At 50.9% G+C, this 71,419-nt stretch overlaps 2 protein-coding genes across 8 annotated transcripts; both read left to right on the top strand.

Moving 5' to 3' along the window:
- Positions 1-17,758: 17,758 nt before the first annotated feature.
- On the top strand, positions 17,759-44,633 carry BLM (BLM RecQ like helicase). Of its 6 annotated transcripts, none has more exons than XM_032964108.2 (23): positions 17,759-18,150; positions 20,660-20,739; positions 21,479-21,586; positions 22,380-23,251; positions 23,780-23,833; positions 24,201-24,326; positions 25,118-25,253; positions 26,604-27,370; positions 27,725-27,886; positions 28,827-28,945; positions 30,224-30,337; positions 30,952-31,050; positions 31,644-31,792; positions 32,462-32,568; positions 33,169-33,329; positions 34,308-34,503; positions 35,283-35,476; positions 35,945-36,086; positions 37,014-37,219; positions 37,858-38,053; positions 38,699-38,821; positions 39,491-39,746; positions 40,744-44,633. In XM_032964108.2, exons 3-23 carry the CDS (start codon positions 21,480-21,482, stop codon positions 40,970-40,972), a joined length of 4,515 nt encoding a protein of 1,504 aa, XP_032819999.2. In that variant the 5' UTR covers positions 17,759-18,150; positions 20,660-20,739; position 21,479; the 3' UTR covers positions 40,973-44,633. The 6 variants fall into 6 exon arrangements, with proteins under 6 accessions (XP_032819999.2, XP_032820002.2, XP_032820000.2 ...); XM_032964111.2 differs by having other exon boundaries at positions 17,760-18,150; positions 39,491-39,581; XM_032964109.2 differs by having other exon boundaries at positions 17,760-18,150; positions 39,491-39,581; positions 40,741-44,633.
- A 1,990-nt stretch (positions 44,634-46,623) lies between these two features.
- Positions 46,624-62,775, top strand: URB2 (URB2 ribosome biogenesis homolog). Of its 2 annotated transcripts, none has more exons than XM_076071110.1 (15): positions 46,624-46,821; positions 47,936-48,092; positions 49,367-49,534; positions 50,112-50,420; positions 51,380-51,564; positions 51,790-52,003; positions 52,619-52,913; positions 54,265-54,494; positions 54,677-57,236; positions 57,793-57,953; positions 58,085-58,195; positions 58,606-58,959; positions 60,052-60,148; positions 60,912-61,057; positions 62,372-62,775. In XM_076071110.1, exons 2-15 carry the CDS (start codon positions 47,961-47,963, stop codon positions 62,579-62,581), a joined length of 5,172 nt encoding a protein of 1,723 aa, XP_075927225.1. In that variant the 5' UTR covers positions 46,624-46,821; positions 47,936-47,960; the 3' UTR covers positions 62,582-62,775. The 2 variants fall into 2 exon arrangements, with proteins under 2 accessions (XP_075927225.1, XP_032820202.2); XM_032964311.2 differs by lacking the exon at positions 46,624-46,821 and adding an exon at positions 46,829-47,243.
- The last annotated feature ends 8,644 nt before the right edge of the window (positions 62,776-71,419 follow it).

The raw sequence follows: 71,419 nt of genomic DNA, 5'->3' as shown, positions 1-71,419 counted from the left end.
ATTGTAAAAGAACAACGACACTTATTTTAAAACGGAGCGCCCCTACGGCGTTCAACGTTGGAGACCGTGAGCGCAACGATGCGACGTGGGAAGAGAAGCCGCGATATTTAAGAGCCTGGGTGCGACCGTGCCAGACAAATCAAATATTGAGGCCTCACCTGACAAATTATCGCACCCTCTGAGCTGATAATGTAGTCACAACGCCACTGATAATGTAGTCACTACGCCACTGATAATGTAGTCACTACCCCACTGATAATGTAGTTATTACGCCATTGTTAATGTAGTCACTACGCCACTGATAATGTAGTTACTACCCCACTGATAATGTAGTCACTACCCCACTGATAATGTAGTTACTACGCCATTGTTAATGTAGTCACTACTCCACTGATAATGTAGTCACTACGCCACTGATAATGTAGTTACTACGCCACTGATAATGTAGTCACTACCCCACTGATAATGTAGTTACTACGCCATTGTTAATGTAGTCACTACGCCACTGATAATGTAGTTACTACCCCACTGATAATGTAGTCACTACACCACTGATAATGTAGTCACTACGTCACTGATAATGTAGTCACTACACCACTGATAATGTAGTTACTACGCCACTGATAATGTAGTTACTACACCACTGATAATGTAGTCACTACGCCACTGATAATGTAGTTACTACACCACTGATAATGTAGTTACTACCCCACTGATAATGTAGTCACTACGCCACTGATAATGTAGTCACTACCCCACTGATAATGTAGTTACTACTCCACTGATAATGTAGTCACAACGCCACTGATAATGTAGTCACTAGCCCACTGATAATGTAGTCACTACCCCACTGATAATGTAGTAACTACGTCACTGATAATGTAGTCATTACCCCACTGATAATGTAGTTACTACGTCACTGATAATGTAGTCACTACCCCACTGATAATGTAGTTACTACGTCACTGATAATGTAGTCACTAGCCCACTGATAATGTAGTCACTACCCCACTGATAATGTAGTTACTACGTCACTGATAATGTAGTCACTACCCCACTGATAATGGAGTCACTACGCCACTGATAATATAGTCACTACGCCACTGATAATGTAGTCACTGCACCACTGATAATGTAGTCACTACACCACTAATAATGTAGCTACTACGCCACTGATAATGTAGTCACTACCCCACTGATAATGTAGTCACTACGCCACTGATTATGTAGTCACTACCCCACTGATAATGTAGTCACTACGCCACTGATAATGTATTTACTACGTCACTGATAATGCAGTTACTACACCACTGATAATGTAGTCACTACGCCACTGATAATGTAGTCACTACCCCACTGATAATGTAGTCACTAGACCACTGATAATGTAGTCACTACGCCACTGATAATGTAGTCACTACACCACTGATAATGTAGTTACTACGCCACTGATAATGTAGTCACTACGCCACTGATAATGTAGTCACTACGCCACTGATAATGTGGTCACTACGCCACTCAAGTGAGAAATCACAACGAATGGCATGAACGTGGCGACCGTACATCGATCATCCATCCTCCCCCAGCCTCCAGACCCATGGATACAACGTTAGCATTGTGTTCTCCTCCCCGGCCCCTCTCCACAGCTATTGCAGACAGCTTGTGTATCGTCAAAATGAAGCTCGCAAATTAAAGTAAGTGTTGGGGGGGGGGGGGGAGAGGCTAAACCACGTAGCTGGTGCTGTTTGAAAACATCGGTGACTCGACTTCAAGATCGCCTCGTCAAATTTTTGGGCTGCAGTTTTGGCTGTGTGGTGTTTTATGAGAGCCAGGGTCAAGTCTGCCCACAGTTTGCCTGCCCTGGCAATTCTCCCGTTAAGCATTCGCGCGTTGTCACGATAAGAATTCGTGCACAAGCTAACGGCCCACCCCTCTACCCTCCCTCTTCTCAGCGTTGTTGCACGAGTTCCCATTCACGTAGTCCCCCCCCCCACCATCTCTCTCTCCCGACGCGATAATCTCCGAGTAAGCCACTTTGTTGATTTAAACGCTGAAACGCGCGCGGCTCATGTAGGCCGAGTCCTGTAGCAATCTGTCGGTGGTTGTTTTAAACTTTAACGCATAAACTGTGCAAAGACGGCTTCTCGAACGGTGCAGAGAGCTCGCCGTGATCGAGGCTCACAGTGCTTGTCATTATCACAATTTGCAGGTCGTCTTTTAACTGGCCATCGAACAAAGCTGGCCACCGCATCGTGCACTTTCAGATGCGCTTCTGCGGCCGTCTGGAACGCTCTTCCTTCAGATATTAGGAAGCAACTGAAGCTCTCAAATCAGTGCAGATACTAGTGACTCTATTGTATGTAGGGTGTAGTAGGCATACATACTGTAGAGACAGTAGATATTACTGACTATTGTATATAGGGTGTGTAGGTATATATGCCTACAAAATAAATAGCTTTTTTGCGTGGGGGGGGGGGGGGGCGACAATTGTTGTAAACCTGTTGAATCAACTTTGACCCCCACATTTGGGGGTGGGAGGGTCCACTTCCTATAGCTCTGTGACTCAGGCCGCCTTCTGAGAGGCTTTCATAATTTCGTTGAGGGTCAAACGGACAAACGGAACCCCAGGCTTTAATAATACGATATAGATTGAAAACTCATTTTTCTTTAGAACTGCTTTTTGCGTATAGTTTGTTGTCCTTCCCCGGAAGTACGGTGCGAAAGAAGTTCAACATTCGCACACCGCGTCTCCATCACCCTGTACCCTTAATTCTTCACGTGCATGATAGAAGAATCATTAGCCTTGCGCGTGCAGGCGAGGGCTGTTATTATTTTATTCTTCTTCTGCCAGTCATCTCAGGCAGTCAACCCAGAACACCTGAATCCGTCCCCTGACCTCCTGCCAAGCGAGTCGTCGACATTTCACGTGGCCTCAAAGTGCGTGCACCTAGCCTGGCACAAGCGCTGTGGTTAGACCCCAAGGGTCTCCTTCTTACGCGGGTCATTGTTCTGGAAATGAGACTCAATCCTGGTCTATTGAGCTCTCGCCTGGTCAAATGAATTCAACTTGAATGTTAAGACTACATTGTTTTAATTTAGCGAGTTGGAACGGATACGTTTTTATCGACACCGAGAGTTATGGTGGGATAAGTCGACCCCCTTTTCTCCATGACTTGAACTCCCAGGCTTTCCAATTGTGAGTCGATCGCTCTGACTCGGGATGGAATTATTAAATCCCCGCACCGGCGGTTCGACGACGAATTGGTGTTACGATTCAGCGAAAAAAGAGATTGCACGTTTAACATTGTGGTGAATGGTGGCACCTCTTGTGGCTGCACGGGTGACGGGAACCCACTATATACAGTCATCATGGGACCTCCTTTGCCAGTGTCAAAATAAAAGAAGAGGTTTCCCTCGTTTTTCTGGCAACAAAACAGATTGTGTTAAGCTGTTAAAACACCAAACTGAAACCTTTTGCAAGGAATCGTGTCTGCATGAACCGCAGATACTTGTGGTGAAAATACAAACAGAAAACATGCTCTGATAATATATGCATTGTCTTTGAAACTGATTGGTCCACACCAGAGACAGCTTTCTTTAGAGCCAAGTCTCAAACACAGTGTTAGACCAGAGGACGCCAAAAGGTGAACAGCACAAAGACAATTCCACTATCAGGACAATAAGAGCCCGGGTTGAGCAGCTACATAATAGGACCTCCTTTGCCACTATAAACAACATATACGCGTCAAAACATCGACTCTGAGAAATGGGATTCGATGCACGTATCGTTCAGCTTGATAATCAAGGTTTTTAATGAATCATTGCATTGGTACAGCCTTAGCTCCGGGGCGATAGCGCCAATTATATTATGGGTCTGAGAAATTCTGTAAAACTATACACATGTGCTTCATCATGATAGTCAGCCATGGTCAATCCACTGCTGGATGAAGGCCTCCCCAAGCCACAGCCACCTCCCGCGATCCTGCTATGCAACGATCCGCCTAGCAGATCCTTCACATGGGCTGATTGCATCGTTCCATCTCCTCGATTGACGTCCTCTTAGCCCAGGAGTTCCCATTCCTTGGCTGCAACTCCGTCATTATTGACACGTGCTTCACGTGTACGCATGCAATGTACAAGTTCTGTGCGTTCTGTATATAAAAGGCAATATATATCCCGTGTAGCCTTAACAGACTGTTGGGGCAAGTGCTGTTAGCACCTATGAAGGCCAGCACGGTACACGAGGGGGTGGGTGGCCAGCACCACGCCCGACCGCCTTTGTCTCCCTAATGGCGATGTTTACACAACACACCAGGTACTAATTTGAGGCTGAGTCGACCTAGGGCAGGTCCAGGACCGGTTCAAGTAATCGTCAATGGTGTTGGCCGTGAGCGGAGGAAATCGAACTCGGGTCGCCGGATTCGTAGCGTAGTGCGTTAATCGCGACACCACCGCTCCCCACATTTATACTGCATATACACAGTATATATCAAACTATAAAGTATTTCTCGTAATTACATTGCTCTAGACAAAGTAACACAAAATATACTGCGTCACATTCTGTATAGATGGCTTTCCTGCCAGGAAGAGGCTTGCATGTCAATGGAAAATAAACAGGAAGGCAGGACGCGTGTGTGACACTGAACAGCACGGGGCAGAGTTAAATCGTCAATCAGTGGCGGGCCACGCCAAGCACGTGGCACGGGGAACAAACCCCGTCATGAATTACAATCCCTGCCACACTGCAGCCAGTGACGTAGCGTGGCTGGCACGGGTCCAGGTGCAAGGAATGAAACGGGGCCTTCTGTCGTAATTCCACCACCAAACCCCCTTCGTTGTACCCCGGCGCCCTGGGGTTCCTCTGGGCCACGGACCCCCGGGTGGACTCGCACCGCCTGTGTACCACTCGATAGCCGAGGCCACCCCGCTGATGTTGCACCGCGCTAACCAAGGCAGCGTGCCGCGGTCGTCGGAGAGCCGAGTTGAACTCCTGGGCCGTGTCTGACATCAGAGATGCTCGATGCATGGACCGGTTCCCGGGTTCCACCTTTCACCACCAACCCGTACTGCCCGGCAGACCTGGTGAGAGGGAGGGGGGTACAACTGTTTTGGGAACCCCAAACTTAAGGGGTGGCTAAAAAAAAATGACATGATGGGGGGGGGGGGACTTCAGCTAAAATTAAATATCGGCACTTCAAATTTCTCTCGACAGGCCTGCTGACCAGCATACTTAAGTATGGTAAATCAACCTCCCCCCCCCCCATTCACGCCATGACTGACGCGGCGAGCGGAGGGAGGCCTCCATCCAGCAGTGGATTGACAGACAAACTGTAAATTCCTATTAGCCAAGGCAGCCGGACGATGCGTAGTAGCTGTGATTGCATAGGATGCACCGGTGCTCGCTCGCTCGCTGACGCAGGCGCACGGAACACCTCGCAGTCTGACTGAATGCAACGGAACGCTCCCGCGTGGTGCCGTTAATATTTTCTGTCTCTCTCTCTCTCTCCGTCGGTGCGCCGCGGTCGAGACTTTTGGCGAGAGTGAATAGAACGTGCCAACGCATCACGCTAACCGAGGCAGGCACACCGTTTCCGCACCACAAATTAAAAAAATAAGTAAGAGCGCGTTATCTGAGACGCGCGCACACACGCGTGCACACACACACACGCGCGCGAGCCATTGCACATCCGTGCAATGGCTCCCACTACATTGTGAGAAAAATAATAATAATTATTATTATTATTCGCAGACCGGGCCAACGTATCATTTCTAACCAGGGCAGGCACACGTGAAATTACATTTAAAATGCCACTCTGCAAAGCGACGCTGCGCGAGACGTCGAGTCCCTGCAATAGAGAGCTCTGGGAAGGGAAAAATGCTGAATTATGAAGAACCCCCCCACCAAAACAAATCAGAGTCGGATCAGAATCAGAATCTTTATTTATCTTGGAGACATCCGTATGAGCTATGAAGCTCTCTATTCACAGATGTCCGGATGAATTGCCAAGCGGTGAACGAAGCTCGGAGTCTTTTGCCCAACGAGACGGTTTGCAAGAGAGGGTCGATTTGTTTCATGCGTTTCGCGTTTTCTGTGGGACACGAGCTTCGTGTGCTGTCTCTGGCAGGCAACGCGTCGCTCCCTCTGCCAGGGTGCAGACAATGCATTGTGTGCTGTGCCGGAACGAGTGCAAAGAGCCAACTCGGAAAACACAGTTTCAATCAACAATTCGCAGACGCCGATGTTTGACTCTCCCACAGTGTGCCCCATCCCGTCAGATCTCAGAAGCTCAGCAGGATTTTTGAGACGGGATAGCGCTTGCACGGGCGACCAGCGTGGTGGTTGTTTTACCATACTTCACCACGATGGTCAGTGCGGGTTGGTAAAGGGGGCTCAGTAACACTTGGCACAACACAATTCTCCATCACGGCACTCGCCCACCCTGATGACTTTGCAATGCGAAACTTGCTTGTGCTCGTTCCGCCTCGCACACTCCTTCCCATTACCAGGCCCGAACGATGTTTACACACCCCTACCAGGGGCTCATTTGAGGCTGAGTCGACCTAGGGGGAGGCCCAAAACCGATTCAGATAATCGTCACTGTGTGTTGGTGGCCGTGAGCGGGAATCGAACTCGGGTCGCCGGGCTCGTAGCGCGCTAATCGCTACACACACGACAACAACAACAACAACAACAAATCCCGTAAATATAAACAACATCCTAACACAGAAACACAAATCTTAACGGAACGTCGCGAGATTCATCCCTCGGTCAAACGGGCCGTGGTAGCTGACGTCACGACGTCCGCCCACCTGCTGCACCCCCCCCACCCCCCGTAGGGGGCGAGCAAAGAACGAGTGAGAGCGACAGAGAGAGATACAGACATTAAAGTGAGAGAGTGCAGATATTGCATTACCCTTCAGATTCAATTACGGGACATTTTTTCTTAGGGAAACGCCGCCTCCACCACCAACGACCACCACCGCCGCCGCCGCCCCCTCGCCGTCGCGACGGGCTGGGCGGTGGTGCGGGGAAACGCGAGAGCCCAGCGGGGTTGCGTGCCCTCTCGTGCCGCTGTGGTTCTGAGCCCGGCATGGGGAACGTTGCGGGTCTCCGCAGCCACGCAACCCACCCCACCCTAGCCCCCCACCCCACCCTAGCCCCCCACCCCACCCTAGCCCCCCACGCCACCCTAGCCCCCCACGCCACCCACACCACCCTAGCCCCCCACGCCACCCACCCCACCCTAGCCCCCCACGCCACCCACACCACCCTAGCCCCCCACGCCACCCATGCCACCCTAGCCCCCCACGCCACCCACGCCACCCACGCCACCCACACCACCCTAGCCCCCCACGCCACCCACACCACCCTAGCCCCCCACGCCACCCACACCACCCTAGCCCCCCACGCCACCCACCCCACCCTAGCCCCCCACGCCACCCACACCACCCTAGCCCCCCACGCCACCCACCCCACCCTAGCCCCCCACGCCACCCACCCCACCCTAGCCCCCCACGCCACCCACACCACCCTAGCCCCCCACGCCACCCATGCCACCCTAGCCCCCCACGCCACCCACGCCACCCACGCCACCCACGCCACCCACACCACCCTAGCCCCCCACGCCACCCACGCCACCCACACCACCCTAGCCATCCTTAGCCCCCCACGCCACCCACCCCACCCTAGCCCCCCACGCCACCCACGCCACCCACCCCACCCACGCCACCCACCCCACCCACCTCCCCTCTTCGCCGTTTGCTGCCGAAATCCGCCCGGGCGCAGAACGCGGAGAGAGCGTTCGGCTGATTGTTTGTGATTGTTTTGGTTTGTTAAGGATCCATGGGGGGGGGGGGGGGGGTGGGAAGTGGGGGGGGCAAGGCCTCGGTCAACTACTCATTTATTTGTAGTAGTTTCCAATACATATTATTTATTATATGCACCCCCGATTCCTGATGTGAGGGATAAATGGTTTTATTAGTGCATGTTTTGTAAGAGATTTGTTTATCTTTTCTATACTTTGCACTCCTAACGTGTTTCTGTATTGTTTGTTTGTTGTTGTTGTAACGCGCCATTTCCGATCCACGCGTTCTTCTTTCTCTCTGTCTATGTAATTCCCAGCGCGCATCTCTCCATTATTCTCTGCACACTTTTGTTCAATTGTCTTTGTCGGTGTCTCTGTTTACTATCCAAACGTCATGGCGCAGTCTGTAAAAAAACATCCTTCTGCAGGTAAGGCTGGATGTGGGGAGACCTTCGTCCAGCTGGCAACGAACTACAGCTGATTCTGATGATATCATCAGTGATGAGGCGAAGATCACAGCACATGTTACACATTGAAACGTCGTTTAATCTCACGCGGGAGTCAGGAAATCTAACCCGGGCATTCAAAGGTGCTTGATCGTTGCTCTGACATGAGCCTAACATGAGCCTCCTGAGACACTAAGGCACGCAACATTGATGAAGTTACAAAATATATTCTTTGGTCAATGAAAAACATTATCCCGCTTGGGCAAAACGGACATGTTTTGGGTCAAAGGGCATTTAACGTATCTCGGGGTTGGTGACCTCGTTAGCACTGTTTTCACGAACACTGTGAAATAAGTATCAAAGCATTAGGGACTGCGAAAAATTCCATTTGTGTTCACGCCTAATAAGTCACTCAAGTTGTCAATATACCATAAAGCTGGGTGTGCGGTGGCACAGAGGTGAGTGGACCGGGGTATGAAGCCAGAATCCTGAGTTAGATTCCTGTCCCACGGTTGACATCATTCATGAGTGAGTGATATCTGGACTGGTGCTGCGCTCTCCTTCACTGCCACGCGATGAACGCCGTGGTGAAGTGTGGTCAAGCAACCCGCGCGAAACTACAGCGTGGGGGAAGGAGGCCTTCATCCAGCAATGGATTTACAAAGGGCTGTGTGCACGTGTTGTTGAACTTCTTTCGCAACGTACATTGCCAACCGTGATCATCGGAGGTGCGGGGAAGGACAACAAACTATAAGACAAAAAGTGAGTCTTATTAAAATAACGGTCACGGTACTCCTCTATTGTGAATGTCCAATTTTTAATTATTTTAATGGTGCTCAATTTAATTGAAAGAGCCGAACTCACAACTCAGACGCACCGCGGCAAACATTCGTATTCACGACAATGGGGATCTTGACCGAGGTTCGTCATGCAACGTTATCCGTGTCCACTCAGCTCTAATAAGATTTGTTTTTACCTCTACCCTGAAGCGAGTCCAGTGGCACATTTATTCGGGTTGGGTTAAGTGTGGGTACCTCAACCCATTCTGGGCCCAACTTCCTCTGGCCAACTTTGATAAGGCAAATCTGCTTGAACTGGGAAAACCTCTTCCAGGAAATGGCAAAAGCACTGTGAAAATGACAGGTGAATTAACAAGCTCAGGTGTATATATATACTGACCATTTTTTTAATATATACACCGTACAGTATATACATTCTGTAAGGATCGTATTTTTTTTTTTATAAATTTTTACTTTCCCAGGTAAGGCCCCACTGAGCTATATGGCTCTTTTTCAAAAGCGACTTGGCCATCACAAATGACAGCTCAACGAAGTGGCTTATCGCTATGTGGAAATGTATAGCCGCCAACAGTACTCGCGAGAAAGGTAGACCCGAACAACGCTCACTGTTGGCGATTTGCAATGCAAGTCTACAGCATTTGGACCAGTCTCAGCCACAAGATAAAAAAAGAAATAAATCTTTAAATACGGCCTCTTCATATGTGTATAATCTGCATCACTGAATGTGCATCACTGAGCCCTTTTATTTGTCGACACATATGTGCTGGGCTTTCACCGTTGGCGGAGGAGAAATTTGTTACAGCTGCGTGCAGGGAAGTGATCTTTATAACTGAGTGCCCGTTTGAGACTAAAAGTATGTTTTAAAGGAATACCTGGGTTACAATTGTTTTTCATTAAGTAATTGCAGTCGTCTTTCTTAGTGAATGCCTTAGGGATGAACTTTCACCATTGCATGTCCCTCCGTAATGATGGATTAAGGTAGCTAGTTTTGATGTGGAGGTTACAATGATCAACAAGGCGTCTTTCATTCAAGATCATGCGCAACACCATGTGGGGAAACGGGTCCAGAATAATATAGATTTGAAGTTTTCGTGACTGCAGGGATCTGACTTGTGCTCGCGAACACGGTACGCTTTGGTTGTCTATGGTTGTCCCACCTGATGACGGACGCGCCCGAAACGTCGTGTTACAAACTATACCTACGTGACTTTACCGAAAGAACCAAATAGGGTCCAGAATACTTTATTATTCACGTGATTTGTAAGAATGTTTTCTTTACTTTCATCCAGCAAAGCAAAGTTGTGTTTTTTTTATCACGAAACAAATTACATTATGTTCAAAGTCAAACGTTAGGATGCTGCCGCGCCACAATTGAGAATAGCAGCAGCAATGTACGTTTGTAGCCACGAGCCAGCCGTGTAAAACTCTGCGCATCCGTGGCAGGCAATAAATCGCCTTCGGCGTATCACAACGACGATGTAAACTTTGCGCGGAGCGGTACATATTTGAGGGATCCGAGCGAGGGATAATGGTACGAACAATGCCCTCGGATGTGAGTCGTGTCCTGTCCACGACCTCGCCAGAGTTGATTGCAAGGCATTCGGCTCAGCATTGCAAAGAATCTCTGGAATCTCCCCAATAAGATTATGCGGGGGTCCGCCCCCCCCCCCCAACGACCCCCCGAAAGAAAAATAAAGCTGTCTTGTTTACGGAGTGGCAGTAATATGAGGTAAAACGTTACAGATAATTGTATAAGTTCACCAAAGAGCGGCATTTGTAGCCATTACAACAATAATTACTTCAGGCACGGCCTGCCCTGTGAAATCGACGGTTTATTTTTGTCCCAGGATATTACCTGAGGCCATGCATGGATCAATGAATCGCTGGTGCTTTCTGAGATTATTTAAAGACGTTAACTGGGCCATGAATGTACGAATACGTTCACGCGCGCTCACGCACGCACGCACACACGTACACGTACGTAGACGATGAACCCTGCCGTGACGAGGATGATGTTATGCCCTGCTGCCTGCACGCGAGTCGGAGCACGATAAAAATAATCCTGCATCTGGCTTCTCAGCAATTTCTGGAAATGTAAGTGTCTAAACAACAGTGGAAGCTAAAGGCGCAGCCCCTGCAATTGCTCGCTCACGCCACTGCAGGCGGAAAGGGGCTTCCACTCGAGGAAGCTCTAGAGCAGTGGTTCTTTATCTTTACTGGAGCCTGCACCCAGAAAGGGCATCTCGCACCCCCATGGGATGCGTGCCCCCCATGGTTAAGAACCGCTACTCTTAGAGCGATGGTGTTTAGCCTCCTTTTGCATCCTGGCCAAACGCCCTTTGAAGATATGTGAGTACCTACATTTTACCACACCATACACAACCTGCCTATCGATTAACTGCGGTGTATCCATTCATTTGTACCGCTGGGGGGGGGGGGGTGGATTAATGAAACCTGCACCGTTAGTTCAGCTGCCACGCCGGGAGATGGTGTTGACCTCTGGATTGCAAGTGCAGTGCGCTAACCGTGACACCGCAGTGCGCTAACCGCCCAAAACAGCAGTAACAAACAGGAAATGTGACAGTATGTATACAAGCAAAAGCACTTCTGTTGTTATCAGAAATTGCGAAGTGCGTATGAGCTCAGTCCATCAACAAGATAAACAAACGATATAAAGTGAATAAAACGTCGACTTTATGTACGTTCAAAAAGTCAAATAATACATTTAAAAACCAACGATACAATCTGGTAAAGTGCAACGAGCGTTTCTTGAGTCACGAGCCGCCTACCTGTGTACTGCGTAATTCCCCAATACACTGTTGAACATGGTACGGATGAGTCAGTTCAAATTACGGACATTCAATTATCACGGTGGAGAAGGAGTGGTGACGCGTTTGTTATGCACTATGCACTATGAACCCAGCGACGCGAGTTTGATTCTCGTCCACAGGTGTTATCGGCGGAAAACGAGCACCGTGAGAAAATTCACACGTGAGAGGGGGCAACACTCTATCCCATACAGATGGAACAGGTGGAGTCCACATACGCTGTACCGCCCTTTCCTGGCGAGCCAGGGCATGTGGCACATACGACGCCCACGGGAAGGGAGTTTCACAACATTTGTGCGATTCACCAACTCTCACTGCATCAACAGTGCTGGATTACAGGCCACGTGCATAGCCACCACCACCACCACCAACACCATCCGATTAAAGTGAATAGACCGGAGTGCGGATCAGCAATGCAATACGACTGGCGGGGGACAATGACAAATTTAAACATACGCTGCATGCTGCAAATCCTCTCCAAAGAGGATGGCACTCAACAGAGCGTTGTCTCATGCAATTATCTTTACTCCACTGACTCCTGTTCTGTCCCGCACGCAAAAATAGCCATCAAAATTAACTTACCGAACATTCTCGAACAGGACCATGCTGAATGTCCAATGGTATTCAGTGGTGCTGTCCTGCATATATAAGGTATATTGATAAAATCATGCTACATGTGTTTTTAGTCATAGTTCTTTTAGTGCCAATGAACAGCATCATTGCATGTTAATGCTGTTAAATTGTTTAACAGTATTCTGCCCGCAGGCGAAATTCCATCTGGCTGATGAATTTTCAAATAATAAGTTTCACCCATCGTAAAACAATAATGGGCATCCTCTAGGAAGGGGACCTCTTGCAGCCTTTCACGCGAAACATGATATACCATAGACCCGACGTTATTTTATTAAACATTTTCACCTAAAGATCTTTTATTTAAAAATCATATTGGAAAAGTAACGTTTTAAAATAACGATCATAATTTAGAAATATTCTTGTCAATGAACACCTGTTTAATTCCCCACACCGTGTCAGTTGTGGTAGCTACCTGATTATATCCACCGCGCTGGTCAGTATGAGTTGAAGGGTAGGGCCCAGGATTGGTTCAGAAGTCACTCGCCACTGTTGTTAGCCCAGCCCGGGAATGGAACTCAAGTTGCCAGTTTCATAGCGTGGCGCAGCCACTATTGTGCCACCGCTCCACTCCCCATATCAATATTATGAGATGTTAATCTCACTTTTGTGGGAATATCCAGTGGTCTGCTAGCGGATGATTTAAACATTATTTCCCATTAATCATTGTGGGTGATCGTCAAAGTTGAGAAATTTGGGTCGTGACAGAATCACACAATGGTCTACTGTTGTGAATGATGATATATGGTCTCCAACATTCCACTTTAGAGTTCGCAAATTTACAGAAAATTCTGTCATGCGCCACATCATTAGCAGGAGCTGATGGGATTCAATCCATCAAGCTCATGGGTAAACAGTCTAAAATACATGTCTCACCTTGCCATACTTTGCAATCATTTAAATAGATCGTTTCAACGATGTACATATGAACAGCTTGTCATAGTCTGTGTTTTAATTAAAGGAGAATATCTACTGAAATGATCCTTAAAAATACAACATTAAACCTTTTTTATCTGCCCAAGGAGCTGAGCTGCAAAAACACAGCGGTGAAGCCTTGTGAGCCTAAATGTCAGATTGCCAGCGATTGCATTTTAAGAGGTTTGCAGCTTTCTAAGTGCTGAACATTTTCTCAGAATCCACAGTCTCGGGCACTGCCACTTACCACGCGAGATGGCAGGATTCAGTCAGTACCAATTAACGGCCACTGACAAGAGTAAACTGGAATCATGAAAGACTTCCTGCAATGTCGGGGAGAAATAAAAAGTATCATCGCAAGTGACCCGAATACAATGATGCCATAGGTTGGTTGGCACCATATCACAGTTATATTTGAAGACTTCATTGATACACCTGCACTCCGTTTTATCCAATAAATGTATATTATTGTATCATCTGGCTGGGTGGCAGTTTGCCATCAAGGGAGAGTGGCAAGTTTTAATTTGGGTTTGGGTCGACACATTCTAGCATTCTGTTAGGGTGATGACATTAGTACCCCTTTGTGGAAATTCACGAGTGGTTTTATGGATAAACTCACCTTTGTCATAGGAATGTGGAATTCTCATCACTGGATCAAGAGAGTAAATTAATTAATACACGGGCATACACTTATTTGATGAAGGAGACACGCTGACTTTTGTTTTATCCCCATAATTTATTAAAATTGTGCCATCGGTGTGACGTCATGAAATGATGAATCCATTTGGAAATCACGCAGAGCAGAGGGGCACATGTGCCAGCGAATGGTCGCAGAAAATATTTTTTAAAGAGTGAACTTGAAAAAAAGACAAGTCACCTTAAAAAATAGCTTACACAGTATGGGTGACACTTTCCCATACACCCATGTATGATATTGTTTGTGTCACAACACTCAATCTAATAATAACTCAGAGCTGGGATCTAGCCCAGTTCAATTGAAAAACAATACTCGATATGATGGGGTGTTTTGTGCAGTCATTGATGGCCTGGCTACGACCATCATCTCGTCAACACTGGAGGACCTGGTTTAACCACAGAAGGGTGGCCGAATTCTGTTTTAGGATCTCAGTGGTTGGTGCTGGTGACTTTTGAGCCACTTTGTGACCTCTCTTTGAATTGCATTGTTATGCTAATGAGTTTATGGCTGAGTGTTAAAAATACCCCAGCTGAATGCATTAACAACTATCAAAGTCACATTTGTTCTGGGAAGCAAGGTACACTTACATTTTCTGAATATTTGAGCCATTCTTGAATGAGTTTAAATACATTTATTGGATTTGGTAAATTTATTAGTGCGTATTATTTATTTATATATTTCCCAGGTAAGGCGCACTGAGCTATACCGCTCTTGTTCAGAAGCAATTTGGCCACCAATTATATATTTACGAAGTGGCTTATCTTGTGGAAATGTATCGCAGACAAATACTCTAAACGCATGTCAATTCTAAATGTGGGGGATAAAAGCGGAGAAATTCTACACAACCACGGGGAGAACATGCACACTCCAAAGATACAGCTGGCGTCAGGGTCAGGATCGAACCCACGTCTCCTACATACAAGGCGAGGTAGTTAACAAAGACCTACTTGGTTTAAAAATAACCTATCGCTACTATCATTGGAACATGCGGCTCTTCTGTTGAAAATAATCAGAAGCTGGCTTTTATGCAACACACGAATCAGGGTACAGAATTTGTAAACTTTGTTTTATTATACCTAACTTAGTTACAATTTGTTAAAGCTGGTTGTCAGAGCCACGGGTGATTCGTAATTCAAGTTATACCTTCCTTCAACCTACCCAGTTAAGGGCAGTTGTTATTTTTGTACATTTTTAAGGGCAGTTGTTATTTTTGTACATTTTAATTGGAGATTATCTCTCAGGATTTGGGTTATGACACGAGCATGCCATTGCCAATTCTTATGAAATATATTTGGTGGGTGTGACAATGGACACCTGTAATCCAGCACTTTGTTTTAGGCAGATTTTTGTTACTGGATGGCACAAACTTCGTAATGGGGGCGTGAGATAACCCACCTGATAGGACGATTATGAGGTGGTGGTTCGTGAAGACATGTTCAGTGGTTGAAGGGTCAATATATTGGCATATGGTGGCAGATGGTTAAATATCACTTCTTATGTCATCACTTTATTCAAACACACGCTTGTGGGTTTAATTTTGCGGGGAAACGACCGTGGGGAAATAGACAACGTGCGCACATGGAATGATTTCAAGCACAATCTGCTCACGATGAATGTCAAACCATTGCGAAATCCCGCCAGTGCCCGTTTTAACTGGGGCCAATGTTAACTTTCAGTCATTTTGTGCCATCTAGTGGCACAATGCAGCAATGTAGTACATTGAAGAAACACCCAATGTCCAAAACCTCCCTCTGACAGTATTGCTGTACGTTTCTGGTTTAGGGTTACAGTATCGACGGCTGCGTTGAGTTTTTTTTAATTAGTTGTGCTTGTGCATGACTGCCAACACATTACCTGGAAACAATGCGTAATTTTATACTAAAGTAGGAAGGTACTGTCGCCGGGTGTATGATTAACAGAAAGTGGAGTACTGTACTTCACTTATAGTGTGTATAAATCAATATTTATCTTGGCACAGTGGTTTAGTGGATCGCACAGTGAAGCCAGCGATCTGAATTCGATTCCCGGCCAAGACTAACATCAGATGTGAGCGATATCTGAACCGGTCTTGGCCCACCCACCGTCACATTTACCCAATATGCACCTCTAACGATCGTGGTGAAGTCATTCCAAAAACATAACTCGTGACAGGCACGGCATGGGGGAGTTCTTCATTCAGCTGAACTTTGACAAAGGACTTTACATTGTTTGGGTTTTTTACAAAATATATAATTTTATCTCATTTTCAACCGGATTAAAATAATCCACGTGATTTGGTGTTGTTGCAGGTTGGCAGTACTGTCGGGCACAACTTTTTGGTTCTTTCGGTAAAGTCACGTAGAAAGAAAATAAATTAAATAATCGAGTACGGAGACAGACAGACACACAAGCAGAGAGAGACAACACAGAGACACACAATGCCTGTGTCGAGGCCTTGAATAGAGAGAGGGGGGGGGGGTGATGCTTATATTGCAATCGAAACGTCGTACTCGATTATTTATTTTCTTTCTACGTGACTTTACCGAAAGAACCAAAGAATAATTCCTGCAGTCACGAAAGCTTCAAATCAAGTTAGAAATTAACTGTTCTATTTTTTTCACACATTCGTCAATGAAACCCCGTGGCCCGAAACGGAAGAATATAACTTGCGACATTTCCGAACCACATTCATAGCATAAAGAGGAGATGTCGGAGAGATTCATTGGATAAGTAAGTATTGGACGTTACCTGGGTAACATGTGCCATTAAAAACAACAAACGCATTACCTAGGTAATTATTGACATTGAACAAATAAATTAATAATCACCCCCTATTATTGTAAAGTATTGGTCTTAAACTCTTATCCACTCTCGCTCGTTCTCTGGCCTGTGTGCTATGAAGGAGGACCGTTGCTCGACGCGTCGTCTGCTGTACGCATTTGTATCCCCTATTAAGGCCACAGTGTTGTTGACGGACGTGTAGAGTTGTTATTTCGTTGTCCGTGAGTGGTTGTGCGCCACTGCCAAACGCAGCGTCGCGAAATAATTTGGCACCGGCAAACTTTTGGACCGGTGACACACCACGGGATGGGACGGGGAGGAGAGTCATGGACGCAACGAATGTGGGTACATGGAAAGGAACGCGAAATGGAAGCGAGAAGATCATGAATGGGAAAGAAGAGGAAAAATGAAAGTGAACGGGACCAACGGGTGAGGAAGGGTGAGGATAATGATTAGGATGAAGAGGAACCCTCGGACAGAGAGGGAACGACTCAAGATGAGCAGCAGCGGGAAGGAAGGAAGCGCCGGGCAGATAGCGGAGAACAGCGGTAAAAGGAATGACCAGGGCCAAGATGTCGCGGATGATGGGGAGGGAGGGGGATAATAAGATGAAGAAAGCCGTCAAGAAGCAAACGTGGGTCGCACAGAGGAGCAGCGTCTGTTCTCATAGGGGGCGGGGAAAGGGGGAGGGATTTAGAGTGGGGGGTGGAGCCACAGAAGGCGGAGCTGATTTAGATGCGATATTTAATTACAAAAAAAAAACAATTCTTGATTTGAAGCTTTCGTGACTGCAAGAATTCATACTCTTTGGTTTTATTCGGTTATGTCATGTGTTGCCTTCGAAACGTCGTGTTTTAATTTTTTCTTTTATTTAATTTGTTTGTTTTTTACCTACGTGACTTAACGGAATAAAAAACCACTCAACACATTCGTCAACACGGGGGCCTGAAAGTAAATATGTATTAGGCGACGTTTCGGGCGATCGCCCTTCCTCATAGCGCGTAAACATTGTTATAGACACTACAGTAACTGTGGAGTTACGGCTACTGTACAGACATGGATCCCGCGGGGTTTTAGTTAACGAACGCACCCTGTGGGTGACGTCACGGCCAGGCGACCAATGGGCGCGGCCCTTAGTAGCAGTGGGATCGCGCGGGAGTTTGTGTGTAGAGGCGAGGCCTGGGAAGGCCTCCGACCAACAACAACCATCACCACCACCACGTTGAACTCCACAGAACTGCCTTTCATATGAAGCCTTCAGTTACACAGGTACTCACATTCACCACCACCACACTGAAGCCTTTAGTTACACAGGTACTCACATTCACCACCACCACACTGAAGCCTTCACTTACACAGGTCCTCACATTCACCACCACCACACTGAAGCCATCAGTTACACAGGTACTCACATTCACCACCACCACACTGAAGCCTTCAGTTACACAGGTACTCACATTCACCACACTGAAGCCTTCACTTACACAGGTCCTCACATTCACCACACTGAAGCCTTCACTTACACAGGTCCTCACATTCACCACCACCACACTGAACCCCACAGCCACACTGAAGCCTTCAGTTACACAGGTACTCAGACGTTCACCACCACCACACTGAAGCCTTCAGTTACACAGGTACTCACATTCACCACCACCACCACACTGAAGCCTTCAGTTACACAGGTACTCAGACGTTCACCACCACCACACTGAAGCCTTCAGTTACACAGGTACTCACATTCACCACCACCACACTGAAGCCTTCAGTTACACAGGTACTCACATTCACCACCACCACCACACTGAAGCCTTCACTTACACAGGTACTCACATTCACCACCACCACCCTGAAGCCTTCACTTACACAGGTACTCACATTCACCACCACCACCCTGAAGCCTTCACTTACACAGGTACTCACATTCACCACCACCACACTGAAGCCTTCACTTACACAGGTCCTCACATTCACCACCACCACCACACTGAACCCCACAGCCACACTGAAGCCTTCAGTTACACAGGTACTCAGACGTTCACCACCACCACCACACTGAAGCCTTCAGTTACGCAGGTACTTACGTTCACCACCACCACCACACTGAAGCCTTCAGTTACACAGGTACTCACATTCACCACCACCACACTGAAGCCTTCAGTTACACAGGTACTCAGACGTTCACCACCACCACCATACCGAAGCCCTTACCCACACGCTCACAACAGTCACCACCAACCACATTGAACCCCACGGCCACACGGGTACTCAAACGTTTCAGTGTCATTTTCTAGGTATAGCCCTGTGAGCCATGCGGCTCTTGAGTCGGGTGCAACCACAACAAAACAAAAACATGAACAAAGAAACATCTTAAAGTGACTACGCGTAACAGAAAAATCCAGGAAAAAACAGCAAAGCCTTCCAGGAAAAAAACACCGTATATCAATGCTGTGTGCAAAAATCCCAGTGGGATGCAAGCCAAACAATAATAACCATAAGACAATTTAGATTAAAGTTATCAGGCTAACTCTGCACTTCAACACCACCACCATACCGTAGAATTGATAACCTCTATGGGGAGGGCTTTCACCTATCTGTTAGAGCTTTTAACAGACAACGGGACAAGAAGTCGCAACTCATCGAGACGCTGACCTTCCTCAAAAGATGCCGCGATCACAAGCTTAAATGTCGTGATCTAAGCGTGGCTTCTTCCACTCCAGCGCTGTCCTCCAGACAGGCTCGTCCCTTCACCTGATGAAGGCCGCTTGTGTTGTGGCCGAAACGTCGTGATTTTTTGTTATTTTATTTTCACCTACGTGACTTTACCCAATAGAACCAAAGAGTAAGCATGGCTTAACCATACGTTTTCGAAATCACCAAAATGAAGCTATACAAACAACGTAACAGTGATCATAGGAACTGTGATTCAAATTTAACAATAAACGATATACATAATATGTGCTACCAAACTTTGCTTCCACAGCTGGCAGCATGAGTCACTCCATAACAGCGTTGGTGTACGGTGCTTGTTCTGTCATATTTTGCTGTTTTTTTTCCCCTGGATTTTCTGTTTGCGCAGTGACATAGTCACTTTTAGGTTGTTTTCTTGTTAATGTTTGTGTTTGTTGCGGTTGCATCCGATGATTCAAGAGCCGAATGGCTCACAGGGCTATGCCTAATAAATGAAACTGAAACTGAGTATCAGCAATCAACACCACCACCAGCACCCACACTGAACCCCACAGCCACACGTTCACAACAACAGCTCAACAGTGTTAATAATGAGCTTACGACTTGGGCACTTTTACTTCACAGGCGCCTTGACACAAGGTAAGCTAATGGCACTGTACGCTGAGCTACAGTACCGAACGTCTGGCCGTATCGTGCCAGTGTCTCACAAGACTGCAAAAAAAGGAGACTCGCGCGTAAAACGCATTGCTTGTTTGAGTGATACAGTATCGTTATTTTAACACGTTACTGACAACAACAAAAACCGAGACTTTAAATATCTCGGGATAGACGTTACACATTTGCCAGGGCAGCATAAGAGCTTCGCAGCTCATCGGAATGTCTCCAGTCTAAAAGATTCAGATGCCGATAACGACGCAATTTGCTTGTCGCTTTAAAGGTCTCTTTTTTTCATTGCTGGTGCTGTGCGCAATGCAACAACGTTGCCGTAGTGTGAGGGCACGAGTTACAAGTCTCAGCCGAGATGCGGAATGTGTATCCCTTTTCAAGTGAACACTTCGCCTCTGTGTTTAATAATTGTGTTGTACAGCCCTTTGTCAAGCCCCCCTGCTGGACGATGGAGGTTGTTTGACCATACTTCGCCACGTTGGTCATTGCGGATTTGGTGAGGTGAGCGGTCCAGCGTCAGTTTCAGATCACTTAACCACAAATGTTAGCCGTGGCCAGCAGGTGAAACTCTCAGAACTGCCGTTCATATGCGCTCATGGGATATATAATTTAGCGATCCACGCAAAATCGTCCTGAGATGCTTAGTGCTGATTTGAGATCTGAGTGGGCAGGTTGATGTGATGATTATGAAAGCCCACACAGTCTATGGAGTGTCTTCATTTGTATCTTCACTGTCATCTCCTCTGCATATCTCGCCCTCCAGAATGTTATCCGTCATGCTGTCAGTCACTTCTGAAAGTCAAAAACACCCCCCCATCAACTGCAGACTTTCACCCACTGTGTGGGCCCTGAACCGCTGGTGGAAACTGTACATGACCCACTGCGTTGCATAGTACAGGGCTCTTAATTATAATTGCTATTGTTTATATTGTGCATTGACAAAATTGGTTGATGCTTACTACTTTGTTTGCTGTCGACCCCTGGTGTGGAACTCTCTAATCCCTTTGCACATCCGCAACATAAAATTCACTCTGACTTTCAAGAAACAGCGAAAGGCTCACCGTCTGTTTGGTCAGGCCTTGGGAGCAGCCCTTAACTTGGCTCGGCACCTTTTGAGGTTGCAAAATCTGGCGCGTTATAGCATGGTAATTTTTTGTTGTTGATGGTGTGGTGGTGGTGGTGAAACGTGGCCCTGCAGTGATGGGTGTTCCTAATGTTTTGTATGAATGTGCGCACTCAGGATGAACCCCCTGCCTCAGAATAATCTCGAGGAGCAACTGCGGCTGCATCAGAACAAGCTATCGCGTTCCCGCAATGCCGCTCTCACGCCTCCCGCAGCCCAGCCCAAGTGAGAATCGCGCACACATCTATCTGTACGCGCACCGTTGTGCGGACAAGTGCCGGTAAACACGTACAGCGAGTGTTGTCCAGCAAAGGACATTTATACACAAAGGAGTGGTCACCCGTGGTGGTGAGATTTTAATTACCTCGCCTGGTTTACAGGAGGACGTGGGTTCGATCCCAACTTTGACACCTGTATATTTGGAATTTGCATTTCTTTCTTACCCCCCCGTGGTTGCGTGGATTTTTCTCCGGGTCCTCCGGTTTTTCCCTGCACATTTAGGATCAACATCACGCTTTTTAGAGTATTTGATATCAGTTTCCACATGATAAGCCACTTCATTGGGCTGTCACTTGTGGCCAGGTCGCTTCTGAAAAAGTTCTATATAGCTTAGTGGGCTTTACTTGGTAAAATAAAAGTTTACAGTTAGTCTCCAACTCTTAATATCCGCTCTATCGCTCCGATTTCTCTATGTTCTGTAAAGAAGAGCCATTTCTCAAAACGTCGCCTATTGTATATATATTTTAAACACACTAACTTGTGGTTATATGTATCTGTATATTCGTATTGTAGAATGTGAGTAAATACCAGAAGAGTGGAAAATGTAGCTTGCCTTAATCGGCTGTTTAGCTCAAACAATATGTTGCGAAGATTTATAATTATACATGCAAGAACTGCAACTTGTTTGAAAAAATTGGCCCCACAGCGTGTTGGCTCTTGTCTGTAGCTTCCAATCATATGCTTAGTAAATTCACTGCAACATAATTTTACGTTGTGTGTGGGCGTTTGTGTGTCACAGGGCTGGATTCACATTTAAAAAGACAGGATCCTGCCCAACAATTCCAGAACTGTCCAGTGCCCTTCCAAAGAGAACATTTGCTCCCTCCAGTGGCGTTCTCATTGCAAACAAATTGCCTGGCAGTCCGACAAAGAAACCGCCTGTCGGAACCAACAGGGGTCCACAAAAACTTCTGCAGAACTCGCAGCAGAGCCGCATTAGCACCTTCCTGCAGAGGCCAGATCTGAAGCCTTCTCCGTCCGCTCAGCAGACCGCAACGACCTTGGCAACAGCGTCGATTGCAACAACCTCTCGGGTGCCTACCAGCGACAAGCTCCCGTCGACCGGGACTCGCTCGCCGGATCAGCCCGCGGTCACGTTGCCGGCGCCGGTTCCGGCGCGTCAAGTGGCATGGGTGACGCCCATGGGTGACCGTACATGCCCGATTAGCGCGCAGAAGATTGAGAGTGCGGTCGACGATGTTACGGCAAACGCACGAACAGATCTTGATGATGCAAACCCAGACTCGGACCTTGATGACTTCGACGTGGGATCAGCCCACCAACAACGGAAAGCTCGCAACTGCTCTACCCTGCCTGCAGTCGAACCATCTAATGGCGGAGGTCTCGTTCAAGAGAACGCTCCAGCAACAGCTCTTTGCCTCTCAGGCACTTCCAACAGCATCATTACTGTTTCGGACGTAGCCGTTGATGACGGGTGTATTAACGACAGTGATGATGACATCGTCATAAGAAGAAAGCGTGGGAGGATCTTCATTGATGACGATGATGAGGATGATGATGACTGTGGCGATGCTACGGTGTTAGTTCCTGAGCAACCTCTACTTCCTGGGATGGATTTGCAGACCGGCCAGACGTCTCCAAGCTTTAATGGTACACAAGGGACTGCATAAAAAATATATACTGATTAAGTGGTAAATATGTACATGTGATACATTTGCAATCAATTCGTTGTATAGAGTAATTAACTTGGTGCAATGAAAGTGTGATCCATCATCTCTTGGTAGAGCGGCCTAACCTTTATTACATATTCGCATGTAATAAAATGGTATAAATAGTATTTTTTTTATGTTTGTATTTTTTAAAATGTGTAATTACATTGCTACGCAATGGCTCATTCTTTGATGTTGGAGCCTGGAATTTTATCCTCAGGTATTTTAAGCGAAAAGCTCATGGAATACAATGACGAAGTCTGTTTGTAATGCAGACAGTCCAAATCAACCACCCACGCAGTTTGGTCAAGATTCCTGGACATTATGGTGTGGCTTGCTCAAGTCATTTACCAGTACTACTGAATGACTGTAGCTCATATAATGGGAAATGTGAGTTACATGTGCCGGGGAGGTTTGGCCCCATACATTTCATTGCTTAATAATGTGGGTTCCCTGTGGACATTTACAGGAACTCCGTGTGAAGAGATGAGATACGACCCGGGTGTTGTCGAACTCAATGAACGTAAGTTTTTGTCGCGCTTTTGTATGGTAAATGACGGAATGCGTGGCACCATGCACTCAGTGCCTGCATGGCCGTAAACACGTCGCGACGTAAACCGATTACTTGAAAGAAACAATGAAACGTATGACACGTTATAAATCCTAACCCCATTCTACATAGGTTTGCAATATGTACACGTGCTTGGTAACATGCAGATATTTTGCATCATCCATAATTCTAGTTAATTTGGCCACCCATCCCCCCACATTATCCCGGATAATCGAAAGTTTGCAGTACAACCAACCGTAACTGCAGTCGTAAACCACCGTCTCATCATCACCGCCACGGCGTGTCCTTCGAGCCCTGAGCATCACCCTTGAACCCACAGTTGACTTCGAGGACGACTCATTTGAGGACGAGTATGTGCCGCCGTCTCCGTCGCCCCCACCAATCGTCTCTGTGAGCAGCCTGGGCCACACCGAAACTCTGCCCTCCAGTATACCCACAGAGCGAGGTAATGGGCATGTTGCCGTCTGCCTCGGAATAGTGGCATACACGTGGCATGCAAATCCTATGTAAGTTATAATGAAACCCCATGACAAAATCACCCGGAATGTACCTGATCTCATCAGATGCCAAGCTGGAAGCTCTGCAGGGTTGAGTCTATAGCAGGTGTTATAGGCTGCGGGGCTATATGGAGGGTAATATTTTGTATAGTGCCCCACAAAGTCCCTTCACACATGACAGAAAATACAGCCAAAGCTTTTTGAAGATGTGCTTGCATGTGAATTGATAATAACAACAATTAACTTATCCAGTGTAGCCACATCGACTCATATGACTCTTTTTCAGAATAGTCCTGCTTTGGATATTTATTTTAAGATGTTTTCAGGCGATTTAACGATACGTATTTGTACAAGTGGGAGGACGCTGTAGCACCCGGAGACAACCATGTGCACGAGGGGACAACACTGTATTCCCGTAGAGATGGAAAAGATGGTAATGAATACACTTTCTGTACTGCCTTCTGGCGATTCAGGGTATGGCACCTTGATGCCAAAGGGAACAGAGTTTCACAACATTTGTACAATCCACCGACCCTCACCTCCACATGCTGGATTACAGGAGTATGCCACCACCGCCCTGGCATATGTATAACGAACTCTTGATTGTTGGTAAACCACAATGCATGACTCGGAAAGATGTAGTTAACAAATCACACTTGGCCTATTGTAAGCATATCTGAAGACATGTGGCCTCCTGGCCGATGGTTAAGATTGTGTTTGATGTGCTGCCTGTGTACAGAGCAACTGCGTGCAATGCTGTGCGATGTGTCACGGTCGATGTGCGCTCTGCTGGAGACTGTGCCACACAGCGCCATCCTGAGCCTGCCTATCCCACCCGCCGATACCCACAAGCTACTCTCGCACCTCGCCAGGAGGTGGGTGTCGCACACACGTGCATGAATAAACTTGCAACCGCACACCGCAGCAGCAATAGGCATGCAGAGCGAAAAATGTAGCCAAACAAATATCAGTCACTTGCACAGCAAAAAGTACAGGTGTGTGTGTGTGTGTATATATAGTAATACAAGGCCTCATGTACACATGCAGTTAAATATACACCTGTAAGTGCAACTGCACTGTAAAAATTTAGCAGAACTATAATTACAAATGCATAAAGAATTGCTCTTACAACTGCATGTACAGCCTCAGATCAGAATTTGCAACTAAGCGTAAAATAGTAATACGTCGCACGTGCGGTGATGTGGCCAATCGACAGTGCCGCTTGCTCCAGAGATTCATGGTGCGACTCCAGTGGCCACCCCGATTATTACTGCGGGTGTAATAAACATATTAATACTCGCCATTGGCTTGAAAGCGGACGTTAAAGATCCCCTAATCTCATTTGCAAGAGTAGGCCATTGTTTGCCAGAATTGGACGTTTACTCTATTGGGGATTGTACATAGCGATCATCGCTCACGACTCGCGGACTAATTCCCCTCGCCACTCTTGCAAATGAGACGATCCTAGTCTCTTGCGTTTCTACCTGGGTAAACAAAATAAACTTGAAAACAGGCACAGTTACATTTCTCACCACACTGCCAGTTGTGTATACAACAAATTTTCAATCACAGTGCTGCTGCATGTACATTTGCACTAACATTCTCCCATACAACCGCACGCAATGTAAGTACATAAACCAGAACAACCAAATGCTTATTAGCCAGTATTGACACACACAACCTTGCTTAGTCACATGTGAATTGCACTTACATAAGCAAGTATGGTGTTGTGTAGGGAAAATAAACAGCCAAATGGACAATTCCAAATGGATATATTTTCCTCTTGTAATTGATTAACATTGCCTTTAAAATTATTATGGCTGTATAACTATATACTAAGCTAATATTTTGGACATGGACCTTAAAATATATTATCTATGCCTTATGAATGAGGAGAATTTACACAATATTAGCATATATTGTTCATTTATGTGGCAGTTAGTGAAGATGGCAATCATTTGAAGTTGCACAACCATGAATACAGCCACACGTTTGATTCCACTTACATTTAAATTGGCATGCATTTGAGCTTACTGCCAGGTGCAATGGCACATTCAGCTAATGCTGCAAATACCAATATAACCACATTACACATTTTTTACTTTAACAGTATACATTTCCAAATCATTTTTATTTCCCTGCAATTTGCAGTGACTGTGATTGTGTAGGCACTGTGCAATTGAAATAATAATATGAACATTTGTGTTTTTTTGCTCTCCATTCAGCCAAGCCATTATGCGGAAGCTGGACAGATTGGAAACCAACCCACCACCCACGATTTCAGATGCTCAAGATCGGAGATCAGTGGAGAGCAACGGAAACCCGCCACTCATGAACACCAGCTTTTATTCAAGCTCGGATGTGAATGTAATAAATCAGGACTCAAACCTCACCCCAAACCCAGGCGCGAGCTCAAAATCAAGGAGTTCTTTTTATAATGATGGTTACTCTGACGGGATTTACGATGATGGTTCAAATCTTCCATCGCTCATGACGAAAGCTGTGGCCGCTAGTGCCGGTCGTGGTGACGCTGTGAGCCACAGGGCTGGAAACCCAGGTGATGTCAGCAAAAATTGGAGTCCCTTTGCCATCAGCGCCAGCTACGAGACACCCAACGCCACACACGGGGCTACACACGTGCCTCCCGCATACGTGGAGACCCCGCGGGGGCGACCTCCACCGTCGTGCGACCGTGCTCGTGAAGACGCCCCCGACTACGACAATCTGAGCGACGATTACGACTTTTCGGAAAATATCGCCGAAAAGAAGGACAGAAACGACGATGCTTTTGACATCGATGACTTTAACGACGATGATGAAAGTTGGGCACAGCAGCTGGCGGATGGTGATTGCGTAGATGGGCAAGAAGGCTTTGATTGTGAGACACCCAAGCCAATCAAAGAAGGACCCCCACTGCGTAAAAGCCTGCCTACGGGCGTCCATGCCACGCCTGCACAGAGGTTGCCGATCGCCGCAAGCTCATTACGCGAAGGTAAAACTCGCCGTCGTTTAAACGATTTCCTTCAAAGTCGATGTCACTGCGTTGTAAATCAATTTCTTTGTCAGATCACGAGTCGTTGGCCATCGAGATTGGTACTTTACCGAGCCATCTTTGAGTCCGTCTGAAATCAAAGAAATTAAAACTTGATGTAAATAGAAATTCACAGTATGTGTAAGCAAAAAGAGTTTAGCAGGAAAAATGTTTTCCATCGACGATAACAAGTTTCAACCAGAAACAAAATGTTTTATTCTATGTAACCCATGTTAAGAAAATAGTTACGGTAGACTTGCCTGTCAAGTAAGTTGTAATATCTATTGTTATTTTGTTATCACGTGTGTGTATCAGCGCAAGTTCTGCACGAGTTCCAAGGGACATCGTTCCCCCACTCCGCTGAGATGCTCAAGGTGTTCCGGCACAAGTTTGGCCTCCTCCGCTTTCGCAAAAACCAACTAGAAGCTATCAACGCAGCCATGTTCAACCGGGACTGCTTTGTTCTCATGCCCACCGGTGTGTATGTATGCATGTGTTTATTGTGTTGGGAGCGGTTAGCGCTACGCTGCGCTACGAACCTGGCGACCCGGGTTTGATTCCCGCTCACGGCCACACCGGTGACGATTATCTGAACCGGTCCTGGGCCTCCCCTAGGTCGACTCGGCATTAAATGAGTACCTGGTGCGACGTGTAAACATCGCCACTAGGGAGACAAAGGCGGCCGGGCGTGGTGTTGACCACCCACCCCCTCGTGTGCCGTGCCGGCCTTCGTAGGTGTTCGCCAACGGCACTTGCCCCTCTAGTCTGTTACAACTATATGGGGGATCTTTGCCTTGTTTATTGTGTGGTGACGTCAGTGCCACTTAGTGGCGAATGGCGTTTGTTGTTGTTGTGTAATATGCATGCACTTTCCATATTCCTGCGTAGTACTGTTTGTTGTCAATTCTGGAGGTTGTCCGTGGGGGGAAGGGGTTTCAGTCCTCTGACTGATGGGGTTGACCAAAGCACGTCATGGCAGTCTGTCTTTGAGTGCGTGTGTGCGCAGTGATGTTTATATTTTTGTAAGCTTGCTGAGGTACAAACCTGCAAATCCACGTTCAATTCCTGGCCGTGCATGAAATCAGTGCGCAAATGGTATCCGAGTCTGTGCTAGTCCTTGCTTAAGGCAACCCAGCGTTCTGCGAGTATCTTGTGCAGTGTTTGAAGATCAGCAATGGAAAGATAAAGGCATTGGGATGTGATGCTTGGTTTGATTTTATAATTTTGATGAGCCAGGTTTTTCTACCCTGGCCTCTTGAGTTTTCACCTGGTGAAACAAAACCAACTAAATAAATAAAACACACCTCAGTATGTGCCGTGGCACCTTCATCCCTGAGGTCTCTTACCCCTGGTTTACAAGGTTAAGCCTTTGTCTTTTGAGTATTGTGTCTGCATACATGTATGTGTGTGTGTGCAGGGGGTGGTAAGAGTCTGTGTTACCAGCTGCCTGCGTGCTTGTCACCGGGTGTCAGCGTGGTGGTGTCACCGCTGAGGTCTCTCATCGTCGACCAAGTTCAGCGTTTGGCATCACTTGATGTGCGTTGCAATTTACAGCACCCATGACAATCGCATACTGCAGCTTAAATTTGATCAAGATGCCTCTTGTAAAAGACAATTTCAGTTGGCAGTCATCTGATCTAAAATAATTAATATCATCTACATCTAATCTTAATCTGTCCTGTGCATTGTATGTAATCCTAGGTCGTTTAATCAATGGTTATAGTGAATGTGTGGTACATTAGTAGCCGAGTTGTTAGCATACTTGCTTCATTAAACAAACTGGCTCAGGTTGACTGTTAACTTTCCAAGTTCAAGTGTCCATCTGACAGCTGCCCAGTCATTATTTAAGGGATTACCTAAGTACAAAGTAGCCTTACAAAGTTAATGCGAAAGTGTGTACATTATTGTGTGCCCAGTATCATAACTGAAATATGAACTATAAAAGTGTCCTACTTCTAAAACTGCTCAAAATATAAATATAACAGTGATCATCAAGGTTCCACTTATAAAAGTGACAATCTTTTGTTAATCGAGATATATGGATTGATTATTATGTTCACAATAGATGCATCAAATGGTCAGTGTTAGCAAAATAAATTCAGACTATTATCCAGACAGCATACAATACAAGAGAAAACAAAGTGTGTGAATATAATTACGACTCAATATCGAAATTCCAATCATGGAGGGATGAACCATTCATCCCAACTCGTTCCAAGGTAAACAAATTACATGGTGGATTTAATTTCTTAGAGTAGAAAACCGCGAAGCAAATTTGGAGGGAATTCCAGGAGGAAGATCATGATTATATTACAGCAGATGCTTTTCTCTACATGCCATGTTCGTAATGTGCACGTTTGTGTGTATGTATGTGTGATGAAGGATGACTACTGCGCACATGTCTGTGTGTGTGTCCGAGTGAGTGTGAGATGTGAGAGAGTGGGCAGCGGGAGAGTAGCAGTTAACACGCTGCACTACAAACTGGCGACCCAATTTCGATTCCTGCTCACGGCCAACACCAGTGACGATTAACTTAACTGGTCCTGGGCCTTCCCTAGGTCGACTTAGCCTCAAATGAGTACCTGGTGCGGTGTGTAAACATCGCCACTGGGGAGACAAAGGTGGTCGGGCGTGCGGCTGCCCACCCACCCCCTCGTGTGCCGTGCCTGCCTTTATAGGTGCTTGCTATATGGGGAATATTTGTCTTAGTTGGTAGAGAGTGTGCTTGTGTATATGTTTCGGGAGATGGAGCAGGTACAGAGAGTGTGTGGGTGTGTATGGTGAGTGGTGCTACTCATGCTGCGTGTCTCACAGATCCCGGCGACTCACCTCTCTGGTGATATCAATGACGGAGACCTGGCTGCCATTTACATGCAGCTTGCCAAGAAGGAGCCAGTGGTCAAGCTCTTATATGTGACACCAGAAAAGGTGCGACCGTGTGTGCATGGGCAAAAGGCCACCACTTTAACTTGCATAGATAGACTCTAGGTATAACTGTTAATTCACACCAAGTGTGAGGGAGCCTGTGGCCAAGGATGCCTTGTCTGACCCGGATATTATTTTCACATGAGCCTGCCACTTCGGGCTGCAATTATATTTATTTTTCGCCACCAGTATCTTCCTTGCACTGATCGAGTATTAGAGGGGAATATTTTCTCTGTGACAGCACTGTTTCTAATTTTCGTGTACTCTTGTTCGGTCATAAAATCCAACTGCATCTTCTGCCCAGCAAGAACAATAAAAAAATTTGACATTAAAATTTCCGTTGCACATTCTGTCCCATCAGGTATATTAAACACCAAATGATGTCACGGTGTTTTAATTACTTAAGAATGTGCCCGTGAAGTACACTTGCTAAGTCTGTTACGAGCTGAGCTAAGGTTGCATGCTTTACAAAAAAAAACGAAAATGATGAAAACTAGAATAACTCCATTTGGACTGCATGTCTAAACCGGTTAAGTCGATTGAATGGCCAATTTAAACTCACTCCAATCTGGTTGGATTGTGTCGGTGTTGCCTCTCTGCTTGTGGCTCTCGCGCAGTTGAGCTGTAGCACTCGTCTGCTGTCGGCGCTCGATAATCTCTACCAGAGGCAGCTGCTGTCCCGTTTTGTCATCGATGAGGCCCACTGTGTGAGCCAGGTAAGGTTTATTTTTATTGCCATCCACTCGAATGAATACACTGTGTGGGACATGCAGATGCCTCGAGCAACATTCAGAGACGTGTAATTTGACTTCGCACTGTTGTCATTTCAACAGGCCATAACGTGCAGAAAATGTAACACTGTGTATTTCACATTTCAAGAACTATTTGGAAAATACTGACTTTAGTGGTTGCTATATTTGTAAGTTTAAATATTTTATAGTCTTGTTTGTATGTATGTATGCACGTTTAACTTATTTTGCACCATACGTAGCCAACTGTGCTAATTGGAGGTTTAGGGGATGGACAACAAACCAAACACAAAAAAAAGTGTGCAGCAGTACTTGCCTGTGTTGCAACTCCGAGCCAGTGGTGGAAATTTTGCATTCCTAAAGTGGATTTCAGAGGCTCCAAAATATGACCGTTGTTTACTTGATACAAAGTGGCACTTTATCAACCACAGAGTGATGACGAAAGGGTTAAGTTGGCAACATTTAAAGGAAGTCTACTCTGCCAAGCACCTTCCCATTCCCTTGCTGATCCGTTCATAACAACTCCTCGCCACGTGTCGCTCACAATCCGCACGTCGCAGTGGGGACACGACTTCCGACCGGACTACAAGCGGCTGTCGGAGCTGAGGCGCCGTTTCCCGACGGTGCCCATAATGGCGTTGACGGCCACGGCGACGACACGTGTGCAGACCGACATCCTGCACCAGCTCACCATGAACGCGCCGCTCACGTGCGTACTCTCATATGCGCGTGTGTGTGTGTGTGTAAGCAGGAATGTAATGCTTAGCACGCTGCACTACGAACCCGACAACCCAAGTTCAATTGCCGCTCACCGCCAACATCGGTGACAATTATCTGAACCAGTCATGGGTCTCCCTTAGGTTGACTCAGTCTCAAATTAGTACCTGGTGCGGTGTGTAAACATCACCACTGGGTAGAAAAAGGTGGCCGGGCATGGTGTTGGCCACCCACCCCCTCGTGCGCCGTTCTGGCCTTCATAGGGGCTCATTAACAGCACTTTCCCTACAGTCTAGGCTATACGGCAGATCTCTGTATTTGTTTTTTAAGCGGCATGGTCCTGTGTGTGTGTGTGCATGCATGCACGCCTAATTGGATACGGTGAGCTGTGGTGCCGTGGTTAGCGTGCTGCGCTACAAACTCAACAACCCGAGTTCAATTCCCGGCCACGGCTTACATTTGATAACAATTTTCTGAATAGGATCTGGGCATCCCCTAGGTCAACTCGGCTATGGTCTTGATGATGAAGCATTAGTATATATTGAGGTGATCTTCACCACCTTTTGGCTTCAATGCAGACGGTGTTTTTCATGGTCTTCCGAGCAGCCTAGCATGACATGATCTTGCATATGTTGGCGTGTGACCTTCACCGTTTTCCCAGGTTCATCCAGAGTTTCAACAGGGATAACCTGAAGTACGAGGTTTTGCCAAAGAAGCCCAAGAAGGTAGCGGAAGACTGCTTGCAGTGGATACGCAGCAACTACCCACGTACGCACGCACGCACGCACACACACGTGTTGCTGTCGTTTTGCCTCGATGTGGCATGAAATGTCTATCCATGTGCATCTTTCGTTACAAGTAGTATAATGATTCCGGTGTCATCACGCCTTTGTTAATTAAACCTTAAATTATTATTATTATTGGGCGTGATGTCACCTTTGGCACTAATGGCCATTTGTGGTTCTGAGAACACCGCCCCATTATTTGCTCAGTTAACTTTAATGAGTCTTTGCTAACAGTCCTTGCCATTAGTCTAAATATCTGTGTTGTATGTACGCGTGTGTGCCCGTGCATGTATTCTGGGGAGTGGTGGCATAGTGGGTAGCACACTGCGCTACAAACCCAGCAATCCCAGTTCAGTTATATCAGAACCAGTCCTGGGGCTCCCCTAGGTTGACTCAGCCTAAAATGAGCAGCTGATGTGGTGTGCAAACCGTAGGATGGGGGGAAACCCAAGGTGGCTGCGAATGGTGTTGGCCACACCACCACCCCCTTGTCTGCCGTACCGGCATTCATAGGTGCTCGCTAACAGCACTTTTCCCCCAACAGTCCGGTAAAGGCTACAAGTGGATCTTTGTGTGTCCGCAGGCGACTCGGGCATAATCTACTGCCTGTCGCGGCACGAGTGTGACACCATGGCCGAGTCCCTACGGCGGGCGGGGCTGGATGCCCTCAGCTACCACGCAGGGCTCACGGACAAGCAGCGCGACCAGTCGCAACAGTGCTGGATCAACCAGCGCAGGTGCAAGGTTCGTGCATGCACTTTTGCCGTTGGTGATGCATCTGGCAGAGGCTTCTCTCCCAGTGTAGTGGCAGAATGATGCCCACCTGCAGTCCAGGCGCTGCGTTGAACTTGCGCCGCACAGGCACAGCTGCCAATAAGGTCCCCTTTGAGAAGACTACAGCTGGATGGTGGAATGATTTTAGGTGAGATGTAAAGGTGCATTAGGTTTGTTAAAAAAAAAAAAATGTCATGACCAATAATGGCATGAAAAAACGGTAAAAAAAAGTTAACGATTTGCAGCACATGTAGAAAAAGTTCTAAACCGTTTTTTGAAGTGTTTTAGTGATGTGTGGTGCCATGGTTCGTACTCGGGTAATTGCAGTATAGAGGTCGCCAGTTAGATTAAATCTTTCTGCGCAGCAGTTGCAACACCGATAGGTTTCCTAAATCTCCCTGCCTCTGTCCACCCAGTATTTTAAATATCGGTAGGTCGCATGTGGTGGGGTAAAGTATGGGTATGCCCACCTTTTCAAATATGTTCGGTCCCCGTGGAAGATTAGAAAAATATCCTCTAAAGCGCCCTCTAGTGGCGCGTCTTCTGCAAATGGTGGCATGAGAAAGGAGCTGCACCGCTGCACTTTTAACTGAGGCAGGAGGGCAAATGTACTATGTGGTGCATTAGGCCTACCACCATTTCGATTTGTGTGCCATTTCGTGCATTAATTACGAAAGTTCCACGAGAAACAATTACCGAGTCTTGACTTTCAGAGTACTGTTTTGCCAGTTAACATTTTTAACAACCCTAGTCTAAATTGATTATTGGCATAGACTGGCTACCTCGTCGCCTTATTGGTAGGAGTTACTCGCCTGAAGCTGGCTTACAGGCATGTGCCACCACGGAACAGAAATAGTGTTTAATGCACCGCATTGTTAATAAAAAAAAGTACGCCGTATATTTTGAGTGTATGCTGCGTTTACATGCGTCGGTTGTGCATTGCCGCAGGTCATTTGCGCCACCATAGCATTTGGCATGGGCATTGACAAGCCAGACGTGCGCTACGTCATCCATGCGTCCTTGCCCAAGTCCATTGAGGGCTACTACCAGGAGTCTGGCCGCGCGGGTCGCGACGGCATCGTGGCCAAGTGCGTGCTCTTCTACGGCTACGGCGACGTCACGCGATTGCGCAGAATCATCCACTGTGAGTTTTTACGCGAGGGGCTGTCGCGATTTCGTATTGGTTGTGGGAACTACCACGTATTTTTCGAGTGCAATGCAACGTGGATTTACATTGCGGATAAAAACGACGGGATTTAACGGGTGCGTGTTTATTTCACTGAGAGAGGTGGTTGTAGACGGTGGGGAAAAGGAATTAATAAAAACTTGCTTGTACTTTGATGCTCTCATGGTTCAACGTTAAAGTGTCTCTCTGCTCAGCCAGTCGTTAAAGCAATGATTATTTACATTGTTTGCCCTGAGCCAGTGGTGGAAATTCCACATTCCCATGACGGGGGCCGGTCTCCCTATAGGGTGACCACTGTTGACTTCCACCCCATTACTCATCATGTCGGCTCCAGAGGGGTGATCAGCATCGACTCTAATGCACTGTCACGTGAACGACACAGTCCGTGTATTCTGCTGAAGTTGCGTGATGTCTCATTACGGTGGCCAGTTGTCAACTACAAGTCGTAGTATACAAGTCGTGGGTTTGATCCCGACCCTGATCCCTGTATATTTGGAGTTTGCACGTTCTCCCCGCGCGCGTGTGGATTCCGAGTCCTCCGGTTTTTTCCCTCCACGTTTAGGATCAGCATGCTTTTAGAGTATTTGACCAGCTACTATAAATTTCGACATGATAAGCCACTTAATTGGGCTATCATTTGTGGCCAGGTCACTTCTGAAAAAGAGCTACACATAGCTCAGTGGGCCTTAACCTGTTAAAAAAAAATAGTTTACATTCTGATGTTTTTGACGCTGCAGCGGAGAGGGAAGGTGGTTCGCGGGAGAGCAAGCAGATGCACATGAGCAACCTCTACAGCATGGTGCACTTCTGCGAGAACATCTCCGAGTGCCGGCGCCTGCAGTTGCTCGCCTACTTTGGGGAGAAGGGGTTCGACCCAGGGTTCTGCCGGAAAAACCCTACCGTGGCCTGCGACAACTGCAGCAGCATGCAGGTGAGGTCTTAAAGTCTTCCTTTAAAAAAATAATCCTTAGCAGAAGTTTAGTGCTGGATAGAGTCACATTTGATCCTTACCTGTGTATCGATAGTTCAATGTTCGTGTGCCATTTTATTGAGAGACTGTTATCTATATAAATCAAAGTTTTTTTTAAAAATGCGTTTACTAACATAACTTGGTGGGGACACATATATACACATGGTTAAGATGTAAAATTCGGAAATGAACTTTAAAGTAATTTAAATGTATTTAAGTTAATGAGAATGTACGGCTTTCGGTGAATTCTGATATCCATGTCATATCTACCTGGGGGGGGGGGGAGCCTTCTGAAAATGTCGTATCGCAAGTAGGACACAGACCCGCAGGCTGAATAAGTACTCAAGCCGACATTATCTGAGGCACCTGTCTGTCGAGCTCAACTGCTCACCACACGATGGTGGCACGGCGCCTCCTTGTCCACAACAGACATTCCGCTTGCGCGACGTGACGGAGAACGTTAAGACGGTCGTGCGCTTCCTGCAATCGTTGAGCGGAGGCCGCTGGGGGAGCAGGGGGGGCCTAGCGACGACGCGCTACACCCTCAACATGCTCGTCGACATCTTCCTAGGTACCCCGCGTGTTTGGCTCTGTCTGTGTGTGTGTGTACGTACATACGTTGAACTTCTTTTGCACCGTACGTAGCCGACCGTGCTCATCGGAGGTGCGGGGGAAGGGCAACAGACTAAACATTAAAAGCAGTTCTAATTTTTGAAGCTTTTGTGACTGCAGGAATTACTCTGGTTCTTTCGGTAAAGTCGTGTAACAAGAAAATAAACTAAATAATAGAATACGACGTTTCGACTGGAACACAAGCAGTCATCATCAGGAAGAACTAAATTTGAGAGAGAGACAAAACACAGACACACACAGACAGACACAAGCAGAGAGAGACACACAACATCGACACACAGAGACCCATTGCCTCTGTGTCGAGGCCTTAAATAGAGAGAGAGGGGGCGGGCAGAGAGAGAGATGTGGGTCTGCTGGGGCAGCTGCTGGAGCAGAGACATTAGCATGTCAATGAGTTCTAAATAAATTAGATAATGAGCGTACGCCTGTGTTTTTTTGTTCATTGTAAACTAGTTGCCTTGCTGATCGCATCGGCTCTTTGGAGAAGGAAGGCGTCGATTTTAAAATCTTGAAATGGTAAAACGTCTCAAAAGCCAGGCCAAGTTGGGGGGAAGACTCTGCGGATAAAGGGGACCTCCCCGAATCTGTGCGGGTCGACGGGATTATTTGACCATACTTGACCACGTTGGTCTGTGTAGGTTATTGGAAGGCGGGGAGAAGAGACCCCTGGGTGAATTGGAGCACAATACAACAATGCCTCTTGGTGCAATTCCCATTGCCTCCCACAAATGTAGCGCAGCATTCTGAATTAATCGCTCGAAATTTTGGACGTGGGCAAATCTGTTTAAAAAAACAGGTCGACTCTACCCTTGAAACATAACTCATAACCATTGCAACATGCTTCTGTCGCCTCCCCCCCACGCAGGCACCAAGTCGGCCCGCGTGACCTCGGGCCCCATGTTCGGTGTTGGCTCCAGCTTCTCGCGTCACAACGCAGAGCGGCTCTTCCGCAAGCTGGTGCTGGACGGTGTGCTGCACGAGGAGCTGCACATCACCGGCAACGACCAGGCGGTGTCGTACGTCGGGGTCGGATTGCGCGGCAACGACCTGCTCGCTGGAACGGCGTTCAAGGTGCGAGCCAGTTCCGCAGCCTAAAGCTGGGACAATTGGGTTTAGTCACCCCTGTCCGGTTCCGAGACGTCTGCAAGTCGCAGGCTGGGTGTCCCCTTCGCCGCCGAATCTCGGAGCGCGCAAGCGGTTCAGCGTTCATTTTATTTAGAGGAGGCGTAAAGACATTCTACTCACCGCGGTGAACCGCAGCGACACGACCGCACTCGATGATGGCTGGCGCCAAGCTGGGCCACACGCCCTCCCGCATGGCCTTTTACTCCGATTTCGTTCCGTTGACGTAGGATGCCGTACGTGTACGTCGACGTGCCTGTACGTCGTCGGAACGGGAAAGGGTTGATGAACTCAAAATTGTTAAATGGCGGTCGCCCCCCACGTCCTGCCCTCCCGATGGCAGGAAACCCACTACGAGCTAACGACCAGCGTGATGTTTCTGACCAATGCCGATGAATCATATGCCAACCGTGCGAATCGGAGGTGCGGGGAAAATCTGACCCGCAACCACGATGAAAAATTTTGCTGGAGATGGTATGAAAACAAAAACCCCCGACCTGGCCGTTGGAGCGCGTGACGACGATTTTCTCGCGGCAGCGCAATTGTTAGACCGAGTCGCGTCGCGCGTCCCCCGATGTGTGCCCCAGGTGGAGCTGCAGGAGACGGAGAGCTGCAGCAGCATGCGCCGCAGCCGCGCCCAGGTGTGCGGAGGCTCCTCGACGGCGCAGGTGATGGCGGAGCAGTGTGCGCAGGAGCTCACCGAGCTGTGTCGGCGCCTCGGGGACGAGCGTGGCATCAAGTACTACAACATCTTCAGCACCGTCACGCTGCGCAAGATTGCGGGTACGAAGGACGCGCGCGGCCTTCCAAATGTTTTCATCTCATCGCGTAAGGCCCCCCCCACTGAGCTGCGTAGCTTTTTTTTCAGAAGCGACCACGGCTGTCACAAATGATCGCTCAACGTAGTAGTAGTAGTAGTAGTGGCTTATCGTGTGGAAATGTATAGCAGCCGCATACTCTTGAACGCACGTTGGTTCTGAATGTGGAGGGAAAAATCGGTGGACCCGGAGAAAAATTCACGCGACCACGTGGAGAGAGAGAGAAGACACGCAAACTCCAAAATATACAGGTGTCAGGGTCGGGATCGAACCCACGACTTCCTGTATACCAGGCGAGGTAGTTAACATCTCGCCACCGTGGCACGATGTTAACTACCTGAAGGTTTCGAGTTCAAACCTCTGTCCGTGGACCGACCTTGCCGGTTGTCGCTGTGACCCTGATGAAAAGAGAGTACCGTCAACAGTGGTCTTCGTACAGTTGTACAGATTACCACCCGTAAAAATCTATACATTTCCCCCTGCTGGCTAAGGGTCAGAAACGGAGATGAGCTCGGCCCTGTAATCATTTGAATGCGTTGTGTTTTTGAATGTCGTTGATGACCACATCCCTGTATCCCCCCCCCCGCCCCCCCGCACGCTTCTGTGTCAGAATCTTTCTCGGACGATGCGGAGGCTCTCCTGCAGATCGAGGGCGTCACGGAAGACAAGATGCAAAAGTATGGCACTGAGGTCTTGCAGGTCATGAGCAAGTACACGCAGTGGCGCCTTCCAGGTAAGACCCTACACACCTGCGTTGGCTACTTGGTGTGAAACTTTCCCTTCTAGTCTTCTATTCTTATTGGTATAATGCCGTCAACATTGTATCATGGGATCAGTCCACTTTCATTTGAGCTGTCGCACTGAGCAGGGTAACATCACTTCTTGTCCGAGAATGATCACTGGAAAATGATGTCGCGTAACGACTACGTGATTCCCTTCATATACCTCGTATCCACACTCGTTCGGTAGCACACCTAGTGTGTATGTCCTTCAAAGAGTGTCACGTGGCAAGAAACCCGTATTTATTTTAGTCCTCAAGGCTGGATTACGGTATATTAAGTGAAAAACTAAATAATGGTTTTGTGTAGTTATTCGTAACTGAGTTAAGACCCTAGACTTGCTGTACTTAAGAGCCCAGTATAGTCAAAATAGCTGCCTGCATTCGCCAGTAATTACAACTAGCTTCATCAGGCGACAGCCAGATTTGTGGATAAATCTTCCTGTTTCGTTCCTTAAAACAAACCTTAATAATTGGCTGTGTTGGGTGGTGGCGGGTTTAGTGATACATTTATATACTTACGCGATCTAACCCACAAAACCTTCATTATGGATGATATTGGTCGCGAAAGCCTACGTGTTAAACTGGTCTTAAACTCCTGCATTTATGCATCTCTGCCCTTAGGGAACGGCACCAACTCTACCGAAGGAACGTGGCTGGATTGCAGCCGCCCGATGGAACCCGGGCAGTCGCCTGGCACGTCCCACGTATCACCGTACGTCCCCCCATCCCCTTCGCCATCGGCGGGATCGTCTTCCGCTTACTTTAGCTCGGGGCACCGTGGCAGGGTGGGCAAGCGCAAGGCGAGAGGCGGTGGCCGGAGTTACAAGGGCAATAACTACAAACGGCGTAGAGTCTCGGCGGACAGCGCGGAGGGCAGGTGAGTTACTCCCCACAGAGGGCAGCCGATGAACACGAATAGGCGTGTAAAATACACTGTTTAGATGCATGTAAGTACCCTCCAAAAGGGGGCTCTTGATTTAATGCAAGTATGACACAGATTCAAGATATAACAAACAATTAGGGGCTAATGTATTACATCATCAAAACATTGTAATAATTCACATTGCTGCAATGCATGGTTATGACTGACTTTTTCGAATGAAAGAAGCTTGACACTCACGTTGGACAACCCTGTGACACAGGCGTTTAAGCTCGAGTCTCTTGGAGGGCTGCGACATCGACCTTGTTGTCCTCGAAAAGGCAACCGCACTTTGCCTACGACGACCTTTTCCGCGTGAGGCCGGTATACGCAGAGCCTTTAAAACGGCCGTTTGCCGATCACATAATGGCTCTTGACGACATTTGTTGTGGTGGCGGCTGATATGATGCACGCGTGGTACCATCACTTAACTGAAGCACCACTGCAAGGATTGTTTTCTTGCTCCCATTTAGGCTGTGAGGGTGTGTTTCCGGGAAAAGATTGAAGTTGCAGTGTATTGATTTTAGCTCGGGGGTTGCCATTATGCTGACGTGAGCATAGTTTTAGACCCCCGTGATTTTGGCCAGCTTGCGTCCATGCCTCCTTCCCCACTGCTGCCTCTCTATTAACTATTTTTATTTTACCAGGTAAGGCTCACTGAGCCTCTTTTTCAGAAGTGACCTGACCGCACAAATGATTGCTCAACGAAGTGGCTTATCACGTGGAAATTTATCGCAGGCAATTACTCTAAACGCATGTTTCTAAATGTTGAGGGATAAACCGGAGGACCCGGAGAAACACCCACGTGACCACAGGTAGAGAGAACACGCAAACCCCAAATATCCAGGGGTCAGGGTTGAGATCGAACCCACGACCTCCTGTACACTAAGCGAGGTAGTTAACGTCTCGCCCCCACCCCCTCCGTTCTCCACCATTTCTCCATTGCCCACAGCAGTTACTCGAGCAGAGGGTGCGGCGGCCAATTCCGCGGCAAGGGCCGGGCCGGCGCTCGCAAGGGCGGAAGCGGCAAGAGTGGCGGGGGTGCGGTGGGCTTCATGGACAGCTCTTACACCCCCCCCAGTCGCGCGATGGGCGCAAGCTGGACCGGTCTCAATCGCAAGCCGGGACTCATGGCCATGCCCACACCGCGGGGTGCACGTACCACCTTCCCCTACAACAAATGAGTCGTCGACGCTTCCTTATCGGGACACACTGGGGTGACGAAGTGCTGCAGTTCATCCACAAGCACGGCTCGGTCCAACGTTACTACGTTTCGGCACAAGTGCGGGTACTGCTTATGTTCTCTTATTCCCCGGTTTATGGTTGTTTCAGCGCTCCATATTTGGACTCGTGGACTGACGACAGCAAAGACCTTGTTTTAAAATAATAAATAAATGTATATCGAGCGACCGTTGGTGTACGTGTGTGCTTTGGCTCACTGCACCGTAGCATTAGTATTGATTTCCGCTAAAAAAATATTCTGTCTGCTTTGCACATAAGTTGTGGATCTGGTGGAAATACTTGAGGGTTTACAGGCGCAGTCAGTATCACCAGTGCCCGGTGACGCACATTCCAGTGATGCCTGCGGGCCCTTTGACCCTTTGCTTTAACAACAAAGTATTCCACATTCTCACATGAGCAATTCAAGTCACAGAAGGCTGTGTTAAACAACAGATGTATAATTTTAGTTTTGCTGCCGTGGCTGAATAGCCCCGTCATCGGTGCAATCCCCACTGAGGCAGTCAGCACAATGCTTATGGTTTGATGCCTGCTGTGAATATCTGCAACTGGTTATGAGTGTGCACGTATCGATTCACCCCTGATGTGATATGATGATCTGTCACAATTAGTAGTCACAATGTTGATTTTAAGTTTTCGTGACTGCAGGAATCCATACTCTTTGGTTCTTTCGGTAAAGTCACGTGGGTATAAAACATAACAGATCACGACGTTTCGATCGTCATCGATTCTTCCGCCTGATGACGATTGCTTGCGTTGCGATCGAAACGTCGTTATGTTATTTATTTCTACCTACGTGACTTTACCGAAAGAACCAAAGAGTACAGTAGGCACAATTTAAATCAAAGTCATCCCTTTTTGTCTTATTTATACCGTCTGCTATCTTGTCTGTACTGCCCTATACTGTCTCATTGGTGCTGTTTGTACTGTCCCACTTACGCTGCCTGTTTTCCCTGCATTGTTGCGTTCAGAATATGTGCTGCTTAATTTGTGCTTTCTGTGATGTCTCACTTGTACTGCGTGATTTGTTCTGTTCTGTTGCACCATCCTGTGTTACGGTCTAATTTCATGAGGCTATAGATTTCTTTCGACGATGCTTTGCCTTCTGTCTTGCACATCATCTTCTTTGGTTGAAGGGATAACTTCGTTTTTACACCATTTTCTGCATTTGCGAGTAATGGGATTACATTTCAGGTGATGAATCTTTACTCACCTAGTTCATACAAAAATTGTGCCGTGTGCTGTAAAGTGGACAAGGAAGACAACCCAAAAGAATAAATAGCTGTCTTGTTACTACATACCAAGACTGGGTTTCATGACCTGTCCAATGCGATTTGAAGCTTAACTCGTTTTTTTACGGAATTGAAAAGAACAGCAAAATGTGAGTTTCAGGTGCGATGCCATTGCATCCTATATATAATTGGCATCCAAGCCATGCTGGAGCCTCACTACTCTAGCTACACCACGATGCACCGTGTACAACAGTGAAAGTTGTTTCATGTTATTTTGTTCGTGGACCAACTTGCATGGAAGAAAATGTGAAAACCCACAAAGGCTGCATTCACATTGTTCTATAGGGAGGAACTTGACTGTGTGCTTTAATTGCACGTGTTAGTTCAACTATTACATTGCTAGGGAACAATATTATTTTGGTACTGAAAAAGGACCTAATTGTGTTTGTGTGGGTTGCATTTCCCTTTAAGACGCTAGGCTATTATTGTGTGTCGGTGCCATATCTTGAATGTTACACATAAGTCCGATTTGTAACGTGCACAATTTATTGTGGCGAGTTGCTATAACAAGTAAGATAAATTGGCTACAGGTTATCAGAAAGTTTATCAAAGTCCTTTTAGTCTAAATTCTAAAAAAGTCTGGATACATATTTAAATGTCCCTTTTTTGGCAATTGTGTTTTGTGTTTGTAGTTTCAAACTAGAGGAGATCATGGAGAGCCAAGTTTTTTCTCAGTGGGGAGTGGGAAAATGCAGGAAGTTGGTTTGGAATTGAGCATGCAATATACAGGATTGCGAACTGCTGCGAACACCCCAATGTCATATTAAATGCATGGAGAAAATGTAAAAAAATATTTGTTAACAGAAAACATTTTTACAATAAATTACAATCTTATATGTTCAACGTGGATAAGCATTAGTTATCTTCGAATATTTAGGTTGTAACTGCTGTGAAATGCGTAACCCACACAATTAAGGTTACTCATGCCAATACACACACCGGTCACTGCAGTGCTAGTAAGGCATGCTTCATGTTGTGTACGACGAGTGTGTTTTGCGTGTTAGAAAGTAAATGTATTTAATGTGTATCGGTGTATTTAATCGTCGCAATGTGGTGCTGACCATCTCTACACATTCAATATTTTCCCTGAATGGTTATCCATGCCGCAGCCTATGCCATCCCAGAAAGGCTTACGGCCACTCCCTCCTTCCTGGCGGGCCGTGTCCGCATGGGTTGAGAACAGCTGTTTCTCTCACGTAACCCGAATTGTGAATGCTGGGAGTGGTTACAATTGGTGGCGTAGGAAAAGCGTAATTTTATGTAGATAAATTGGATCCCAGAAGATGATACACGGAACACATGCCAATGTAAGTACAATTTAATTTAAAGGTAATGTCATGTGTGTATTGGACAATACAAAATTGGCAAGTTCGAAAGTATAGTTTAGCAAGTTTTGTCATAACAGTAAATAATGTATGCCATGATTTAATAATACTTAAATGGAACAAACTATATGTCTGTCTCTTTCATCTCGTAAATTAGCATAGCACTGGGCAGATCACCGAACTGACTTTACCATTCTTTTTTATTTACCATTATTCATTGATGGTATCCGACTTGACTTTTGTCGTACTTATTATTGTTTATGTCCTATGTATGTTCCCATGTTCAATCCAGCTTTGGCTTTTTGTTCTTGAGGATCTGAGCCAGTGCTGGAAATTCCACATTCGGCCGTCTCCATATTGTGACCATTGTCGACTTGGCCAGTGAAGAGAGATCACTGTACGTGTATTCATATTGTGGTTGTATTATCATCTGAACGATACGTATGCTACAGGACCGAGGTGGAACCTGGAAATATTATGACGCTTGAAACCAAGTGCCTAATTAAGACCACACTTGCAAATGTTGTTACAGTTATTAACCAGCACTAACCTTCCGTTCGTGACAGGATGCTGCTGTATTGCAACGGTTAGCACAGTGGACGCCGGTTCCATCTCCCAGCCCACCAGCAGTAATGTATAGGTGGATCGGCAGGTGGGGGTAACGTGGGTCCTTTCTACCCCTTCCAAATGCGTTATGACCAGCGTGGGAGAGTAGTTGGCTCTTGACCTCCCGTCTTGTGGAGGGCCTTTCGCCAGCAGAGGTTGTGAGCACCAGTAATAGCTCGAGTTGTATTTTTGCCTGATTTGTGGGCGTTGAGAAAGTGTTTATAATTTGTTAATAGTTTTAACGTTTTGTTGGATTTGAAGGCTTCGGTTGCTGTTACGATTTGTATAAATGTATGACTAGTGGTGATACACGCACGGCGTCAGTCGTGCATTATTTCACACGTTGGCGTTGTTTCGGTGTTAATAAAGATTTTTTGAAGCAATCCGTTGAATTTTTGGAGGTTTATAATTTCTGAATATTCTATAGTCGACGCTTGCCTGTGATGTGTTTTTACATTTTTATTCAATTCGGAATAAATGTCCCACGAATGCAGCTCATTAATTTACAGCTGCAATATTCACCGAGTTTTTTAAGTATCGTACAATAGCACGCATGTGATTAAGCAAATATGAGCCCACTGACAACTTATAAAACAAGGGCAAAATAAAAAAAAACACAAAACAACTCCGGTTTAAGTCACAATTTGCTTTATTCATACAATAAATGCAACAACCTCAACGTATCCGATTTTTGGCTCCCATCAAATTACAAATATTGACTTTTTTCATCTTTAAATAAATGAAGAGCTGATAAGATTACCAGCATCATTATTTAGACTGCTGGAGGAATCCGATGAGCTGTGAAGCTCTCTTTCACAGATGTCCATCAGGGGCGGGTCAGTTTCGTAACCCTTTTATAACAAAACGTATGGAAAAAAATATATTGGTAACTTTTCAATGTTTCCTCAACGCGATAGCAAATCCTCTATTGTGCCAATGTTCAAGTATAGTATATATACACACGAGATATACTGTATCACTTAAACCGCATTTCACGCTTTCAGATGCGCTTCTGCGGTCGTCTGGAACGCACTTCCTTGCGATATCAGGAAGCCACTGGAGCGATGCACTTTTAAATCATGTAGATTGAGAAAACTAATTTCTTTAGAACTGCTTTATCTGTTCAGTTTGTTGTCCTTCCCCACACCTCCGATTAGCGCGATGCGAAACAAGTTCAACAAACACGCACATCAGACATTCGCAAAGCTGTCAACCCATACGGTTTACCCCGTATTCTTGTACAGGGAAATTGAGTTTTCAGCTCCATACGGCGTACAGCCGTTTCAATACGGGCAAAAAAAAATGTGTGCGTTTGCGTTTCTCCCTTGTGATGGTGGGTCTAGGATGAACGCTGAGATTTATAAGGGGCACGGGGTCACCAATGAGCTCTGAATTGGTCTGTAATAAGTTAGGGCACTGATAAGGGATGCGCATTCGCTCGACGTTATCTTCGCTCCTACGACCCACACCACTGCGCTGGACTTGGCTGCGACCGCGCTCGAACGCCTTCAAACGTACGGAAGATCACGGAGTCGCTTGATTGGCGACTGTGGGTTCTGAAGTCCATCTCGCTTGAGTGGTGTGTCCATCCGGTGGTGAGCGGTGGCGGAGCGGTGGCGGAGCGGTTAGCGCTCACGCTGCGCTACGAACCCGGTGACCCGAGTTCAGGATTCTCGCTCGCGGCCAACGCCGGTGAACAATTGTCTGAACCGGTTCTGGGTCTCCCCTAGGTCGACTCGGCCTCAAATGAGTATCCGGTGCGATGCGTAAAAACTTCGCCACTGGGAGGGGGTGGGTAAGTGGTGGGGGAGACAAAGGCGGTCGGGCGTGGTTACTGGCCACCCACCCCCCCCCCCTAGTGTGCCGTGCCGGCCTTCATAGGTTGCTTACTCGCTCACAGCACCACGGTCTGTTGAGTTCTCACACGGGGAATCTTTTTTTTTACTTTTTGAAGTCCGAACCATCGAACGCACCGCCGACGCAATGTCCCAGCCCACGCACATCCTCGGCGGGGTCGCTGCAATACCCACGGCCGACCTCCTTGGAGTGGTAGAAAGGGAAACTTCAGCGTTCAACTGAAACAAACGCGTTACAAAACTGTGGTGCCATGCGCATTTAAAAAAAAATTACGTTAAAAAAACAAAAATCTCTCTCTCATCGGACTCTTAGCCGCTTCAATAAACCGCCTGTTAACAACACCGCATTCTAACACAGCTTTATTGTGGCTGCGGTTGAATTGGGACGTCTGTTTATATATAAAAAGAGCTTTATAGCTCATCAGATTATAAATCAATATGCAGATTATAATAATCTAATAGTAGTTTAACGTGAATTGATAGAAAAAAAATGAAAACTATTTCCGAACCGCTTGGAGTTTGCGAACGCACACCCCCCCCCGACTCGCACCCGGAAGCGGAAGCGTGCGAGGCCGGCCCCGTGGGGAGCTCCGCACGTGGCTTTGGCTGGCCACGTGGAGATTCGCTCTCACTCGCCGTAGGCCTCTGGTTTTTTAAAAGTCTAAAAGTGCAACAATAACAACAACAAACAAACAAAATACTTTACTGGACGACGGTACGTGTATGCCACGGGAGAGGGGTTTGACGCTGGAACTGTACGACACTTGCAACCGGGTGCCTAAATTTAAGACCGCGCTTGCAAATGTTGTTACCGTTGTCTGTTATTAACCGGCACTAAACCTTTCGTTCGTGACGATATTGGATGTAGCTCAGGATGCTGCCACGTTGCTGAAGCGGTTAGCATAGTGGACGTGCACGCGAGATGTAGCCGGTTCTATCTCGCAGCCCGTCAGCAGTACTCTTTATGTGTGGATCGGGGGGGGTGTAAAGTTATGGGGACTTGCCTCCCCTTCCAAAGGCGTTATGACCAGCGTGGGAGAGTAAGGTGGCTCTAGACCTCTGTCGAGTGGAGGAGGCCATTTCGCCTCCAACGTGTTGCAGAGGAATGACCACGAAGGCGAACGCACGAGAGATGCGGTGAGCGAAAACGCCTTTGGAAAGTGACCACGGCGTTCGCGTCTTCCGCCACCACGCGTGACGGCGTTTGTAACGGGAAAGTCTCCATCGGGATGCTAAACAATTTAAAAAAATATATATTGTCAGGAGTAACGGGAGATAAGTCGCCGTGCACGCATTGGGGATAGTTCGCCTTCACGTGTCATCATAGACGCGGTTCCCCAACCCGCTTGCTGGAACTGTCTCAGAGCCGCCTCGCACCCCTCAAGTTGGGGGTCTTAAGCGCGGTACGTTGCTGGTTAAGCTCATCCCATCGTTCTGAACATCAGTTAGGTGCCGGAGGAATGGAGAGGTAGAAGCTGCCGGAACCACAAGCGCGCGTTGCCACACCTTCCCCGGCTAAACGCGCTGTTGTTGTTTCTGCTGCTGCTGCTGTTTTTGTTGCTGCTGTTCTTGCTGCTGTTGCTGTATTTATTGCTGTTGTTGCTGTTGTTTCTGCTGCTGTGTTGCTACTGTTATTGCTGTTGTTGCTGCTGCTGTCCTTGCTGCTGTTATTGTTATTGGCTGCTTCTGTTGTTGCTTTTGTTGTTTCTGTTGCTGTGTTGCTACTGTTATTGCTGCTGCTACTGTTATTGCTGCTGCTGCTGTTCTTGCTGCTGTTATTGTTGCTGATGTCGTTGCTGCTGTTGTCGTCACCATCGCTCTACGAGCAGTAGCCCCGGAGCGGCGGAGCAAGCCATGGCGAGCGCGGGCGTTTACGCAACCATCCCGGCCACGCTCAAGGGCAGCCGCACGCCGTGGCCCGAGAAACTGAAGCTGGCCCGCGCCGCGTGGAGCTCCCTACGCTGCCTCCTGCCCAACAAGGAACAGGTACCGGAGGATCGCCGAGTCGGAGACGGATTGGGGGGGGGGCGCGGTGGTCGGCAGGAGGAGGAGGCCACGCGCGGAGAGGTGCCACGGATGCAAGGGGAGCCACACTGGTGGAGGAAAAAGTCGAGGATGTCGGTCCACCCATCACGCAACAAACCATCGCGCAAACTGCGGTCGTCCTCGCAGCGCCCGGCGGCTTTTTGCTGACCGTCGAACGAAGACGGTGGTCAACCGGTCGCGCGGCGCTCTCGGATGCGCTTCTGCGGCCGTCTGGAACGCTCTTCCGATATTAGGAAGCCACTGGAGCTACGCACTTTTAAGACTAATTTGGAAACTTATTTTTTTCGAACTGCATTTTGAGTTTAGTTTGTTGTACTTCCCTCGCACTTCTGAATTTCACGGTTGGCTGCATACGGTGCGTACATACGTACACCCTGGGGAGCGTAAATGGGAAGGAGGGGTGGCTCAGATGAAACAAGAACACGAATAGTGAGCAACTCATGTAAGTAAATGTGTTGTCTGTTTTATTACTGCTCATCGCTTTATAATCTGTTTACTTGCTGGAACATTTGGTTGTGTGGGCACTGAATGAGTAAAAAGCAGAGACTAATTAAAACCAGTATATAAATGCATGTTATTGTTCCCCAAGCACTGTTAATCCGTTGCACGGTTAATTCGTTACTCAGATAAACCCTCCACTGTAGCGGAGCTGGACAATACCTCTGGGCTTTGCGATATGAGCATCGCGATGCTGTGTTGCCTACAGTTTAAGAAACCTAATTTGCCAATCCGCGAGTCGGTCTGTCTGTCGCAGCACTTCCCTGAGCCCAACATTAGGAAGTAAAAAAAAATATTTCACCAGGTAAGGCCGACTGAGCTATATAACAATTTTTCAGAAGCGGCCTGGCCACAAATGATAGCCCAATGGAGTGGCTTACCACGTGGAAATTTATGGCAGCCAAATACACAAAAAGCGTGTTTCTAAATGTGGAGGGAAAAACCGGAGGACCCGGAGAAAATTCCACGCGACCACGGGAAGACACGCAGACCCCAAACACACAGGCGTCAGGGTCGGGGTCACGAACCCACGACCTACGTACCAGACGGGGTCGTTAACATCTCGCCACACCACGCTTAGCGCGGAGGCCAAGCGCTGGAGACGAGCGGCAAACATTAGGGCTGTGGGGAACTTGACACGGACACGGTGAGCTAGGAGAGATGCACTGCGCGTGTCCTTTACGATGCTCTCTCTCGGCGGCGTTGCGGACCGACAGCTGCTGCTGGACTGGGCGTGCAACTCGCTGTCGTCGTACTACTCGCGCAAGCTGCTGCTGGACCCCGGCGTCACGGCGCAGCTCTGGGCCTTCCTGGGAGAGGCGCTGGGCAGCGCCCGTGTGCGGGGCGAAGGCCGGCCCGTGTCTCTTCGAGCGCCCGTCGCGCAGGTCAGCCGACTGCCCCCCGCGCTCGGTGACACAACGGTGGGGGGGGGGGGGGGTGGAGGGAGTAGATAGCTCAGTGAAGAGACTCGCCACGGATGCAGCTTCACTCTTGGATAAGTTTCGCTGGTCTTTACGTCCTCGCGGGATCTACGTAGAAAAAAAATGAATAACAGCTCGCCGCTCTTCTAAAGTGCAGTTGTGCAAGGGCGTTGTCAATGACCACTGCTGAATTCCCACAATGCATTGCTTTGATTTATTTACAACCCCTGGGCAAACAGTGAACCCCCTGACTGGGATTTTAATTCACAACTGTCCAATCGATAGTCGGGCGCTACTGTAGCTGGCAGTACAGCAAGTAGTTTCACACTTTCCGAGACACTCATCCGATGTGATGTTGTAATACGGATCGACAGCACAGCTGTTAGGGGTGGCTGTGCTATGACCACCCCCCGCCACCACCCACTCCCCCCACCGACCCTCATTAAATTCCCAGCCGCAACCGACAGCGGTGGTGGTGGCGAGCGATATCTGAGCCGGTCCGAGAACGGTGGAACGAAACGAGCCGAGTTGCGCTGCGCAGATGCTGGTGGAGCGGCTGTGCGAGCTGGCGGGGCTCCGGGCGGCGGAGGGCGCCGGTGCCGGCGTCGGCGGTGCGGAGCTGGAGACCCCGAGCGCAGCGACGCTCCTCGCGTGTTTCCACGACATCCTGCGCACGCCGCCGCTCCGCACCATCCTAGCCGCCAAGCTCGAGCTGCTGGCGCGGCTGCTACGGGCGCTGCTCACGATGGCGTGCCGCTCCCTGCTCCCGGCGTCCAGGGAGGAGGGAGCGCGGGGAGGGGCAGCTCCCATCTCCTCGTCCGACTCTCCGTCCGTCGCTTCGATTCTCCAGGTGTCGCCGGAGTTTAACTGCGGGCGGATTCGCTGCACGCAAACCGACGCGTCGGCACCAGACTCGGCTGCCGCGCCGTTGCTTTGGCCGTTGCTGCCCTAGGCTTGAGTGTCGCGTTGGGCGCGTTGCGGACTTTTGCCGGGAGGTCTTCCGGCAGGATGGGAGTTAAGGAACTTGGGAAGATCCGAAGAGATCGTGGCAGGGAGGGCATTGCGATTGGTAGGGGCACGTGTTTTTGGATGGAGGAGGGCAGGTGACCGAGAGGGACATTGGAGTGGCACGCAGATGTTGCTGAGGCCACGGGAAAGGCCTGAAGCCTGATGGTGGGATAACGTGGGCGGACAATTGGAGGTCGGTTCTCTTGTGTGTGCAACAGCTACGGAATTTGGCAGACGGTGAAGTGTGATGACATCAATTGTATTGGCTATCATGACCTCTTGACCTTTTATCTACACTATATAGATAAGTAATATCTGTCACACAGAGTCGACTAAGGGCTCATTCTGACCGGATGGTGTTGTTGATGAGCTGCGTAGAGCCTTTGAACTTTGATCTTGGTAAAAATATCAATGACCAATAAAAAGTTGGGACAACTCAAGCCTGTATCTAATAAATTAGATGTTTTAACGAGAGTGGATCTTAGTCTTTATTAGTTTAAAACGTCTCTCGAACACGAGAGGGAAAGGGTGGGAGGTGAGAAGGGAAGGAAGCTACCCAGAATGCATTCCAGCAGCAGCAGCGTGATAACAAACCGGTTGGCTCCACGTTGTTTTTCAATGCGACGGTCTAACGATACTTTTTCAGCTCGCCGTCGATGCGAAGCGCGTCCGTTAAGGAATCGCAATTCAGAACACATTATTTCTCCCCGTCCCGTCAGACGGTGCCCGCGCGTGCGCCGGCCCCCCCCCCGCAACGCGACGCCCTAAAACCGCGCCTCCCCTCGGCGTCCGCGCGGGCAGGTGCTGTCGCAGACGCTGGCGCTGTACGCGGCCACGCAGAGGCAGCAGGTGAACGCGCAGCGCGTCTTCCGCCTGCTCACGGGGCAGCTGCTGGGCCCCGCCATCGCGCTCCGCCACCTCCTGCTGTCGGAGGGCGGCATCGCGGCGCTCGGGGCTGCCCAGCAACCTCCCCCCACCTTGCCTCGGTACGACCGGGCCCCCACCCACTCCACAACTCTCGCCTCGCCGGATAAATAATGTGAGATGTCAATCTCACTTTTGTGGGAATATCCAGTGGCCGCCAGCGAATGATTTGTACCCGGCTTACGCCGAGCTGTGATCAAAACAACGAGACAAAAAGCAATACTTGCAAAGTTGTACGTACGCACGTGCAAGTTAATGACGACGACGATGACGATCCGTCCCCGCAGCGACCCCGCGGACGGGGAGGCCCACGCTGGCGCCCGGGCCCCGGTCGCCCGGGACATCCGCTCCCGTCTGGAGGCCGCCGTGGCCGCGGCGCTCTTCCATGCCGACCTGCTGCCCTCGTACCGCGACGAGCTGCTGCCCCCCCGGCCGGACGCCGCGGGCAGCAAGGAGCGGCACCGGAAGGCGCCCGGAAAATCGTCGTCCGGGCTGGCACCGGTAAGCGCCACCACGCGCGCCCCCCCCCCCCCCCCCAGCTGTACGCTTGGAGGCGTACGTACGCGTGCGTGAGAGCCCCTGTGTCGATCCGGAACCTCCACGTCGCCGGGATGGGTATGTTATGTTTGGATGGCCACCGTTGGCGGATAATAGACACCTTTGGTGCCCCCACTGGGGTTGGAGCGTTTTGAGGTGCTCCGGCCGTCGTTACTCAAGCACACGCCATGCCACTGCTGGATGAGGGCCTGCCCACACCGCGGTGGTTGGACCACACCGCGCCACGCTGGTCAGTGCAGGTGGATGCAGGCGGGGGAGCGTAGAACTACAGCCCAACAACGGGTATCGCCGCACCAACCTCTGCTGCCCACAGCATCGACATCTCGGATGACAATCGCACGGGAATTACAACTCGTTAGGAATCGCAAAGCTGTCGCAATCACGTGATCGCCGTTGTTTGCCACCGTCCCACGGGCCGGCACCACGTTAGCCTGCGGAGGCCGGGACTCGCAGCCCCCTGACCTGTGACCTCTCGACCTCATTGCCCATCCCTGCCCATCCCTCCCGCTCTCTTCCCGTCGGGGGGTTCTTTCCACCGCCCTCCCCCGCGCAACGCAGCTGCGGACGATCCTGAACGTGGTGAGCTCGCCGGGCGTGCCGGGCTGGGACGGAGCCTCGGCGGGCGACGACGTCGATCCCGTGCCGTGCGGAGCCGTCCCCTTGCTCTACCGCCAGCTGCTGGAGGCGTACGGTGGTTCGTCGGACTCGGCTGCCATGCTGTGCTTCCGAGCGCTGCGCCGGATGGTAGCGGCGCTCGGCGTGGAGCCGGGAGACGCCGCCGCCGCCGCCGCTGCGGTGGCAGGGGAAGAGGAGGCGGAGGGGACGGGCGCCGCGTCGAACATCGAAGCGTTGGGTGAGAGGCACCGGCGATTCGGTGGTTTTTGTTGTTTTTGGGGAGAGCGAACATGCAAACTCCAGATATCCAGCAGGCGTCATGGTCGGGATCGAATCCACGACCTCCTGTGTACCCGGCGAGGTAGTTGACATCTCCTAGCCACCGGCGGGGAACTTGGTGGCGTGCTGAGCCGCGAGAATTGAGAAGTGTTGTGATGGGGAATACAGCTGAGTCGCCACATTGCTGAGGTTAGTTGGTGGGAGGATTGGCCGTCCAAAAACAATGCAAAACGTACGTGTACAGTAGGCGGTGAAAGTGTACTTATTGCGACCTTAAATCGAGTGGGCGGTGAGGAGTAGGAAGCGTGTGTCGGCTACTGATCTGGCTTAAAAGTAGCCCGTTGACTAGCCGAGACGTGGGCACTGAGTCGCTGCACCTGGACGAGCGAGCCGGAGCGAAAGCGCGAACGGACCCGTTCACCGTCCAGGCGCGTTCACCGTTCACCAGCGCTGCAGCAAGTGCAACGCGGACGACGCGCGGAGCGGGGTCGCCATTCGGTCCAAGGGTCGATCCTTCGTGCCTTTGTCTTTCTCTGTCACCGCGGACGACGCGCGGAGCGGGGTCGCCATTCGGTCCAAGGGTCGATCCTTCGTGCCTTTGTCTTTCTCTGTCACCATGGACGACGCGCGGAGCGGGGTCGCCATTCGGTCCCTGGGTCGATCCTTCGTGGCTTTGTCTTTCTCTGTCACCGCGGACGACGCGCGGAGCGGGGTCGCCATTCGGTCCAAGGGTCGATCCTTCGTGCCTTTGTCTTTCTCTGTCACGGCGTTTGCGTTGCGTTATTCTTCCGGCTCTCTTGTACAGTTAGGCACACTCTATGACCCAGCACATAACATTTGGCAATGCAGGGACTCTTACTTATGAACATTTGACATATGAACTTTCAGAGATACTTTTAGAACCTGTTCGTATGTCCAGTTGCCTGTTTGGACCGAGAGTCGTAAGTTAAACCGCCGCGCAGTGGATATGGCGGTGGTGGCATCTACGTCTGCAGAACATGAAGAACCGGTGGCATCTACATCTACAGGAGGTTGTACAATTGTTAAAGCCGTTAGTGTACACGCCGCACAACATGTTTGGAATCTACAGGAGTAAAGTTGGACTTACGAACAAATTGACTTACGAAGAGAACCTCTGGAACCTAACTCGTTCATAAGCGGAGGGTGCCCCCGTACGTGTATTGCGTAAAAATAGTAAATCCATCGGCACACGCGCGGCGACCTCTTTCCAGGGCTTCGACGCGGAAACGGAATCGACCCGACCGTTCTTGACGCCTCCCTCTCCCTCCCACCCCCTGCACCCCGTGAAGGCTCGCGTCACACCCTGCTGGCGCTGGACCAGCTGCTGGGCGCCGTCGCCACGGCGGACGTCTACAACGTCGCCGTCGACCGCATCCAGCACGGCGCGCTCCAGTTCGCGTTTTACGAGCGCCTGGCGGCGGCGCTGCTGGCGCGCCCGAGCCCGGCGCTGCCCGCGTGGCACCGCTGCCTGCGCTCGCTGCTGGGCCTCAACCACCTCATTTTGGAGCCCCACCTGCAGGTGCCGCCGCCGCCGCCGCCGCTCGGAGTAAAACGATAAATCGGCAGTTTCCGTGATCGCCGCGCCAAAGTTGCATCGTGCACCCTCCGAACGCGGAGGTGGGGGGAGGGGGTTAACGGGTGACTCGCGGGCCCGGCGCGCGAATCCGCGGCTCTGACCGCCCGTCTCCTCCCGTCCCCAAGGCGTTGGTGTCCGTCGCGTGGCTCGGGCCCGAGCCGCCAGAGCCGCGCGGACGCAAGGCCCGCGACGCCCTGCTGTGCACGCTGCTCGCCACCTACGCCAAGCTGCGCCAGCTCGCCAAGCCGCTGGGGGCCGCCTTCTCCTCGCTGTGCCGCGACGGCGACGGCGACGGCGACGGGAGCCCACGCGGCTCCCCGTCGCGCCTGGTCGGCGCCGCTCTGGGGGACAAGCTGTCGGAGTGCCTCGCCGAGCTCCCCGCGGGGCAGGCGGCCGACGTGTGGGAACTGGCGCTGGAGGCCGTCGGCTCCAGGCTGCCGCCCCCCGGCGCGCCGGCGCGGGGGGGCCCCCGCTGGGCCCGGCCGCTGCCTTCGGTGGCGCTGCTCCTCCACGCCGTGCTCTTCCGGGCGCGCTCGCCGGACGCCGCGTGGCCGGCGCCGGCGGTGGCGCGGGCGACGCGGCTCATGGAGGCGACGCTGCGCGAGGCGCTCGCTCCGCTGCTCCTGCTGTGCCACGCGGAGGGCGGCGCCGGGGGGGAGACGGCGCCCGCCCTCGAGGCCGCCCTGACGCTGGCGCACACGTGGGCCGAGCTCGACCTCTGCTTCCAACTCAACTGCCCCCGGTACCGGTCGCCCGGCAGGGACGCCGGCGCCGCCGGCGGTGCCGTCGCGGGGGGCGGCGCCGAAACCACGGACGACGCCGGCGGCGACGACGGCGGTTTTGCCGCCAACGCGTCGGTGGGCACGTACGACTTCCGCTGCCTGGCGCCCGCCGTGCCGGCGCGGGTTTGGCGTGGGCTCACCAGGCCTCTGCGACGAAGCGGCGGCGGCGGCGGCGCGAGCAGCCGTGCACGGTTCCTGCTGGCGACGCTGAGCGTGCAGAAGGTGCGCGTGCTGTCGCTGCGGCGCGCCGACACCGGTTCTCGCGGCTACGTCCGCAGCCTGCGGCGCGCGGCCCATCTCGCCGTGCGGCTGACGCCGTGGGCGGACGGCGCGCGGCAGGCGCCGTGGGACGGGGAGGCGGCCTCGGTGGACGAGGCGTCGCGCGCCGCCGCGCACTGGCACCTCGTGCTCGGCCACCTCCCGCTGCTGCTGCCCCACCTGGCGCCCGGCGACGTGCAGGCCGTCGCCGACGCCGTCACGGACGCCGCGCTCGCCTCGCCGGATGACGAGGGAGCGGGCGATGCCGGGGGGGCGACGCCGCGGGCGCTGGCGTGGGCCCTGCTCCGCGGGCCGCTGCTGCCCGAGCTGGGCGCCGTGCAGGCCGCCGTGGTGACCGCGCTCGTGGCCCGAGCGGCCGAGGCCCTGGGCGCCGGCGACGACGCCGGGCGCGAGGGGGCGCCGCCGTCGTCGCTGCTGCCGGCCCTCGCACGCCGGGACCTGCCCTGGGCCGCGGAGGCGAGCGCGGCCGCGCGGAAGGCGGCCTACGTGAGGCCTCGCCGGGACGACGGAGAGGACGACGACGCGGAGGACGCGCCGCCGGCGCGCGCCGTCACCTGGGCGCTGCTGGACGAGGTGGCGCGGGGCATGTTGGGCGGGGCGGCCGCCGGCGCGGCGCCGCCCCGGCTCCCGCCGGCTGGCCTGGCCGCGCTGGGGCGCGTGCTCGACGTGCTGGCGGCGCAGCGCCTGGACGCGGCGCCGCCGGGGACCGCCGCGCGCTGCTTCCTCGCGCTCTTCGCCGTCGTCTCGAGCTTGGCGCCCGCGGACGAGGCCTCGCTGCGCCTGCTCACCCGCTGCTGCCGCCTGCTGGCGGCGCTGCAGCGCGGGAGAGCGGGCGCGGCGGGGGCGCCCCGCGCCGCGAGTCCTGCCGAGACGCTGGAGGCGCTCGCGCGGCCGCTGCTGCGCGCTGGCGCGTGCGCCGCCTCCTGCGGAGCGGCGGCCGAGGCGGAGCACCGGCGCGCCGTGCGGGGGCTGTTCCGCGCCGCGCTGCTCGCCGTCGCCGCCCGGCCCCGCGGCCGCCGCGGCGGCCCGCTCGCCGTGCGGGCGTTCGCCGAGTTCCTGCTGGCGCAGGCCGACGGCGCCGGCCTGCGCCGCGCCGCGCCGGCGAGCGGCGAGCGGCGCCGGCGCGGCTCGCCGCCGGCGCCGTCCTCCGCGCTGCTGGAGATGGCGACGGCGTTCTGCCAGGCGGCGCTGGCCGATTCGGCGGCGGCGAGGCGCCGCTCGTACGCCGCGGAGCCGCGCCGGCCGCTCGACGCCGTGGCGGCCGCCGCGGCCGTCGTGGCGCGGGGCCTCCTCGACGCCGACGACTCCGCCGGCGTCGACGCCGCCGACGAGAAGCTGGAGCTGCTCGTGGTCCCGGCCGCCGTGCTGCTGGAGGCCGAGCTGCTGGCGCCGGGCGGCGCCGCGACGGAGGGGCTGCGGCACGGCGCGGTGTACGCGCGCGTGTCCGAGCGCGTCGTGCGCCGCCTCCGCTCGTACGAGGGCGGCGAGGACGCCCGGCGCCGCGTCGCCTCCCACGCCGGGTTCCTGCGGCTGCTGCTGCGGGGGGCTGCCGGGGAGCGGGGGGGGGGAGCGGCGGAGACGATGGCGCCGGCGCTCTTCTCGGCGCTCGCTGACCTGCTGGCCGGTGAGGCGCCGGTGCGGGGAGGGGTCGGGCCTGGACGGTTCGCGGCCCCATCCTCAAGTCTACTGTTGGATTACGGTTTCCTTCCCCGGTGCCCTGTCCGTCGTGGGGTTTGTTTGGCCGTGCCGCGCGGGTGGATTGGTGGAGGGGAGAGAGTCGGGGTGAGGGGGGGGCGGTGGCACGGCTGTGGTCACCGCGGGGGTCACCGCGGGGTCACTGCGGGGTCACCGCGGGGTCACCGCGGGGTCGCGCTTCACTCTCCGCCGATGTTGGGTGAATTGGTGACTTGTGTTTTAGTTTTACATCCCGTGCCCGTTTGTATCGAACAGTTTTGTTCACCGTCATAGTGCGATGAATGTTATAGTTGCATAAACATTATTGAAATGAACCTACAATGCAATGTGAGCTAAACCACTGATAATTGCTTTTAATCTGGGAAGTCGATGCATTGTTACTCGCCTAATATAGTTTTCCACCCGTCTGTGTGTCCGCCCCGCGCCCCCCCCCCCGCCCATGCCCCCCCTCGCCGTGGCCCCCTCCCCCCCACGGACTGTGCCAGCCCCCGGCGTGACGCGGGAGGAGTTCTCGGCGCTGCGGCCCCAGCTGTCGGCGCTGGGCGCTCCGCTGGCGGCGGCGTGCGGTGCCGAGCGGCTCCGGGCGCTCCTGCTCGAACTCCTCGGCGCGCTCTCCGCTCAGCGGCTGCAGGGCGCCCGCACGCGGGTAGGGGCGCACGCACGCACGTGGCCAACCGTGCTAATCGGAGGTGCGGGACGACAAACTAAAACACAAAAAGCGGCTCTTAAGAAATGGGTTTGTCGGGCCTCTTGCCTCCCGCCGCCGTCCCCGTGCAGGAGGCCGTCTCCGCGCTGCGTCTCTGCCAGCTGCTCGCGCTCGCCGACCTCGAGGGGGGGCCCTGCGACGCCTTCTGGGGGGCCGCCCCCCGCTTCCTCTCCGCCATCGTGGTGAGCACCGCGCACCCCGGTAGCGACGCCTTGAGTCGATCGGCCGCTCACGTGTGGCGGGCCCGAGCTTGGGTAGCCACCCACGTCTTCAGAGACGTCTGGTGGCCAGCGTGGAAGAGTAGGCCACTTTACCCTTCAGAGTTCCCTCGAAATATCAGGGCTTCGCTCATTTACCTTTTTAGCTGAGACACGAGGGACAATGTACAGGGGGTCCCCGATATACGTCAGGGTTAGGGACCGGAACGACGCCCAGCGGGGAATATTCCCCCGTAAGAATAATGGGAAATGGTGGGGTGGAGGGGGGTAGAGGCACCTCAAGGGCGTAAACGTCGCCGGCGGCGGCAGCAGCGGCGGCGCGGCGCGCTGCCGGCGGTTTCAGGGGCTGCGCCTTCACTGCCTCCTCCCGGCAGACGGTGACGCGGGAGGCTCCGCGCTGGCTGGCGGGCGACGCCCACGCTCCGGTGCTCGCCGCGCTCGACTGCGCCGCGACGCTGCTCGCGCGCGGGGGCAACTGGGACGTCGCGGCGACGACGGTGACGACGACGGTGACGACGGTGATGACGACGGCGGAGGAGGAGGAGGAGGAGGAGACGCCGACCGAGAGCGGCCTCCCCCCGCGGTCCGTGGGCCCCCACGGGCCGGCCGCCCTGGCCATGCAGGCCGTGCTGGCGGCGCCGCTGGAGCGGCTGCCGCCCACGCGCCACCACGAGATGTTCCACGCCTGCCACGAGCTGCTCTTCGCCATCATGCAGATGCACCCGCAGGTGAGGGCGCTGACGGTGGTGGTGGTGGTGGTGATGATAGCGGTGGTGGTTGGTGGTGGTAGTGGTGATCGTGGTGACAGTGATCGTTATTTTGGTAGTGCTTATGATGGTGGTGGTAGTGGCAGTGGTGGGGATGGTTATGGTGGTAGTGGTGGGGATGGTGGCGGTGGGGACGGTTATGGTGTTAGTGGTTATGGTGGTGGTGGTTATGATGGTGGTGGTAATGATGGTGATGGTTATGGTGGTGGTGGTTATGGTGGTGGTGGTTATGATTGTGGTAGTAATGAGTTTGGTGGTTATGGTGGTGGTGGTTATGGTGGTGGTGGTTATGGTGGTGGTAGTGGTTATGGTGGTGGTGGTGGTTATGGTGGTGGTGGTTATGGTGGTGGTGGTTATGGTGGTGGTGGTTATGGTGGTGGTGGTTATGATGGTGGTGGTTATGGTGGTGGTGGTTATGGTGGTGGTTATGGTGGTGGTGGTTATGGTGGTGGTGGTTATGGTGGTGGTGGTTATGGTGGTGGTGGTTATTATGGTGGTGGTTATGGTGGTGGTCGTTATGGTGGTGGTGGTTATGGTGGTGGTGGTAATGATTTTGGTGGTTGTGGTGGTGGTTATGGTGGTGGTGGTTATGGTGGTGGTGGTTATTATGGTGGTAGTTATGGTGGTGGTCGTTATGGTGGTGGTGGTTATGGTGGTGGTAATGATTTTGGTGGTTGTGGTGGTGGTTATGGTGGTGGTGGTTATGGTGGTGGTGGTTATGGTGGTTATGGTGGTGGTGGTGGTTATGGTGGTGGTGGTTATGGTGGTGGTGGTTATGGTGGTGGTGGTTATGTTGGTGGTGATGGTTGCAACGCGCAAGACTCGTCACCTCGCATACACGGCCCCTGTGCCCCTATCGTAAAACACAATCCAGATGTATAAAGAAATGGAGAGGCTATTAAGGGGGAGGTGACACCGCACGCATGCCGCACTAAACTCGTCGTAGTGTTGTGTATATAGACGATAGACAACAGTCGCCCAACCTGTGATATGTGTATTGCCCGTTAAACAAAAAAAACCCCCTCCCTACTCCGACGCTCCCGTGCCCGTCAGGTGATGCTGAGAGCAGTCCCCGCCTTCCTGGGCTGCTTCCACAAACTCCTGCGCTCCGCCATGCACGAGGGACGGCTCCGGGGAGACGGCGACAAGGGTAACCACGCCGCTGCGTCCGACCCTCGGCGGGGGGGGGGGGGGGGGGGCGGTGTCGTGGATATCCTCGCCAACAACGCGGTGACGCTTTTCAGCCACCGCTGTTGACCCATGTCGTGGGGGGGCGTCTCTTTACTTTTTCATCTTCTTTCGGACACCACCGCCATAATTGGCAAACAATGATTTTTTAAGGTTGATTTTTTTTGTCACATTATTCACAACTGCTCCGATTGAAAATGGTTATTAGGGGATGCTCATGCACCTTTGTACCATGATGAAAAGCTGCCCCGGTTTTCACGTTGGTGCAGGTCTATAGAAAAGCATGTAAATAAGTCTCTAAAATCTCGTAAGTTCAATGGAACATTATTGAGAGGGACGAAAATAGGAGGCGTACTTTAGTGCCATGCCTTGTGTAACACTCCCATGCACTCTGTGAGGCCCTGTGGGTTTCGAAGCCCGGTGAGACTCGAGGCCTTGTGAGACTCAAGGCCTGGTGAGACTCGAGGCCTTGTGAGAGTCGAGGCCCTGTGGGTTTCGAGGCCCTGTGGGTTTCGAGGCCCTGTGAGTGTCGAAGCCCTGTGGGTTTTGAGGCCCTGTGACGGTAGAAGTCCTATGGGTTTCGAGGCCCTGTGAGAGTGAAAGCCCTGTGGGTTTCGAGGCCCTGTGGATTTTGAGGCTCTGAGTTTTGAGGCCCTTTTAGATTGATGGCCCAGTGGGTTTTGAGGCCCCTGTGGGTTTGGACGCCTTCCGTGTCCGTCCGGCAGGCACGGGTGGCGGCGAAGCGGCTGAGCTGGCGGTGAGCTGCGCCCAAACGGCCGAGCGCTTGTACGTGCAGGTCGCGGCACGCGTCCAGGAGTTCCCGGCTCTGGCGGGGTTCATGGCTGCGCAGTTTGTGCAGGAGCTGCAGAAGGTGAGCGAGACCTTATCCAGGTCGTTATGCTTCTGGATAAAAAAATAAAAATAATTGATTGATTTGCCCATGCCACGCAGGCGAGTAATTCTCAGCTTGCTGTTGCTATGTCTGATGCCTCCTTCTACTGCTGCATCTACTCATACTTCATCTGCTGCGTCTACTCCTATGTCTACTACTGCTGCATCGGCTCCCGCATCTACTGCTGCCACATCTACTCCCGCTGCATCCACTCCCTTTACTACTGCTGCATCCACTCCCTTTACTACTGCTGCATCCACTCCCTTACTACTGCTGCATCCACTCCCTTACTACTGCTGCATCCACTCCCTTTACTACTGCTGCATCGGCTCCCGCATCTACTGCTGCATCGGCTCCCGCATTTACTGCTGCCACATCTACTCCTGCTGCATCCACTCCCTTTACTACTGCTGTATCCACTCCCTTACTACTGCTGCATCCACTCCCTTTACTACTGCTGCATCCACTCGCTTACTACTGCTGCATCCACTCCCTTACTACTGCTGCATCCACTCCCTTACTACTGCTGCATCCACTCCCTTTACTACTGCTGCATCCACTCCCTTACTACTGCTGCATCCACTCCCTTTACTACTGCTGCATCCACTCCCTTACTACTGCTGCATCCACTCCCTTACTACTGCTGCATCCACTCCCTTACTACTGCTGCATCCACTCCCTTACTACTGCTGCATCCACTCCCTTGCTACTGCTGCATCGGCTCCCGCATCTACTGCTGCATCCACTCCCTTTACTACTGCTGCATCCACTCCCTTACTACTGCTGCATCCACTCCCTTTACTACTGCTGCGTCCACTCCCTTACTACTGCTGCATCCACTCCCTTACTACTGCTGCATCCACTCCCTTTACTACTGCTGCATCCACTCCCTTATTACTGCTGCATCCACTCCCTTTACTACTGCTGCATCCACTCCCTTACTACTGCTGCATCCACTCCCTTTACTACTGCTGCGTCTACTCCTATGTCTACTACTGCTGCATCGGCTCCCGCATCTACTGCTGCCACATCTACTCCTGCTGCATCCACTCCCTTTACTACTGCTGCATCCACTCCCTTACTACTGCTGCATCCACTCCCTTTACTACTGCTGCATCCACTCGCTTACTACTGCTGCATCCACTCCCTTACTACTGCTGCATCCACTCCCTTTACTACTGCTGCATCGGCTCCCGCCGCGTCTACCTCCGCTGCATTTGCCGCCGCCGCCGCTGCTGCTCCATCTAATGCCTTCTCCTCCTCCTGCCACCACCGCCGCCGCTGCCACCGCAGGTGAGCCTGCGCGCGGATGTGCGGCGCCCGCTGGCGGAGGGCGCCTACGCCGTGCTGGACCTGTGCCGTGAGCAGGACGCGCGCGTGGTGGCGGCCACGCTGCCCTCGCACGGCCTGCGCGAGCTCTTCCGCCAGCTGCAGGCCGACCACCACAAGCACCACAAGTACCTGTCGCCGCGGGCCCTTGCCCTCGAGCCCGACGAAGAATGAGCGGGGCCGAGAGGCCGAGGAGAGGGAGAGGCGAGCTGGCGAACGCGTGTCCGGCCGCACCGCGCACCGCTTTGTCCGTTGCGCGTGCGTGTGCTTGGCCAGCCGTGCTAATCGGAGGTGCGGGAACGTGTCCGGCCGTTCCGAGGTGCGACAGTGCGAATACAACGCGTGCGTGCACGCCACACTTTGTACGCCTGTATGCGTGTCGAGCTTCTTGGGCACCGTATGTAGCCAAGCGTGCTAATCGGAGGTGCGGGGGAAGGGACGGCAAACTAAACACAAAAGTGAAAGTGTGCAAAGCGTTGCACCGTGGCGGCCCACACGGTGGCTTGAGAGAAACATCCGCTCGTCTTGCCGACCCGAGCTAGATTGACTCGGCGTCGTTGCGATAAACGTCCAACTTGCCGCGGTTTCTTCACTTGGTGTCACCCCCCCCCCCCGCAGCCTTGTGAGAACAAAACACAACAACGCCGAGGCTTGGATCGACCTGGTAACTCTGTGGAGATTTAACTTTGTAAACGTGGGGGGGAAAAAAAAACTTTTTTTTTTTTTAAACGTGGCCACATTTCGAGCAGGGCCAACGGCCCGCGGGGTTGTCGCACCACGCTGGGGGCCTTCCCGAGCCACCGAGCCGCAACCAAAACCGCGACACGGTGGCCCCACCACACATTTAAATTTCGTTCTGGCGGGCGGGGGGGGGAGGGGGTCAAGCAGGGCGAGGGGCGTGGTGGCTAGGGACGCGCACATCGCCTGTGCGGCGGAAGAGCGACGGTGTCGCCCGGCTCGCGAGAGCGTGAGAGGGAGGCGGACTGTGCCACGCTACGGAGAGTCGAGGAGGAGGAACGTTTGTGTGTCGCGCCGGTTGAGTGGCGTGTGTGTGTGTTCGGTGCGTTGGAGGGTTCAAATAAAAAAGACGTCTCGATTCCGCGATCGTGCCGAAGTCGTGCCATCGTTGGTGCCCCCTCCATGCGACGACGACGTTGACGACGTTGACGACGTTGACGACGTTGACGACGTTGACGACGTTGACGACGTTGATGACGTTGATGACGATGACGACGTTGACGATGTTGATGACGTTGATGACGTTGACGACGTTGATGACGTTGACGACGTTGACGACGTTGATGACGTTGATGACGTTGACGACGTTGATGACGTTGATGACGTTGATGATGTCCACGACGACGACGACGACGACGTTGACGTTTCCGTTTTGAGCTCCCGCGGCCGGTGGAGTGAAGTCACCGGGCGGACCCCGGAAGGCTGTCGCAGAACTACTGCTGAAGTCCCTTCAGCTGCATCCTCTGCACACTGGGTGGCGCACATCTGCACATGCCCTGCAGACGCTGTTCAACGCGCGGAAATCACATTCACGTTTTTTAGGCTTTAGAGCTGACATGCTGGCACTAAATTTCAAACCAAGGCTGCTGCATCTGCTGCTGCTTTCGCAGAATCAACACTCAACACAAACTTGCATTACTTTCCAGAATATTAAGCTATCTACAGTGTACAGTACGAAGTGCCGGATGAAGCTATGCGGGGCATGTAGCCTTAGGGGGCCCTTAATAAAAACATAACAAATGTTTTACTTGCATAGTAAAGTAATTGTATTTTTCATTCGCTAAGCAACAAGATAATACGACAAATCGCGAAACTTAAACACCCAGTCGTTCATAAAAGTTGAAGGCAGTATAGTACTATAATAGAGCAAGTGCAGCATCACTGAACCAGAATTGATAGCTTCAAAGCATTTAGCGTGGGGCCCGTGAAAGTGCGGGGCCCGTAGCATTTGTAGCAACTTTTGCTACCAGGATAATCCGGCACTGACAGTACATCTGTCAACGGTACATGAAGAGTGATCTAGGTTTCTATGCCCATTGGGACATTTCCTATTGCTCGGCTTTTTTTGGCATGAAAAACACAACCCAAGGTCGGCAACGACGTACTAAATAACAACCAAAACACCCACGTACCGTTATAAAAACCAAAACGTGTGTGCGTGTTGAGCTTCTTTCACACCGTACGTACGTAGCCAACCGCGTTAATCAGTGTGTTGGGGGGGGGGGGGGAGGATGACAAGCTAAACATCGATGTCATCAAATGTCTCAACAATGTGTACTAGCCCATCGCGAGTCCCAGCTTGGTTCACCGACGTGATCTCGGCCTGCCCGGCCACCGGGCCGCACCTCGCTACAATCGCCAACGAGACGGCTATCGCCGAGACGAGCGCGATATGTAGAACCCCCTTCAGTCGTCCGTGCGGATCGCACAACGGCGGCCTGCGATTTGAGAGGATCAGGCCCTCGAAGGCTGCGAGAAAGTCATCCGGTGGGAGGGAGAGGAGGGAAGGAGAGAGGGAGGGGACGTGAATTCCAGAGTTGGGAGGACACGGCACATCGATTTGGGTGGCAGGGTGCAGCGAAGCAAGGACGCAGGGTTCGCTTGACGCAAGTTGGTCACCAGACAGGTGTAGTGACTGACTCGGAGACACTAAGAGTAGGAGGCACTCTGTTTATTAACATCCATAACAGTTCACACTTAGTAACTACAGCTCCCAGTCAGGACAGCTGGCAGACTGCCTGACTGACGACGCCGAGATGAAGTCGGGGTCCAGCAGCACGACGTGGATCCCTCCAAACGACAGCCCCGAGCTCCCACTCAGGGAGGCCCCTTTATGCTCCTATCGTGGCCTCGCTCCGCCCCGGCCACGCCCCCTCTCTAGAACCTGCCAGCGGGTTGCCAGGCTTCCCTCACGTGCCCCTTCTGTAACTTTTCCCCTACATCCCTCCCTCTGGCATATCACGTGAGTACTGCGTAGTGGGAAGTCAACAGTGGTTGTATGAAGAGACTGGCCTCTGCCATGGACATGTGGAATTTCCAGCACTGAGCTATCAAAGGGGATGAGCAGAGCCCTAGTTTTTGGTTCGGGCAGGCACGTGATGCCCAGCGTTGCGTTTATTTAAATAAACTTAAAGTTTTAAAATGCGGATTATAAGAACTAAACCAAAACAATACTTATGATTACCAAGTAAGGCCCACTGAGCTATATAGCTCTTTTTCAGAAGCGACCTGACTATCGCAAATGATAACTCGACGAAGTGGCTCATCGTTGCGTGGAAATTTATAGCAACAGCCAAAGACTCTAAACGCGTGATGTTGATTATAAATGTGGAGGGGAAACCCGGATGACCCGGAGAAAAATCCACGCGACCACGGCGGGGGAGAGAGAGAGAGAGACGCAAACTCCAAATATACAGCGGCAGGCGTCGGGGTCGGGATCTAACCCACGACCCTCCTGTATACCGGGCGAGGTAGTTAACATCTCCTAGCCACCGTGGTGATGATGAGAGAGAGAGATACGCAAACTCCAAATATACAGCAGCAGGCGTCGGAGTCAGGATCTAACCCACGACCCTCCTGTATACCGGGCGAGGTAGTTAACATCTCCTAGCCACCATGATGATAATGAGAGAGAGAGAGAGATACGCAAACTCCAAATATACAGCAGCAGGCGTCGGAGTCAGGATCTAACCCACGACCCTCCTGTATACCAGGCGAGGTCGTTAACATCTAGCCACAGCGGCGTATATATAAATGCCCGTATGTGGACTCAGTCGTCATTGCGTCTGTGCGCAGTCATTCCCAATAAACAAAAAAAACCTCGAACACATTCGCCAATAAGTCGCATTAAAAGTAAAAAAAAGATATGCAGTTATAGGCGACGTTTCAGTCAATGGCCCTTTTTCGCAGCACACTAAGAAGGACCGTTGCCAAAATATTCACCAATAATATTTGGTTCATTTTAAGGTCACCGTGTTCTTGAAGAGCGTGTTGGGGACGTTCGTTCTCTAAATTGCGCTTTGTGCATCACTGGCCTCGACGCAGCTGCAAGAAGCGACATCACCAAATATTGTGTAATTCCCAATAGATCAATTAAAAAAAAAACATTGAGGCAATTAAAAAAAAGAGACGCTAGACTTGATAGTCATACGGCATCATAGAGGCAAGCACGCGCACACACACACACAATGGGAGTTCTTTCAGACTTGATTAGTGTGACGTGACTAAATAAATACATGTGGAATAGTTTGTTTGATTACGGCCACGCGGCTTGGCGATGCTTTGTCACCAACCCCAGTATTAAACGGGACTGGCTTGTGAGTGAGTCACCGCTTCCTGTGCATGTTGAGCTTGGAGCGTTCTCTTGTAACGCTCTTGCTTCCCCACCTGTGTTCAGTCACGTAAATCAACACCGCCCCCACCACCCCTCTCTGTGTCTCTCTCGTTGCGAATAAATTGACGGGAAGATGGAGCGAGGTCGGTGCAAGCCGCTGCCTGACGCTGTTCATGACAAGGGCGGTGAGCCGGAATGAGCCGCGAGGGAGCGAGCGAGGAGTTTGTTTCGTTTCATTGCACGAGTCCCGCGCGGTTTGGATGATCAGGAGGCGAGGCGACTGCGTGTCTAGCGTGGCCGCTGAAGCCGTGTTTTTGTTTGATTGTTTGCTTTGGAATCGCTGCCGCAGTTGCTCGTCGGGTTAAGGTTGAGCAACAGTGCCCTGGTCGTGTATTTTATGCGCCGGTAAATGGTGTGACTTGGATTGCACTGACAGCGGCAACGCTTTTGCGTTCAAATTTCCAAACCCACGAAGCCGACGCTTTGGGGCCGTCCATAAATGACGTCACGCACCTGGGGGGGGGGGGTGGTCAGATATTTGTGACGATGTGTGACGAAGGGGGGGGGGGGGGGGTGAGAAATGTGACGTCACATCAAAATGCGCAACTTTAAATAAATATAGAATTGTTATAACAACACTCCTACATTTCGATTTAAAGCTTTCGTGACTGCAAGGATTCATCTTCTTTGGTTCTTTCGGTAAAGTCACGTAGAATGAGAATAAAATAATAAATTGATCAAATAAAATAACACTAATATTCTCACGACGTTTCGGCCACAACACAAGCGGCCTTCATCAGGTGAAGGGGACGAGACTGTCTGGAGGACAGTCGTGAGAATATTATTGTGTTATTTTATTTATCAATTTATTATTTTATTCTCATTCTACGTGACTTTACCGAAAGAACCAAAGAAGAACACTCCTACAACATCAGAGTGCAGCGCCACATTAAATACGCACTACAATGACAATAGGTTAAAGCGATTTGAAGCATGTTTTATTTTCAAAATGGAAATATGGTTTGGGGAGGGGGGCAGAGCTTTGTGACGTCATATTTGAAGGGGGGGGGTCTGACTTTTTGTGACGCCGTGTGACTAGGGGGGTCAAAAATTGTCCAAAATCGCATGACGTCATTTATGGACGGCCTCTTTGCACAAACAAACACTCCCAATTATTCCAGCGGGCGATCCGTCTCCCCCTTGTACCGCAATTCTCTCGATTGAAAGATGCTCCGGATAGTCAGACGGCACCCATCGACTCGTCCCCGGTGTATTAATAACGTTCTGCGATTTTAACGCGAAACACAACACACCTCACCACCCGGGTTGAGAAGATGCACATCCACCGTTCGCTTTCGAGCACACGTACAGAGGGTTGGCGGAGTGCGTGTCGCAGTTTATGTTTACTGCAACTTGCTAAGCCTCGCACATCACAAACCTCTAAACCTAACCCCAGATCACTGATCAGATCCCGTCATTTGTCTTGGGAGGCCTCACTCGTTCTCAGTATTTTATTTCGCATTTGCATAGCGCCTGTACCAGGGCGCTTTAAGATGAAATCCGACGGCGTTCAGCGAGGAAGGCGATGGAATGGATGGAGGGACAGGGGCTGGGAATGGAGCTGATGTTGCAGGGGTAGCTAAGGCAGAGAACGAGGCGGAACGTGATGGCGAGTGAGGGTGTCTGATGGGTGCAGCGTGGATGAGAGGCAGTGGGGTATGGGGGATAACGCGTGAAGTTGTACATGGGCATTTACGAGGGTCCTAAATCTTAACTTAAAGCTTTCGTGGCTGCAGGAATTCATATTCTTTGGGTCTTTCGGTAAAGCCACGTAGATAGGTTCAAAGAAAATATATTTTAGATCGCAATACAGGCGGTCGTCATCGTGACGACCGCTTGTGTTGCGATCGAAACGTCGTAGTTTTTTTCGTTATTTTCTTTGAACCTATCTACGTGACTTTACCGAAAGACCCAAAGAATACGAGGGTCATGTTATGCATCGGGATGCCATGGCCAGTTTCTTTGCGAGGAGTGGTGATGATGCGGTTGGACGTATCGTTTATCACGTGAAGGAAATCTCCATGGAGCATCGGGGGCCTATGGGCATTACTTACCGTTATGCGTTGGGTTAGCATTGCATTTATTGTTTTGATTAATTTACTTAACAGAATGCATCAGCAGCACGGTTTGACCTCCTAAACCAATGCCACTGGTTGAACTTGGCTTTTCGGTGCATTGACGGCCAAATGTGGAAATTCATAAGACAGCACACCGATGAGACAATCACTCAACTGGAGTGGGGCGGTGGCGCAGTGATTAGTGCACTGCGCTACTAATTAATCCGACTATGTTAAGTTCAGTGGCTCGTGATACTTGAATCGGGACGTGGCCAGCATCCCTTTACCGACACGCACACGGGCCAGTGTGGGGAAGTATGGTGCTGGAGAGGCGTTGGACACGGGAAGGGATTTAAGGGCTGGTCACGAATCGCTTTCAATGCAGCGACAAGATGTTAACTACCTCGCCAGGTATACGGGAAGTCGTGGGTTCGATCTCGACCCTGACGCCTGCTGCTGTATATTTGGAGTTTGCGTGTCTCTCTCTTTTTTCTCTCTCTCTCCACGTGGTCGCGTGGATCTTTCTTCGGGACCCTCCGGTTTTCCCCTCCACATTTAGAATCAACATCACGCGTTTCGAGTATTTGGCTGATATAGATTTTCGCATGATAAGCCACGTCGTTGACCTATCATTTGTGGCCAGGTCGCTTCTGAAAAGAAAGCTGTATAGCTCAGTGGGCCTTGCCTGGTAAAAAAATAGTTCATAGTGTAGTTTATAGTTTTTATAGATTCCCACGCTCGCAATTCACTCGTTTAAATTTACTGTCCACGTCATGGGTCCACGTTGACCTTGCAGTCACGAGTCAAGGTCAAAGTGATTTCCTGCTCAAATGAGCATATCATCTCTCTTTTACAGCCGTGTAGAGCCGGCAGCGGCAATTGCACATTTCCATGGCGGGGGCAAGTCGATCCACGGCACATCCGCTGTTGATTCTCACCCACAAAGAGGTACTTATTTTATACACTCAAGGGACGATGTGATGGATGCGTCAAATCCCCATCCACGATTTGAATTCGCAACTTTCCGATTGCGAGCACCTCACTCTTACCGATTGAGCGACCTTGCCACGAGAGGCCGCTTACATTAATTCACCGCAACAGAGGAGGGGTGGTAATATTCCTGAATCGAATCGAGAGGTTGCGCGTGTGGAATTGTGACCGACCTAAGTAGTGAATGATCAGCAGAGGGCGCTGCTGCATCGCCCAATTGGCCGCGCGTCACGTCCCGTGACCCCGTTCCATTCATTCACACGGTCATACCAAAGACAAAGATTCCCCCCCCCCCTCCCCGTGTAGCCTTGCACAGACTGTTGGGGCAAGTGATGTTAGCAAGCACCTATGAAGGCCGGCAGGGCGCACGCGAGGTGACGGGAGGCGGCTGCCAGGCAGAGGAGGAGAGGAAGATCTGGAGACTGGATTTTAAACAGGAGCAGGGAGTGTCGGCGGTAGGGATGTCTGGGGGGGGGGGGGGAGAGTTCCACGTTGACATTGACCAGGTTGAGTCGCTTCGTCAAACTTTCTCTCGCGACGCCGCGCTACAATTGGCCGTGAACGTTTGGAACCGGGCACGCCGTTTTTATTTCATCTCCGCTCTTTTGTTTTTACCGCAGGGCGCGCGAATCGTGAATAATGAGGTCGGCTACCCCCCCCCCCCCCGCCGTACGCATGGCAGAGACGGGTCACAGTTCATTTGTAGCTCCTCTTAAAAACAAAAAAAAACGAAATCGCTGGCTGTGCTCTCACGGTTTTTTTTATTGTTCTCAAAGAAGTACGTCTTAAATATTAACCGTTTACCATTTTTAAAGGTCGATTATAGCAACGGGGGATAATGGCCCGGTGCGTACGACCATGTGGGTCACGTGCTGTGTCGGCCATCAAAATAGCTGCTTCATTATTGTTAAGTGCCGTTGTGTGAAATCGTCGTTAATAGTTAATGGCGATGCAATGCGTCGATGGCTCGGGTGTCGCCACGGTAACCAGACGCATGTCCTTTTGGAGCAGCGTTCTTCAGCTGAGTGTCAGAGGGAGGGGAGCCACTTTCGCCGTTAAGACATCATCAGCTTGAGGAAGGGCCCACCACACATTGGAAACCCTTGGGGATTTGACAGCAGCACGACGACGATGATGATGTGGGGTGGTGTTGTCACCATTTGTGTTTTGTGTAGGTTGGGGGGGGGGGCGCACATCAGGGGCCTCACTAAAGGCCCATCAGGGGACCGCCAGTAGCACTCGCGGAATTGCAATGAAGAATGCTACTGTCCAAAATCTTCGGATTTCGGATGAAGCCCACGATTTGAACGAGTGCGGGTTGGGAGACGTCCACCGCGGGCGATGGACAGGCACCGGGTGGATTATTGCAGAATCAGAATCTTTGTTTAGACAGCAGGAGGAGGAATCAGAATCTTTGTTTAGACAGCAGGTGGAGGAATCCGATTAGCTATGCAGCTCTTTTTCACCACATCTCAGGATCGGGAGAATTGGCGTTGGCTTGGGGGGTGGGGGAGGCTTTCATCCAGCAGTGGATTGATCATGGCTGAGGATGAT

This window comes from Petromyzon marinus, chromosome 31 (assembly GCF_048934315.1).
Source record: "Petromyzon marinus isolate PM22_M1 ecotype Great Lakes invasive population chromosome 31, UKy_Petmar_22M1.pri1.0, whole genome shotgun sequence".
In the NCBI taxonomy this organism is placed as follows: domain Eukaryota; kingdom Metazoa; phylum Chordata; class Hyperoartia; order Petromyzontiformes; family Petromyzontidae; genus Petromyzon; species Petromyzon marinus.
Note: the sequence above shows the minus strand (reverse complement) of the source record. Positions and strands in the feature narration are given on the sequence as shown.

Bases quoted from the DNA above. Each gene is read 5' to 3' on its own strand.
- BLM (XM_032964107.2), top strand. From the start codon at position 21,480: ATGAACCCCCTGCCTCAGAATAATCTCGAGGAGCAACTGCGGCTGCAT. The intron at 23,834-24,200 runs GTAAGTTTTTGT...TTGAACCCACAG, and splicing joins TGTTGTCGAACTCAATGAAC to TTGACTTCGAGGACGACTCA. The intron at 33,330-34,307 runs GTTCGTGCATGC...GCATTGCCGCAG, and splicing joins TCAACCAGCGCAGGTGCAAG to GTCATTTGCGCCACCATAGC.
- URB2 (XM_032964311.2), top strand. From the start codon at position 47,212: ATGACCACGAAGGCGAACGCACGAGAGATGCG. The intron at 52,004-52,618 runs GTAAGCGCCACC...CGCGCAACGCAG, and splicing joins CGTCGTCCGGGCTGGCACCG to CTGCGGACGATCCTGAACGT. The intron at 58,960-60,051 runs GTGAGGGCGCTG...CGTGCCCGTCAG, and splicing joins TCATGCAGATGCACCCGCAG to GTGATGCTGAGAGCAGTCCC.